Source organism: Benincasa hispida, chromosome 10, assembly GCF_009727055.1.
Source record: "Benincasa hispida cultivar B227 chromosome 10, ASM972705v1, whole genome shotgun sequence".
Lineage (NCBI taxonomy): Eukaryota > Viridiplantae > Streptophyta > Magnoliopsida > Cucurbitales > Cucurbitaceae > Benincasa > Benincasa hispida.
This window is the reverse complement of record NC_052358.1, coordinates 3867136-3939224: the sequence shown is the minus strand read 5'-3', so window position 1 is coordinate 3939224 and position 72089 is coordinate 3867136. Positions and strand designations below refer to the sequence as shown.

The following is a 72089-nucleotide window of genomic DNA, read 5'->3' as shown; positions in this document are numbered from 1 at the left end:
AATACGATTTCTCCTTCTGCAGATTATTTAAAAATGAAAATAAGAAAAAGATTATTTTTCTATTTCAATTGACTGGCTATATTATTATCTACCATGGATCATTGATCGAGTCAAGTTACTTTCATATGGTTTCTAGAGTCTTTCCTTGTTGATTGTTACACTTCAACCACCTTCTTCCTTCTAATTCAATACAGAGATTTTTAATTTCTTTTATAAGATAAAAATGGTTAATATGAGTTTATATATATATATATATATATATACATAAATGGGAATATTTCTCATAATTTTATGTAATTTAAATTATATGTGTGTGGGAGGAGATGGAATATTTTTCTTCATCACCACAAATTCACTCATCAACCAGGAAGAAACTGTATGTAGTTAATTAATGAGAGATGGATTAAATTTTAAAATTTTAAAATTTTCAATTTATAATTCATAGTTTTTTTTATTTTTATTTACCTACCCGAAAAAGAAGAAACAATTATGGATGCAATGTTGTACTAAAATTATACCACACCAATTCAACAACAATATAATATTTAATGAAATGGGATTCCATTTCAAAATTAATTAGCAATAAGAAAAGTTGCTCATCTATCTTATAAAGAATGTGAGATCATTTTGATTTTTTCGATTTTGACGTGGGATTCTCAATGAATGGAATAAAAAAATTTTAGATGAAAAGTAACTAGAATTAAAGAGATATAATTGGCTTCTGATTAAACAAAAAAAAAAAAAATCAAAATTTAATTTGTAGAGCTTTAGTTATGGTTTATGGAAATTTAGCTTATAATTTTTTTTTTTTTAAAAAAAAGTTTCAGATTTTGAAAATGACAGAAAAATAATTTGTTCAATATAATATCTAAGTGAAGATTCTAAACACACAAAATTATTAAATGTGAGAGTGATACTATGTTCTAAATATATCTTGGATGTATAATTAAAAATTTGAATACTTGTAATAATCATTTGTTGCTTTTTTCTCATACATCTAACCATTCAAAACTTTTCATTACATTGTAACGAAATTTTTGAGTGAGATTTGTTCTCGAATAACGTGTATGGATTCCATTATCCACACATATGTGAAACTGAAAACACAGAAACAGTTTGCATGTTAATTAATGACACAACGACGGCAAGACAAGAACATATGGATGAGAGAGAAATCTTTGGAAATTTCAGCCAATTCATACAGAAAAAAGGTTAATAATCCTAGGTTTCATAGTGGACAACGTTATATTATATATATATATATATATATATATATATATATAATATAAGAACCCACACCAACGAAACGGAATAATAATGAAAAGGATGCAGCTTAGCTTAGCCTAGATTAAGTTAAGAAATATGATGAGAATTGGAAAAAGAGTACCAAAAATAATAATAATTGGATATAAGTGGGCTAAGCTAGGCATGATTTGGTTGTTGCTTGAAGAAATCAAGAAACACATTGTTCTTGCATTTTGGGCATTGGGAGCTCTTGTCTGTCAACATCACGTACATGAAACACCCCGGACATCCTACGAGCATCATCGATCTTGTTATTATCTCTTCCAATCCAACATCTTCTTCTCTCTCCCATGACGACAAGCACGAATTCCCCACCGATATCTGCGACCCTCCAAATGTGCTGACCGATGAAGACGAAGATGACGTGGCTGGTGACTGGTTCAAGTTCACTCTCAACTCCACCTCCGCCTCGCTACTTCGGGATCTCTTGCTCATTTTCTGAAAAAGAAAGAGAGAAAAGAGTTAACAATGAAATTGACGTATAGAATAATAATGCATGAGTTGAGAGAGGGCTTACGCAATGTGATTTTGAAGTAACGAAAGAAAAAAAGAACAAAGTGGAGAACGGAAGGGAGAGGGAAAGGGGAATTAAAAAGGAAGGATTTCTGAATTATGATGATTCAAACCTAACAAAACTAAATAATGATCAGAGAGTGGGGGCCCCTTGGAAATCAATTCATTCAAACTTTTATCACTTACGCTATATGTGAGATCACTGCAGATGCACATTATTACAGTTATTATTATTGTTGTTGATGTTCAATTATATATGGATAAAAAGCCCTCCCCTAGCCTTTATTCTATTTTCAACATATATATTTTTATATATCATACCCTATATCCCTATTCCTGGACTGTAATCTCTAACTCTGCTCCACAAAACTCTCCAGGTTCTGTCCTAATATGTCCCTTAATTAAACCATTATATCTTATTGTTTCATCTCAATTATTTCTTTGGGTTTCTTTATTTTGTTATTTCAAATTCACGTCAATGATGATGTATCCAAAAAAAACATTCGTAATTATCCCTATGTTCATCAATTCATACAGGACACAAATAGAGATCTGTTTCCTTTTTTTATTATTTTTATTTGACAAATCAACAGCTGAAGTTACTTATACATGCAGTTAAAATAAATAAATAAAGAAATGTGTGCTCTTGAACTAAATATTCTCTCTTGAAAACATTGGTACGATACCATTTGCATTCTTATTGATACCAAAATTTAGTTGTTGTGAAATTAATCATTTCATATGAATTACAATTTTCATTATGTTTGATACAAGAGACTAAATCATTATGGTCTATTTTTTTTTTTAAAAAAAAATTAAAACTTCATAGACTAAATCTTTTTAAATGACATTTAAATCAAAATAATGTTTTTTTTAGTTCAAGAACTTATGAGAGATAAGATTCAAATCTCTAACTTATTAATTAAAGTTATGTATTCTTAATATATATATATTTAGAATTAATCTTAACCTTTTGAACCATGATAAGAGCCTAAAATTTTTTAATAAGAATAAATAATGTTAAAAATACTATAACCATATGAAAAATAAATTGTCCAAATTTGTGACCACCGATCACAAATAAGACACAGAAAGGGAAAACGAAAAAGCTGTCCAAAAAAGAGTACTGTTTGGTTATATTGATTAATAAAAATGGAATTGTATGTACCTTTGAGGGCCTGTTGGCTGCAAATGTTGCCTTTATTTAAGATAAATTGCCTAAAATACAACTTTATTTCATCTTTCAAAGGCATACACTTAATTCTTTGGACCCCTTTAACAAGGCTATTTGGGAATGTGCTATTATGTGGTGGTTGCTCTTATAACATCTTTTTAGTAGATTACAAAATTTGACTAGATTTTTTCACGTTAGTCAGACAATTATCTTAGGTTAAAGGTCTACAACGTGGCTTGTTGCACTTATCTATCAACTTTACCATTAACGTAATCTCCACGTTCATGAAGCTATCTATGTTGAAAAGACTCATGTTCATTTTCTATTGAATTATCTTATTAGTTTTTTTATCTTACAAATTGCTGTACAATTATTATTTATCTATGCGTCTTGATCTTACGTTGTGAGATTCTTTTCTCTATACTGCAATTTAATATCTTTACATAAAAGAAAAGATTCTTTGACAAATCTTTAATTTTTTTTTTTAATTTGTATCTCATTGTTATTTGATTTACTAAACAATTTACAAAGGATTAAAGGCATATTCAACTCCCAATTAAAATTGTATTGATTTATTAAAATTTTTAGTTTAAGCGTGGTAGATATGGTAAGGGAATAGAGGGGGCAGCAAATGCAAGTAATAGTGTGATAGGGTTGGGCGGGCAATAGAGTGGGGTGAAATGGGGGCACATCTAAAAAACTATGCTATTAATTATTATTATTATTATGCTCCTTAATTAATTCATATTCATTGCACTCTACAAATTTTTTGTTGTTATGGATTTAATTTTGACCTATGTGGTGAGTCAACATTTAAGTTAAAAGGACCATTTTTAGATATAGGAAAACGAATCAAAATATTTATAAATATACCAAAATTTCATTGTCTATCTATAGTAGATTGTGATAGACCTCCATCTATCTCTATCATCATGGTCTACTGCAGATAGACTACGATATTTTACTATTATTTATAAATTTCTGCAGTTTTGTCATTTAAAATAATTTTTTACAGTTAAAACATAAAACAATCAACAAAAGAAAAAAAAACAAAAATCACTCGTAGGAATATAATATAAATAATACATATTTTAATTAAAAAATATTTTTTATTTATTAATTAAATTTAAATCATTTTTAACTTTTTATTATTTTCCAAAATATTATTAATTAACTTTTACATTTTTATTAATATTTCTATCGCATCAATATTTTAAATATTCAAATAATAAAAAAATAAAAAGATGAGAGGACACATATTCTCAACTAAAAAAAAAAAAAAAGGCCTTAAAGAAGTTGATTAAATTATTAAGGGTAGCTGGGAATATTGTGAATAATTGGATACATTTTTATTAACCGTATCCAAATATATATGCTATATTGCTATGCGTATTGAGGTGGTTGCAAGAGCAATTATTCACCTTTTTCACTCTCAAGAAATTAATTACGCTCCTCACATAATACTATATCTAATTATTTCTTGCATTTTATTTTTAAATAAACGAATTATTTGTTGCATTTAATCAATACTTTCGATTTATATCCATATTTATTGCAAAATGACGTGGATACACAAATTTTGATGTATTCCAGTCAAATAACTAGCTCGAATTTCACTGATTTAAAGGTGTGGTTGGCTTAATTTATCAAGACATCTTGATTAAATGGAAGATGTGGTCCAATTTCAAACAGGTGTACGTGTAATAATTTTTTTTTATCTTTTCCAACCATAAATCTCTTATTTATTAAAATATATTCCATATTAATTGAATTATTCTCATTTTCACATATTTCATGTTAATTAAACTATATTCATTTTCAAATCATTTTAACAAATTAGACCATAAATTTTGATAATTTCTATAAACATTACCAATTAAACTTATACAAATGTTACCATCTTTCACCTTCTAACTTTTCCTTTTAGCTTATTTGAAGAACTATTAAGAAAAAAAAGACATATATTCTCAGGTGTTTGTTTATTTTATAGGCATTTTTTATAGGCTTATTTTCATTCAAATCAGTGAGTTTAAAAAGAATTTACTTTTTTTTTTTTAGTTAAAATTTAGTTTTAGGTTAAGAAGCCACATCTTCCCTATAATGAGGGAAGAACTTTTTTTTTTTTTTTCCCTTTTTTAACTTACATTTTACCTATAAAATTTCAAACTAAATTAAACAAATTGATCATACATCTAGAATTCAAAATTGATTCACATCCTATTTTAGATTTCATTCAAAATACATTCTATGCAGCTTATAATTGCATAAATTAAACAACTAAAATATCATAAGTGAATCAATTTAGACCATTTATTAAGATTATCTTAAAACTACCTATGAATCAAGACTTATATATGTAGATTTCTTTAAATGTTGATTAACAAAATGGGCAATTAAAGATTATCAATAAATAATTTTCAAACGAAATCTTAATTAAGAATATAAATTGATATACTTACAAAAATTTAGGGTTTAAATTGATACAACTTTCAATTAAGTTATACTTTGAGAATTAATAATAATAAGAAGGTGAAAAATTATAAAAATCACCCAAAAGTAGTGAAAGTTGCAACTATAACCTTAGACTTTCAATAGTAAAAATCGATCCCCAAATTTACATAATTATAGAAATGGTAACAATGGTATAAGTTGAAGGGTTGAATATTTATTTTTGTGCTAAATTTTTATAATGGAAAGAATTACTATAAAGAGTTTTGCAAATTGTTCTAATAATAATAATAATAAAAATTAGAAAAAAAAGGAAAATAATAAATAAAATAATAAAGTCTGTATCTACCTGAGGTTAGGAAGAAAGAATATTTAATTTGAGTACGAAATAAGAATAGAGGTAGAGAGGAGGAATAAGAGTGACATTTAAGAAGAAGAGATGAGTGAACACTGAACAGTATAGAGTCATGCTCATGCTCCCTCTTTTTATTAATTCCGCTCTCTCACTAAATTTATGCCACCCTCAATTATCTAACTAACCGCCCCCCATTTTTTTTTTATTTTCTATTTTTTTAAATAATATATTTTAGTCGACTATCGAAAATATTTATAAATAATAATAAAATATTATAATTTATCTGTAATAGATCGTGATAGACTACTATTTGTGTTTACATGACATATAGTAGTTTATCACAGATGACCAATGACATTTTGCTATATTTGTAAATATTTTGGTTTATTTTCTTATATTTGAAAACTACTTTTTTTCCCTTACAATTTATGGAATAGGGATTGTACTTCTGATCTCGAAATTATTTGTATATACTTTGGTTTATGTACTAATAACTCTTCGACTTCATTTTCTTTTTTCTTTAAAACATCCATCTATATTTTCATTTCGAGTTTACTTTGGTTTATGTTTGGAAACTAAATATAGACTGTATGTAGATGGATGTATATAGAAAAAAGAAAATGAAGTCGAAGAGTTATTAGTACATAAACCAAAGTATATACAAATAATTTCGTATTTAATATAGACTGGTGAAAATCAATCATACATAATTTTAATGAAAATATAGATGGATGTTTTAAAGAAAAAATTTTGCGTGTATAAGAATACACGAAATCTCATATATCAACTAAATTTTCACCAGTATCTCTTTGGTTTATGTACTAATAACTCTTCGACTTCATTTTGATACACGAAATTTTAGGAACATAAGAATACACGCAGTAAAATCAATCATACATAATTTTAATGAAAACCAAAGGAACAATACACGCATTTAAATCTCATATATCAACTAAATTTTCACCAGTATCTCTTTATAAAAACTTCACTTCTTTAACATTGCCAATATTACAACCTCATAAAGTATTTCTAAGTTAAAAGAATGTGGAAAACCCCATATGAGTAATTCCAACATTATAGTTAACCCCATATGAACAATTTCAAAAGTATAACAACTATCAACCCTCATATGAACACATTTCCTATTGTACAATCAACAACCTCATGCCTTTTACAAAAAATTAAAAAAATTACACCTATCAATCCCGTATGAAGTAATCCTAGTCAAATCTCGCCCACTATGCTCATGCCTCCACAAGAATAACGTAGCTCACCTTGAACTCGTCACTTTGAGCACCTACATCAATGAAATAATATACCAAAACTACAACATATAGATTGAAACAATTTAAAATTACTAAACTTAAGCACCACAACCTACAAAGTCCTAAAACTTAAAGAACAAGCAGAGTGGCATAAAGAAAATGCACATAAGATCTAGAAAGATGAACACACACAAATATAGTTTTTGTGTCCTATAATCCATTCCTGTGTCAAATGTCACAATTTTACGCAAAACCCAAGGATATTTTAGCAGGTAAACAATTTTAGATGTAAATGCAATGTGAATATTATTCTTTCCAAATTGATCCTAATAGATATATAGAAGTTAATACTTAAAACCCAAGTACACACCACGTATATATCATCTGATACTAGATAACCACGTCCTCTATAACAACAAACAAAGAGAAGACGTCAAGATATAAACTAATTAGTTTATAGCAACAAACGAAGGCAATGAGGTTTACTTGTGGCACTCTAACAAGTGGTACCACAAGTAAACCTCATTGCCTTCGTTTGCGAATAACAAGAAGAATGATGAACAACAGATTTCATGATTTGTAGTAATGCTAAAGCAAAATGAAATGGAAATTGAAGAGAATAACAAAAGATGATATACCTTTAGAGGATTGAGAGTTAGAAATGGTTAAAAGATTAAGAATGGATGTTAATGGATGAAGACGACAAAACAAAAGAGCTTTACCCTATTTTTTTGTCAAAATTTGTAGCGTTGCAGCGCTATTGAGACGCACTACAGGAATTCTGACTTCTCCTGACATCATATTTCGTCGGTAAAGTATGGAAAATTTGTCGGAAGAGGCTCTCCCGATGCATAAACGGTCGTCGGGAGTTTGGTCAGGAGAAATCCATCGGGAGGGGATCTCCTGACGAACTTTTGAATGGCGTCGGGAGTTAGGGGGACTCCTGATGCACTACAATGCGTCGGGAGTTTCTGGAACTCCAGACACCTAGTATACGGCATCGGCAGTTCCAAGAACTCCCGACGAGCTACAATTCGTCGGTAGTTCCCCCCTAACTGTCGACGCAGCGTCGGCGTCGGGAGTTCACCCATAACTCCCGACGCCGTATAAGCGTCGGGAGTTCTCCCATAATTCCCGACGCTGCATAAGCATCAGGAGTTCCCCCTAACTCTCGATGCCACTTAGGCGTCCGGAGTTCCACCATAACTCCCGATGCCGTTTTAGAGTGCGTCGGGGGATCCTATATGCGTGGGGAGTATTAAAATTTAATATATCGTTTGTAATTTTTTAAAATTTGATCTGAAATCCTGTGANACCTACATTTGTCGAGTTTTCAACACTCGACACATTGCCCAACTGATTCACCTTTTATCTTCCACCTGCCCAGCCTGCAACTCTACATGCAAAATTAATCCATGGGTCGAGTTTTGTGTTTTAAACCCCCACCATCAGCTTCCTAGATCACAATTTTCCCTCTCCCTTCCTCCGCCGCCGTGCTACTGCCTTTGTTGTTCTCTGCGGTCGTCTTTTTCTTCCAAAACTTCTCAAAATTTTGCTCTCTTCTATTTCCAAAACTTATAAAAATTACTCTCCCCTTTTTACTCTTTTGTCTATCATCTCTTCCTATTTCTTCTTCCAAAAATTGTTACTAAATCATTTTTTCCCCACATTTGTCCATCAAATTGCGAGATTTGTACATTTACTGTACAAAGTTTCAATTTTTTTTTTTAAAATGATTATAAATTTTGTTCCTATTCTCATACTATTATATTTTTTTATAGTTTTTGTTGTTGTTTAGGAAACACTACTGGAATTCTGGCTTCTCCCGACGTCATATTTCGTCAGGAAAGTGTGGAAAATTCGTCGGGAGAGGATCTCCCGATGCATAAACGGTCGTAGGGAGTTTGGTTGGAGAAATCCGTCAGGAGAGGATCTCCCGATGAACTTTTGAACGGCGTCGGGAGTTAGGGGGAACTCCCGACACTTAGTATACGGCGTCGGGAGTTCCTGAAACTCCCAATAGGCTACAATGCATCGAGAGTTCCCTCTTAACTCCCGATGCCATGTAAGCGTCAAGAGTTCCCCCTAACTCTCGATGCCACATAGGCGCCCGGAGTTCCCCTAACTCCCGATGCTGTTTTAGAGTTACTAAAATTTAATATATCGTTTGTAATTTTTTAAAATTTGATCTGAAATCCTGTGAAATATATTATACCAAATAAAGATTCACATAAACGAAAATGAAGTCCATTTTATAACAAATAAAAAATTACAATATCCAAACGAAGTCGATACTAGAAATTACAATATCCAAACGAAGTCGATAAACATTCATATTAGAAATACATAAAAGAAGTAAAATGAAAACAACATCTAGAACACTTCTCCAATACAGCATCTTCAACAATTGTCTTAGCTCATCTCCGAATAGCATTCTACAATAAAACAAAAAAATTGAAATGTTATATCAATAAACAATTCAAATTCATGTTCAAAGTCTAATACGGGTGGTAATGAACATCCAAACGAGTAAACAATGATGACCAACACACATAAAACTCAAATTTGTCCCCAAAATGGTTTGAGGAATGAATATATGAAACTGGGTGTAACTTAGACTGTAGCTAATTATTGCTCTTTGCATTAATAATTTACATTTAAAAGGAAAATAGAGAGGATCATCCCAATAAAACAACACTACTTTCTCCATATTTTGCTTATAATCACAACAACGAAGACAATAAATGACAAAGTTGTTTCTTCTTTCTTTGACAAAAAACAAAGTTTTTTAGATATCAAATAAACCAAATGGAGAGAATAAGAGTAAAAATAAGTGAGAAAAAAAATTAAAACAATATGTGACGCCAAGAAAAATTTAAAAAGCTACTCAAATTGCATTCGCAAGAAAAACATGGTCATTCTTACAAAAATCTCATAAAACAATATGTAATTTTAATTTTAGTTGTATGTGTGTGGTATGTGGCATCATTATCAACCAAATCAGAGCAAGAGGCAATGAGAGAGAGAGAAAATGAATGTGGCTGAAATAAGGGGCAGATGAAAGTCTAAACTTGAAAGAATAGTATAGGAGAGAGCAAGAGGCAAGAAGAGAGCGAGAGGCAAGGAGAGAGCGAGATTCATGGACTGTGATTAGGCTTTTGAAAAATCAAGGCATGGTAGGATGCTTATCTAATTTGTATGAGAGTGTTGAAGCTTTAAATGACACATATTTACAACCAAATTAGAGCAAAGACACCCTTTTGAATCCTAAAGTTTCACATATTTTCACAAAATAGTGCAACCACACAGGCAAAAAGAAATGTGGGAGGAGAGTTTGTGAAGGATGTGGTTACTTATATGGTGATGGATGATTTGACTGTGAAACCAATGTCCACCATTTGTAGTATTACTCTCCTTAATAAGTTTAATATTAGAGAAGTTGGTGCTTTGGTAGAGAAAGTCATTACTTTCGATGTCAATCAAGGTGTGAAGCTGCTGGAGCGAGATTCATGGACTATGATTAGGCTTTTGAAAAATCAAGGCATGGTGGGGTGCTTATCTAACTTGTATGAGAGTGTTGAAGCTTTAAATGACACATATTTACAACTAAATCAGAACAAAGACACCATTTTGAAGCCTAAAGTTTCACTGTTTGGCTCTACCTTGCTTTTGCCTAACATTGAATCTTCAACTGATCAAATGAAGTTATACATTTGCTCTTATAGATGTGACTATAAAGTTTCTAGTAATCCTAAATATCTTTGTCTGAGTTGTTCGTATGTTATGAACCAAGTCTGTGAATTTTTGAATCCACCTAATAGTGCAACTACATAGACAAAAAGAAATGTGGGAGGAGGGTTTGTGAAGGATGTGGTTACTTACATGATGATGGATGATTTGACTGTGAAACCAATGTCCACCATTTCTAGTATTACTCTCCTGAACAAGTTTAATATCAAAGAAGTTGTTACTTTGATGGAGAAAGTCATTACTTTGGATGTCAATCAGGGTGTGAAGCTGCTGAGGGCCTCTTTGCAAGCGAGATTCAGGGAGAGAGCAAGATTCATAAAGAGAGCGAGATTCAGGGAGAGAGCGAGATTCATGGAGAGAGCGAGATTCAGGGACTGTGATTGGGCTTTTGAAATATCAAGGCATGGTGGGATGCTTATATAATTTGTATGAAAGTGTTGAAGCTTTAAATGACACATATTTACAACCAAATCAGGGTGTGAAGCTACTGATGGCATCTTTGCAATCCAAGACTGTTCTTACAGATGTCTAAACTTTAAAGAATAGTATAGGAGAGAGCGAGAGGCAGGGAGAGAGCGAGACTCAGGGAGAGAGCGAGATTCAGGGACTGTGATTGGCTTTTGAAACATCAAGGTATGTTGGGATGCTTATATAATTTATATGAAAGTGTTGAAGCTTTAAATGACATATATTTACAACCAAAATTACAAGCCTATTGGACACAAAATTTAAAGTTCAATTTTCTATTAGACACAAAATTTAGTTTTATGTCTAGTAGATTCTTTAAACTTTTTTAAAATATTAAATGCGTTAAGTACCAAATTGGAGGTTTAAAGATTTATTTTATGTTTTTTTAGATTAATATAGNATTTTATGTTTTTTTAGATTAATATAGACCTTTTATTTATTCAACATCTTCGAAATGTTAAAAATTTCAGATAAGATTTTAATGGGCATAATATTGATGAGCATGATTTGTACAACAATTTCAGAAAATTAACAAAAGCGAATACAATATTTAACACATTTTAATGGGCATTTCATATATGATTTAAATAAATATACAAGATAAAATAAAATGAGAAAATCATCGGCGAGGAGACGACGGCGGCGGCGGGCAGTTGACCTAATATACGGCGGCGGCGGTGGTGGCAATAATTGATGGAAGAAAAGGGTGAAATGGAAGAAAAGTTTATGGGAAAAATGGAAAGTGTAAAAGGATGAAAGAAAAGGGAGAAATGGAACAAAAACTTGATTGAAAAAATGGAAGACAAGTTGGATGGGAAGAATGGAGAAAATGGGAGTTAAAGTGTAAAATGATGATAAAATGGGGAGAGGGAGGAAGAAAGATGAAGAAAAATGAGGAAAATGGGAGAAAGAGGGGAAATTTTGAGAGGGAGAGGAAGACAAATGGGCGGCGGCGAGGTTAGGGTTTTTTTAAAGGGAGAGATAAAAATTTTTGGGAAAGTGGGAAAGAAGGAGGGGTCTGGTCCTCTCCCGACGCCGCCCGACAGGCGTAGGGAGTTCCCCGAGAACTCCCGACACCGCTTTAATTGGGGAACTCCTGACGCTGGTTTGCATGCGTCGGGAGTTACCTAGGAACAACGGCTACAAGTAAACATAAATTTCCTTTTCAGGAGATTTTGGACTAGGTATGAGCAAAGACGTGAAAACGTTTGTTTCCTTCATGCATTTCCAAGGGGGAAAATTATAAGGAGTTATCACCACAGGCCAGATACTATAAGAAGTACTCATATTTCCAACCGGATTGAACCCATCTGAAATTAATCCCAAATGAACATTTCGGGGATCTAAAACGAAATGAGGAAATTCACAATCAAAATGTTTCCACCCTTCTGCATCAATTAGATGTTGCAATACATCATCCCTTTCAACTCGCTTATCTTTATGTCATCTCATGTTAGAAGCACCTTATTTTGATGCAAACAATCGTTTTAATCTTGGTATCAATGGAAAATGACGCAATACCTTATGTGGTATTTTTTTTTACTCTTGCCATAATTGACTTTGTACCGAGACTCACCACAAACGGGACATTGTTGTAATTCTACAAATTCTTTCCAATACAATACACAAACATATTTACACGTATAAATAGACTCATAACCTAAGCCTAAATCACGCAATTTTCGCTTAGCTTTATTGAAGTATAAATAAGCTTAAGCATACAAACGAATATTCAACAGCCTTTACATTTTTCTTTATAGTTTGTTATGTAACTACTTGTATCAATTAAAAATGTATAAATATGCATCATTTACAATTTGTAGTACAATCTTACAGAAGCTTACAAGAAAGCTACAGGATCTATAAAGAAAAAGTGTGACTTAGCTCTTGAAATAAAGATTCTTCTCCTTCTCGTGAATGTAGGCATTGTATTGCCAAACCACATATATCATCGTGTAGATCTTCTTCTCTTATTTCTCTTTACAAGATTGCATGTTCTTCTTCTTCTTCATTTACACAGTAAACTCACGAAAATAATCAGAAAGAAAAGAGTTAGAAAGAATTTTCTGCAAACAGAGGAGAGAACGAGAGAGAGAGAAAATTAATTTGTTTGAAAATTCATTTCCCATCAGAGCAGAAGAAATCACTTCCATCAGGCAGAAGAAAGGGCATCAATCCATGTGTTGCATATCATCTGGAAGATCGTGGAGTAACCAGGACCAAGTTTTCTACCTACCAAAATTATTTGGGGCAAAATAACTTGGGTTGATGACGGTTTGGATCAGAAAAAGGTCAGCTTCATCATTTGGGCTTTTTCATTCAAGAATTTCAAGTGTGCAGGCCCAACATTTATTAAAGGAAGTAGAATATAGCGGTGCCAGCTGGAAACGCTGCTTTTACCAATTCCAGCAATATATCAAACGATTTGTTACTCCAGTCATTGAGAACTTTGATATGCATCAACTTCACTAAAAAGTTCAAGGACGAAAATTGTGAACAACCAGGTTATAGTTCATTATGTGTTTCAATCATTAAATCCTCAAATAAGTTTGCGAATAACTCCTGAAGAAAAATGGACAAAACATCCTCCTAACCTAGAAAATCTAAGGGTATTTGGATGTGTTGGCTATATTCACCAAAGCCAGAGGAAACTAAAATCTAGGGCAGTGAAATGTATGTTTGTTGGGTCTCAGAAGGTGTTAAAGGCTTTAAGATGTGAAATCCTATTGAGAAAAGATTTGTTGTAAGTAGAGATGTCACTTTTAGAGAAAAAGAGATGTTTATGCAAAAGGAAAAGACAACATGTGAAGTTTATAAAAGACTTAATACTGCTAGGATTAAGGTGGAGACACCTAAAGATTCATCCACTAGTCATAACCCTCCTAATGAAACTGAAGAAGAAGAGGAAAACTCAAATGAGCCTACTGAGAATACTGAAACTCAACCTGATTTAAGTCAGTACTCATTGGCTAGGGATAGACAAAGAAGAGTGATAGTTTCTCCAGCTAGGTATACTAAAACTAACTACATGACCTAGTTCTAAATGCCACAATAGCTTCTAATTACCAAGAAACTGCTACTTTTGAAGAGGCAGTGAACTGCCCTAATGCTAGGTTCTAGATTGAAGCTATGTGTGAAGAAATGGAATCACTCACTGTCAATAATACTTGGACCCTAGCCCCTCTTCCTGAAGGATGCAAGCCTATAGCTTCAAAGTGGATATATAAACTAAAGGATGGTTCTACTAAAGAAGAAAAACCTAGGTATAAGGCTAGGTTAGAGGCTAAGGAGTTTACCCAAAGGGAAGGCATAGACTACTCTGAAACTTTTTCACTAGTAGTAAAGAAAAACTTTATTAGACTTCTAATATCTCAAGTTGCTCAGTACAACCTTGAATTAGATCAACTAGATGTTAAAACAGCTTTCCTTCATGAAAATCTAGAAGAGGTTATCTATATGGTTCAACCTAAAGGGTTTGAAGAAAGAGGAAAAGAAAACCTTTACTGTCTCCTAAACAAATCTATGTAGGTCTTAAACAATCCTCTAGATGCTGGTATAGAAGATTTAATGATTACCTAGAGAGTATTGGGTTTCAAAGAAATACCTATGACATTTGTTCTTATGTTAATTCAATAACCTATATGGACAAAGTCTATCTATTACTCTATGTAGATGATATGTTGCTAGCTGAGAAATCTAAGGAGGATTTAAAACATGTCAAAGATCTCTTAAAGAAAAATTTGACATGAAGGACTTGGGTCAGTCTAAAAAGATTCTTGGGATTGAAATAAGTAGAGACAAGGCTTCCTCTATCCTCACCATTAGTCAATTAAACTACTGTGCAAAGGTTATTAAAAGATTCAATATGTCTAATGCTAAACCCGTCACTATACCTATTGCTAGTCATTTTAAACTTTCTTTAGAAAATTCACCCAAGGAAACAGACATAGAACATTTGACTCAAATATAATTAATTCCTTACAATCAAACAATAGGTAGTCTAATGTATCTACTAGACCAGAATTATCCTATTATACTAGTCTTGTTAGTAGATACATGTCTAACCCTGGAGAAAGGCACTGGGAAGCAACAAAATGGATATTAAGATACTTAATATGGTCTAAACAATATAAATCAACATATCAAAGTACAAAAGAAACAGAATTATAGTTATATGGATATGTTGATTCAGATTTTGTAGGTGACCAAGACAAAAGGAGATCGTTAACAGGTTATTTATTCTTATATGGTTCAAATTTATTATGTTGGAAAGTAAATATTCAGTCAATAACATCTCTATCGACTAATGAAGCAGAATACATGGAGTTGATGAAGGACTTCAGTATCAAACAGTAGTTAAGATCTACTGTGATAACCAAAGTGTCATTCATCTTTCCAAAAACCTTCAATACCACTTAAGGACCAAACACATAGATATTAAATATTACTTTGTAAGGGACAAAATAGAAAAAGGTGAAGTCGAAGTTCTAAAAGTTCATACCAGCGAGAATACCGCTAATATGCTTACCAAACCAATTTCAAAGCTCAAGCTCTCCAACTATCTTGGTCAAATCGACTTCCAGTATCTTGAAAAAGGATAAAGACAAGTCTGATCTGGAAGGAGAAGAGCTTGCATATTGAGCTTAAGGTGGAGATTTGAAGTATAAATAAGCTCAAGCATACAAACGAATATTCAACAACTTTTACATTTTTCTTTATAGTTTGTTATGTAACTACTTGTATCAGCTAAAATGTATAAATATGCATCATTTACAATTTGTAGTACGATCTTACAGAAGCTAACAAGAAAGCTACAAGATCTGTAAAGAAAAAGTGTGACTTCGCTCTTGAAATAAAAATTCTTCTCCTTCCCGTGGATGTAGGCACTATATTGTTGAACCACTTATATAATCGTGTAGATCTTCTTCTCTTCTTTCTCTTGACAAGATTGCATGTTCTTCTTCTTCTTCATTCTCACAGCAAACTCACGAAAATAATTAGAAAGAAAAGAGTTAAAAAGAGTTTTCTGCAAACAGAGAAGAGAACGAGAGAGAGAAAGAAAATTTATTTGTTTGAAAATTCATTTCCCATCATAGCAGAAGGCATCACTTCCATCAAACAGAAGAAAGTGGATCAATCCACACGTTGCACATCAGCTAAAAGATCGTGGAGCAACCAGGACCAAGTTTTCTACCTATCAAAATTATTTGGGGCAACATAACTTGGGTTGATCACGGTTTGGATCAGTAAAAAGGGCCAACTTCATCATTTGGGCTTTTTCATTCAAGAATTTCACGTGTGCAGGCTCAACATTTAATAAAGGAAGTAGGTATAGCGGTACCAGCTGGAAACGCTGCTTTTAACAATTCCAGCAACATGTCAAACGATTTGTTATTCCAATCATTGAGAACTTTGATATGCATCAACTTTACTAAAAAGTTCAAGGACGAAAATTGCGAACAACCAGGATATAGTTCATTACGTGTTTCGATCATTAAATCCTCGAATAAGTTCGTGGTATCTCTTTCTTTACCATTAGAGGACATTTCATTCTCAATCCCTTCTTCATTTGCATCTTCATTTTTAATTGGAACTTGTAGATCGTTTATAAGATTCAAAATCTCATTTTCTTCGACAACATTACCCTCTATACTATCTACTTCAACATTTTGTATTGAATAAGTTGTACGACTTTTAAAACTTTTAGATAGGTTTACTGGCTCTCTATGATATACCCATTCAGAGTATGAGGGAGATATTCCGTACGTTAATAGATGTCGTTTCACTATATCTAATTTTTTCCAAATTGAATTCATACAATTCTTTCATGGACATCTTATTCGTCCGGAATCATTAACATGAAACTTCGCCATATTTAAAAATTGGGATACTCCTTCTCTATAACTTATTCCTTAGTTTAATCCATTCTTTATTCGTCTTTAAAAATAAATCTTTCTAACTAACTTGTAATCCAAAATAATAACCTGTATTATAGGACAAAGTACAAAGCCTTTGTTAATTAAGCATGAATTTTGATTAATTGAATAAACAATTCCAAGTTTGTTCGGAGAATTTATAAATCTAAATAACCTCTAATAGGTGATTTGACTTGTGTATACACAACATCCGTGGAATATAATTTATATCAAACATAACCCATTTTGTCATAGGTATACCACTTGTCAACTACCTCACAACATTCAAATCAAATAATAAACCTTATACTCTAGGCAAAATTAACAAAGTATTAATTCAACCACCTCAACACACGTTTCCACCAAAATAATGACATTGTGATCTCCAATAAAAGACTTCATATGCCCTAAATTCATTAATCATTCCTACCCTTTAGACTTTCCAAATCTCCAAACATTCCGTCCATGACCTTGTTCTCATGAAAGATATATACACTCACATTCTTTACGACCCTTGTACTCTAAGCTAAACTTGTTGTGATCAAAACACATCATAACATTTACAACTCATTTTCAAAGTTCAAGAATGCATCATAATTATTTTTCCTCCAACCACCGGCGCAAAACAATCAAAACAAACTTTTCAATCATAATATGTATATTCAATAACAATAACAATAACAAAATTAATATGCATATTTAATAACAATAACAATAAAAAAAATTAATAAATATATTCAATAATAATAACAATAACAAAATTAATAAATATATTCAATAACAATAATAATAATAATAATAATAAATTAATATGTACATTCAATAACAATAACAATAACAAATTAATTTTTTATTTTGATTATACAAAAAAAAAATCAAAGCACATATATTCAATAAACAAAACGACGAAGTACTTACCGGTGGCTACGGGGCAAGTTGAACGGCCGGTTACGTGATGTGCGAAGGGCTGAAAGTGTTCGACATGAGGTGCGAAGGGTTGAAGGCAATCGGTGTGAGGTGGTTGAAGGTGTTCGGCGTGAGGTGGCTGAAGGCGTTCGGCAGGCTTTTTCTATGTGGAAGGGGAGGGCTTTTTTAGTGCGGCGAATGTGAAGAAGAAGATTTGAAGAAGAGGAAGAGTGCGGCGGATTTTGAAGAAGATTAGTGAGGCGGATGTGTGAAGAAGAAGATGTTCAACGGGGCGGCTAGGGCTGAAGGGAAAGATTAAATAGTGGATCTCCTGATGGCGCACGATAGCCATCGGGAGATCCAGGAACTCTCGACGAGTAAAATAGCTCGTTAGGAGATCCAGGAACTCCCGACGAGTAAAATAGCCCGTCGGGAGTTCTCCTCCTAACTCCCGACGGGCAGTGGCCAATCGTCGGGAGTTCTCCCAATCTCCGACGATTAGTCAGGAGTTATTTCTAACTCCCAATGCTTCTCTTACTTTTTTGGGAGTGACCCTATCTCCCGACGACTATTCTCCCGATGGCCTTTTTAGGTATCAGGAGAGCCTCTTTTTCTTGTAGTGAATAGAACTAGACAAACGCTTCCACATATGAGTTCTTGTGTCACTTTCATTTTTTCTTGTTTTCTTTTCATGAACTTGATTTTGATAGAATTTAAGTGTTAGATATTTTTCTTTTTTAGTTAAATTTTCCTTATTTTAAAATATATGTTTTAGGATTACCCTGAATCAAAACGTTATGGAATTTTGAGTTGAAATTTTGTTTGAATTCTTTATTAAATAAAACAGTCCAACTTTCTTATTTTAATTGTAAATGGTGTATGTACAAGTTTATACATACCTGAAGTAATAGCCCTATCAGTCTTAGAAAGATTGGTCATTACACTTAGACTCTCCCTAAAATTGAGAATCTCTTCTCAACGGCAATATCTTAGGCTCCCTCTAAGACACAGACTATCTTCTAGGTCTTGCACCTTTCAATCAACAATATCACACAATAGAATATAGTGAGTAAAGATAAAAACACGATGTTGCACAATTCGACCACAAAAGAAGCTAAGCCATGATCAAGAAAAATATCGGGCAAAAAACAAATCTGCAGAATATTTCTACATAAGGAAAGAAAATATACTGCAAGAAATAAATATAAATATTTTATGTGATAGATATTGAGACAATATTTGTGACAACTCCAAAACTACCAATTGCAGCCTTAGAAAAATATGAAGTAAATCAACCAAGTTCTAATATATTTAAATTGGAGGGGAGGATTATCATATCACTAAACAATAAAACATCTCCCTTTAGAAAAAATAATAATCACAAAGTAGTAGACGGCGTTAGTTTGCAGATAACAAAGTAGATAGAATTAAAAGAAAGATGCGCAAAAGATATGGATTTAAATGTATTCCATAATGTACTCTATCAATTAGAAGAAGTTTAAACATGGAGTGTCTCTTTTTTTTTTTTTAATAATAAAAATTAAAAAAAATAAAACCATAAAAAAAAAACGCTTCAGAAAAATGCAAGGCATAAAATTAAAAAGATTTCCTAATATGTTAGGTTGTTTTTCTTTTTTCTTTTTCTTTTTTTTTCTTTTGGTTGATTTTGAGAAAATTAGTAATAATGTAATATCACAATAAAAGAAAGATACAAATTTGACGGTGTAGTTTAGTTCTTCTCGGATAAGCTTTAAAATGAAAAAAATAATAATAATAAATAAATAAATAAGAGAAGCTATAATATTTTATATAATTAGAATAGAAGCAAACATTTTATAATTTGTAATTTGAAGTTGATTAGGGTTTCTTTAATTGATAATCTTATGTTTTATGTTTTTAGATCTATTGAATTCATCATATATGTATTAGAAAGATAATTTAAATTCTGTTTCTGGAAATTATTTTTGAATTCTTTGATTTAAATAGTGTAAATTCTGAAAATAACATTTTTTTCCTTGTATCATGATTTTGAATTTTAACTTTTAAAATATATAATTGTATTAAATAGAGATAAACATGCATCTAGAAACACAATATCGTAGGTTATAAACTAAATTCATTTTTTTAATTTAAAATATGTGTTATGTAATTTATTATTAAATTATATAATATAAAAATAATTATTATAGAATTTTTTAATATAAAACATGTTAATATATAAATAAAAATAATAGATTATTATCAATTAATATTTAATAGGTAACTACAATTAGTTTTATGATTTCTAAATAAAATATCAAACACATTTTAAACAATTTTTTAAATTAGAATTCAATTTTAGATCTATTACCAAATACATCTCAAAAAATAAAATACAACTCTGTTTCATTAATTCATTGTTTTAAAATTTATGTTTCTAGCTTTCCTATTAAACAAGCCCTTAAGTTTTCTACCGATATCGTTTTAATATTTTAATTTTTTAAAATTAGGTTTGTTTTTGTTTTTTTTACATTTCTACCTCTTCAAACTAAAAGGGATGTGAGGACAGTAAACATCACCTTTTGTGTAACATCTATTGCTCATCTGTCTTCATGCTTAACACTTTTTGCTGACACCACATGACTGAAAAATACAACTTGATCTAACCAAATAACTTCAAATTTCTTACATAGATCTTTTAATCAACATCTTAATTAGCTAACTTGAGAGTTTGAAGCTTTGAAAACCTGTGGAGAGCTCGGAATCAGCTCCAAAACTCCACTGCTCTGCTTTTACTGAATTTTCAAGTAGGTTCGATTTTACTATAAATTCGTCAACTTCCAACCAAAATTAGCACAAACATTTTTCATAAACAATATTGAGAAACCTCTTAACTTACTAACCTCAAAATTTAACTCAAAATTTTAACTTCTAATTTATTTTCTACCGCTCGAAATCTTCCAAACTTCATAGCTTCCTCAGAATACCCAGATTCAAAACTAGCTTCGATTTTTCCCTTAATTTTCTCAGCTTTCGCAGCTCCAATAACTTCGATAGCTCTCGATAATCTTCTTCACTCGACTTAGGTTTTTTTTTTCACATTCTTTAGATTGTTTTTCATATTTTCATATTAACTATTGGTTTCTAGAATAAAAGGGAACAAAACTCAAAATGTTCATGATTGTAGATGATATTTATTGATTTTTTCAAAAAAAGAAGTAAAGTCTAAAATTTACAATTTTTTTAAATCTCTGAAGTTTAAATAAAAAGTTAAATTATTTTTCCTAAGCTTAATAAGAAAACAAAAAACTTGGATTTGACGTCTTTCTTTGTTTTTTTATTAGAAAACAAAAAACAAGATTTGACGTCTTGTCTGACATGTTCTATTTCTTTCGGTTACTAACCATCTACTCTTTTTTTTCTTCCACCGGCTTCTGCCAACTTGCAATGTACGTAAAATTTGGGGAAAAAAAAAAAAAAATTCTTTTTTAATTCTCGAATTTTAAAAAATGTGAGTTTTTAATCTTTTAAATTTTTAAATTTTACTTTTTAGACCCCAAGTCTTTTAAAATAGGTTCATTTAATCTTTAAATTTTTTTAATATATTTTGTTAATCCTTAAATTCTTAAAAATAGATTTAAAAAATCTGTGCATTGATTTTTTTATTGTTTTAAATTAGAAATTAATTTTTTAAGATTACTTCTCCTATCTAAAATTATTTTTAAACATATTTTGTGATTCAAAATTTCATATAATTATATAAAGTGAAAATAAAAAATAGTTCAGAGACCTTTTAAATCCATTTTTAAAAACTTGAGGACTAGAAAGGTAGTCCATCCTCAAATTTATTTACTACACTTTTTTTTACTACTTTGTTCATAAAATCATAACTATATTTAGTTCGTCCACTCTAATCTATTTATCTATTAAATATCACCAATATAATTGATAATAGGTATTTGGATATCTAAAATTATTAAATTTACTTTCATCCATTAGCTTAAGTTTTTTTGTCAATCAATGACTTAATATGACATCAAAGTAGGTGGTGCAATTTTATTTATTTTCTTGTTGATTTTCACTTATTGAGTGTCAACATATTTCAAGCTCACAAATGAGAAGCGAGACTTAAATGATATAATATTAAATTTAACTTGAGTTTTTAGGTGAATCAAAAAAATATTTTGTTAACATAACATACATGATCAACCAGGTGTGAATCATATGAAGTAGATAGTATTTTAATGCATTAAAAAAAGAAAAAGGAGAATGAAAAATAAGAAATGAAAGGGAGGTTGGTTAATTGTGAAGGCCCCCACTAATTTTAAGGAAATAAGAAAGGAAAGGTTGAATGAAATGATGGGTAGGTGAGTGGGTGTCTAATTTGACTGACAAAGTGCAGATACCAGAAATATTGTATTTGTAAGAAAAATAAATTATGTGATGGTTGTCCATACTCCATACTAGCAAATTGGAACACCCTTTAAATAAATCCTAATCACAAGTATCACCAATATATTTTTGGTTGTATTCATCTTTAATTTTGATGTAATTTTATCATTTTTATCGCATATTAAGAGGATATTTTATCTTTTCTACTATCAACTATGATGTTTCAATAAGAAACTATTAAGATCATGTCTTTAGATTGTTTTAATCAACTTTACCAAAAGTTAAGCTTTGGCATTTGTGCTTCTTTAAAAATTAGTCAAGAGAACTTCTTGAATTTAGCAATTTATGTGTTAAGTTGCATACCAAGAGCATTCTAAGTGGGATTGCTTGTCCTATCTTATGGGATGTTCGAATCTTGGACTAAAGAATATGTTCTTTGTCTCAAGAGTTTTGATTTAAAGCAATTCGTATCTAACCCAATATTTAGAGTTGAAATCATATTGATTTAGGGGGATTTTAGTGATTGAGAATTAGAGACGATTATCATATTCAAAGAGTTCTTAATTCCAATTTATTAGGTTTTTATATCACAAACTTTTCTTTCCTTTTAATATACTAGTTTGCACTATGTGCATTACATGTGTTTCATACTATTGAAAATAAAATCTACATATATAATTTTTTTTTTTTTTTTTTGAAAAACATGTACATATATAAGTTGAAATAAGATTTTATATTTCATCCATTTTTTCTTTATATACATACGTGTGTGTATATATATATATTACTCAAAATAATTTTGAATAGTTTTTTAAAACTTTTTTCTTTTAAGTTTCTGAATTGAACATTTGATCTCATAGTTTAAATCTTTGATAGTAAGCGAACAAACAAACTAATAATATTTGTATTTATAATAATAAAAAAAAAACTTCCAAAGAAAAGCTAATCAATCTTATTAGAAATAAAACCTAATTCTAATATATTTATAACTAATATTTAATTTCCTTTTTAAAAAAAGGACTATTTATTTTTTAAAAAAAAAATAAAAGACTATTTAATCTAAATTTCAATCTCACATAAAGGGTTAAAATAACACAATTCACGTAAAATAAGAAAAAAATTGAAAAAATTGAAAAAGATAACATACCTTAATTTTAAAAAAAAAAATGGAGGTGTGATACTAAACTACTTCTAGTTTAAAAAAAGAAAAAAAGAAAAAACGTTGAAAAAAAGATACCTAAAGTAGAAAAATCGTAGCTAGGAAAAAGGTTTGAATTATCAATGTTGATGGAAATATTGAGGTCCCGATTTTATGGAAATATCAATATCAATGAAAATGTCGAGAAAAATTATGGAGATTGATGGAAATTGTTTTATTAGTTAATGAAACTTTAATGATTGCTTAATTAGACAATAATTAACCATTTTTATCACAATTTCAATAAACATTTAGATGTACGTGGTAAAAATTTGTATAAATGTAGATGCAAGAGCAGAAATTTGAAAAAGATGATTGCGTCTGAATTGATCTTACAGATATCAAAGAGCTATTATGTTCTTCTCTGTAAAACTCAAGAGAGAAGAAGAAGGTAACCACATTATTCAAGCCCTATAATTAGCCCTAAGGAGCAATTTATTTACTTACCCCGATGTTGAGGAATGAGTGAATTTCGTCTTGTGCAGTTGTGTTTCTAACTCCCTCATCAGATGAATCTCCAAAATGGTAGGCTTATTGAGTCGACAATTTGGCCACCCTCACCCATACAAATCAAAGGATTGTTTTTATAAGCAGGAGTTTCACAACTTACTCAAGATTCAGGTCATGTCACCTATGGTCGTCTTGGACAAATATAAGTCTTAATTATGAACGACGTTATATAATGAGACTAGTCATTTCGTGGTTCGGTCTCATACAAATCCTTTGTATAGAATACTCCCGCCCACATGTCTCCACATGAATGATCAAGATCAAATCATTTGTAGCACTTTACAACAATTGTAACATCTACAAAACAGGTCGTATTCGTAGTGTCAACAGGATAAAGTATTCAGCCTTATCTATCTACTACAGACCATTTAGATTATTACTTAAACATGATCCACTTATATGTCTTTACATACATTTTTAAGGTACATATGATAACCTTTGATGTTAGTTTGTTGGTTTGTAGGCTTAATGCTACTAAATGTCAAATAAAATATCTCATATTTTATTAAATAAATAAAATGTTTGTATGATACAATTACGAACTACAGAACCCTACCAGAGGGCAATAACCCCAACAATCTCCCTCTTGTCCTAAAGCTAATGGGGTGTACAAAATTCATACTAATATACAAGTACACAAAGTAATAAACTAGGGCATAATATGCCCCCAATGCAAAATATCCTACTTGCCCTAGACTAAATGTGGCCTATCCCATAGACCCATGCTCTGCAGGTGACCCTCAAACACCTTAGTCGTGAGGGCCTTTGTAAATGGATCAGCAACATTGTGCTCCAAAGCTATCTACGTGTTGATCATGTCCCCTTGATGCACAATCTCTCTGATGAGATGATACTTCCACTCTATATGCTTCCCGTACTTGTGACTCCGAGGCTCTTAGGAATTAGCCACAGCACCACTATTATCACAATAAGGGTGATGGGTTTTGACATGTTGGGAACCACTTCCAGACCAGTCAAAAATTGCCTGAGCCACACAGTTTCCTTAGTAGCTTCATAAGCCGCTATATACTCAACCTCCATGGTGGAGTTAGCAATGCACCCCTACTTGGTGCTCTTCCATACTACTGCTCCTCTGTTAAGGGTGATCACTGATCCTGATATGGATTTTCTTTAATCCTTATCAATTTGGAAATCAAAGTCTATGTATCCTGTAAGAATCAAATCCTTAGAACCATACACGAGCATGTAGTCTCTCGTTCTCCGTAGATACTTTAAGATGTTCTTAATAGTGATCTAGTGATCAAATCCTAGATTAGACTAATAACTACTAACTTTCCCACCGCATAGCAGATGTCAGGTCTAGTACATAACATCACATATATCAGGTTGACAACTGATGCATAGGGGATCTGTCCCATTTCCTCAATCTCTTGAGGTGTCATAGGACACTGTTTCTTAGAAAATATAACTCCATGCCTAAAAGGGAAAAAACCTCTCTTGGAGTTCTGCATCGAAAATTTGAAAAGCATTTTGTCAATATACGATGCCTGAGACAAAGCTAGCATTTTGTTCTTTGGATCTCTAAAGATATGAATTCCCAGAACAAACTGCGCCTCTCCCAAATCTTTCATTTAGAATTGGGTCGCTATCCAATTCTTAATTTCAATCAATAGACTTATATCATTCTCAATGAGTAGGATATCGTCTACATATAGCACTAGAAAAATTACTAAACTGTTGATGATTCTCTTGTAAACACAATGGTCATCAACATTTTGATCAAAGTCATAGGATTTTGATCACAATATCAAATCTTATATTCCAAGATTGATAATTTTGCTTCAATCTATAGACGAATCGATTAAGCTTGTAAATCTTTTGCTCTTGACCTTGGGTTATGAATCTATAAATAGTCTCCTCAAGATTACCATTCAGAAAGGCAGTCTTGACGTCCATTTGCCAGATCTTCTAGTCATAATACGAGGCAACGTACAAGAGGATCTGGATAGACTTCAACATGATAACAGGTGAGAAAGTCTCCTCATAGTCGACACACTCAACTTGGGTATAACCCTTTGTTATAAGTCTAGCCTTGAAGGTTTGCACCTTCCCATCAACACCCCATTTTCTCTTGTAGATCCAATTGCAATATATAGGTTTTACCTTATCAGGTTGATTTACAAGATCTCAAACAGAATTAAAATACATAGACTCCATTTCGAGATCCATAGCTTTGATCCACTCATCTTTGTCAACATCCTTTATTGTCTTTTTGTAAGACAATGAATCCTCAACATCTTCGTCAGCTACCATAGCTAGGAGTTTCTTTAAACCCATGTAACGAACATGCGAGTTCGCAACCCTCCCACTACGTTGAGGTTCCCTCAACACGAGGCGGACATGACCTACTAGATGAACCAACTTCAACAACTTTTGTTGAAGTGTTGGGTTCTTCAACAACTTTTGTTGAAGGTTTAGTAGTTTCCTTGGTAAGTTCATTCAACACAATCTTACTGTGGGACTTATGCTCCCTTATGCAGTCCTCCTCTAGAAATGTAGCGTTTGTCGATACAAATACTTTATTTTCTTTAAGATCGTAGAAGTAACCAGCTCTCGTTCTTTTAGGGTAATCTACAGATAGGCACAATTTTGAACGAGGTTCCAGTTTCTTAAGATTTGCCTCAAGCACGTGTGCTGGGCAACTTCAAATCCTGAAATGGCGTAAACTACTTTTATGACCATTCCATAATTTCAAAGGTATTCTCGTAACATTTTTAAATGGAATATAGTTCAAAATATAAGTTGCAGTCCATACTGCATAACCTCAAAACGAGTTCGGTAAAGATGCATAACTCATCATAGACCGAACCATGTCTAACAGGGTTCAATTTCTCCTTCCTGATACACCATTCTGCTGAGGTGTACTAGGTGTTGAGAGTTGGGATACAATTCCATGTTCTATTAAATAGTTCTGGAATATAAGATCCAAAAACTCTTCACCTCGATCAGACAGAAATGTTTTAATTGTTTTATTTAATGCATTTTTAACTTCAGCCTTACACTCTTTGAACTTTTCAAGAGCTTCAGATTTCTGTTGCATTAAATAAAAATACTCATATCTTGAATAATCATGAATAAAAATGATGAAATATTCAAACCATTATCTTGCCTTAACATTCATCGGACCACAAAGGTCTGAATGTACAAGCTCTAAGGGTTCTTTGGCCCTATGACCTTTTCCAGTAAAAGATCTTTTAGTCAATTTGCCTTTAAAGCATGACTCACACATAGGTAAAGAATTTCTTCTAACACGCTTAGATATCCATTCTTAACCAATCTCTCTCTCCTATTGAGATTGATGTGTTGTATAATCATGTTCCAATAAACAAGCAGAAATTAAATTCCTCTATAATTCAGGAACAAAAAATACATTTTCTAAAAAAAAAATATTTATTCTGCAAAGTAAGCTGGAGTCCTCCCATTGCCACAGCTGAGATGACGTGCCTAGTTCCAACGCGCCTAGTTTCTTCTTATTCTACATTTTAGTGTCGGAAGAAGAAGGCACAGACCTAGTTCCAAATGACGATCCTCTATAGAACTTCTTAGAGGACGAGGCAATATTTGCCTCTCCCTTTTGTTCCTTGCTTTTCATCAAGGACTGAAAAGTTTGAAGCTCATTGAGCAAGGTGGTCAGGTTGTAGTCAATCCTATTCATAACAGCATTGTTTCGGAACTGTAGGAAACTTTCAGGTAAAGATTCCAAGATGAAGTTAACCTGACTGACTTCATCGATGACAGACCCATTCATCTCCGCCACATTGAAGTGGACCAGTTCTCTAACAGATGCCCCCTTCTACATATGGGCATTGAACATGTGTTTTAGAGTGTCATGCCTGAGTTGTGCGAACAGTTGTCTGAACATCCCCCGTAAAGACTCTATGATCTCACCGACAATGATCATGGGCTCATGCTTCTTGGCCAAGAATTCAGAAAGGCTAGATAAGATGTACGCTCACGCCTTTTCATTTGCCCTTATCCAGCGTTCGTATGCCTCTCGAACGTTTCGAGTGGCATTTTGAGCAAGAATAGGAGGAAAATCCTCCATAAGGACAAAACGAAGGTCATCGATGATTAGTATTGATTATGTTTTTCCATGTCGTATAGTTTTCTCCAGTAAGTTTATCGGCAGCGAGTAAATTCAAAGTCGCATAAGTCATGATTTAATTTGCTAAAACCATACAAATTTTTATATAAGTAATCTATGCATTAAACCATTTGCAAAACAAATCAAATTTAGCAAAAATAATCTAATGTACCATCAGTGACATCTATTTTTGCAATTATATTTCAGTGAGATAAGACAAAAACCACCATAGAGTGATAAAGTGCCCCTTCAATAAAATGAGACTATCTCAACTTATAGACAAAACAACTCCTTGTTACTGTAACTATCATTCACCATTGTTTGGTCCAGAAATTGTTAAACTCACTTAACATTTTCTTGTAAGTGTAATCCCTCATTTTAGATTCTAGAGTTCCACCCCAATGAACCAACCGTAGAGAAAAATCGATTGGGGCAAAAACTAAAGTTACCCTATCCATTCTGAAAGTTTGAGGTAAAGATCATGTAAATATCATCTGTAAGGGGGGGGGGGGGGGGGCAACAAGCAAGGTGCCTCCAGGTCAAATATGAACTGTACTATAAACTAATGAGAAGACCGTAGAATGTGTTGATACACGTCTCTCTCCCACTTACTATAAACATTATCTCCATTAATCTTGATATTGATATATATAAATACCATTTGTAAGGGGATACAAGCAAAGGTGCTTCGAGGCCGAGTATAGATCTCACGGTGTGAACTTTTAGGGAGAAACGTGAAAAAGTAAAACGAAGTATCATATAACCCATTTTTCTCATACTGAGTGTTTTACCTAAGGTTATTTAACTTAGAAAAGTCCTGCTACTAATTTTAACTAAGTGATTGTTTAATTTTTCCAAAAGTAACACTTACTTTGGATGATTAAAAAACTTTGATTAATGTTTATTAAACATTTTAATAATCCTCACTCAACTATTGTATGCTTGTAGCAAATCTATCTAATTTACCTTTTCAGGTAAGTTTCCAGATAGGATTGTTACTTTTCTGTCAACTTAAATACCTTAGCCTAGACAAAACTAGCCTTAGACAATAGGTCCTTTATAGATACATTTGCTACAAATTTAACGTTTTAGTTAAGTACCAATTTAATCATATTAAATTGATTAAAATATTAAATTTAATTTTTAATCTTATTAGAAATGTGATCTTAGGTCTATATGAATAATATTTTAAAACTATTTTAGAAAATGATTTTAACTTAAGGTTTGCATGCAATTCTGAATTATTGATTTTAGTTTCTAATTTCATTTAATTATAACTTTTATAAAATAAATGAAATAAATTAAAATCATACAATTGCATTGATTGATACACTTAGTAAAGTTATAACAATTATAAATTACCTAAAGTAGTGTCATGCTTCATGTAATTCCATTTCATTACTGACTATATATAACACTTATATAATAAAGTAATGATATAATTAATAACATCCATCCATACATACATTCAACTATATATTATAATACCTATAATATAAATAATGCATGGCTATGTTATTAATGCATGTAAACATATACTATAACACTTATATTATATGATGCAAGAGCATGTTATAAAATGTAAATCATGCAACTATATATTATAACATTTATATTATAAATGATGCATGAATAATGCATAACCTATGATGGGATTTTTATTATATGGCATATATTATGACATATATAAAATTAAAAATAAATCATACATCAAATGCATAATTTGAAAATAATTATTGAATAGGGATTGGACTTCTAAACAAATAATTAAATTAATATAACACTTATATTAATTTAATTAATAAAAAAATAACTATCTATTATATAAATAATGGTAACCAATTCAAAACAAGTGAATCGAGCCTTGAACTGCAAGAATCGGACCGCCCAACACTCGAACCGACCAAGAATTGCTCGAGCCAACCGAACCAGACATGAACCAGTCGAGCTACAACCGACACGATCCGGTTTGTTCTTTCCGTCTTGCAGCGTTGTAACGTTGTGACCTAGCATTGCAACTCTACAGATAGAACACTTTGTTCTCCTAATCGCAATGTTGCAACTCTAGGGCACAACATTGCAATGCTACTATACAAAAGCCACTATACAGTTGCGATCTCCTTCGATTCTCCTCCGATTTGGCCTCGTCTTCCCTAGAATTCGACCGAAATAGCTGTGAACGATCCAACAAACAACAAATACAGACTCTATAACATAAATTATGCCCAAAACACAGGCCCTTACAAATCAAAATTGTAAAAAATAAAGGTTGTAAAGACTAGATCCAATCCCGTAAACATCCAAAATTGTAGTGAGTTGGTCTATATATTCATTAACATACAAAATGCTAAAACCCACTATGAATACGTAAAATTAATTCTGAAAAATTGGAAAAATTTGGGCCAAAAGCCCTCTCTTACACCCAATTGAAGGAATCGGTGACGGTTCAGTGCGGAAGTGGGGTTTGGTCTCAAATCCCAATTTTCATATAACATTGAATTTTACAGAATCAAACAAAAATATTATGCATTTAATTTATAATTATAGCATGCTAATAGAAATTGAGAAAACGAGATTAGAAACTCTAACCTTTGAAGATCTGATCTTCTTCGTGTATCCTCTTCTCCAAAATTGCAATGAACAACAACATACTCAAAACCTAATTGGCCACCACCAATCAAAACCTCTTGTATTCTTTGGGATGAGAATTCACGGAGTTGTGTGGGCTCTTGGTATTTTGGGAAAGAGGGAAATTAATAAAGATGAAAAATTAACAGGGAAGCAGAGGAGAGAATTGTTTTTACAGAGATCAAAGAGCTTTTGTGTTCTTCTCTATAAAACTCAAGAGAGAAGAAGAAGGTAACCACTCTTCTGTACATTCTCCACAGACACGCACGTAGTAGAGAGAAAAAGAGGGAGGGACTCTCCTCCCAAAATTATTTTTCAAAAAATAAATTAATTAAAATAAAAATTATTTTAAGAAATCATTTAATATATATTTATATGATAACCACTTTATCATATAATATATATTATACTTTATGTTATATCAAATATAACATATAACCTATAGCTTAATGTTGTATCAAATACAGTATAACCTATAGTTTTCATTCTCTCATTAATGTACAGTACTTAATATAAATCTCATTTATTCTAAATTTAATTATATGAATCTAATTCACATAATTAATATTTGAATCATATTCAAAAATTTATTTCCTCTCAAATAAACTTTATATTATAATGTATCAAATACATTATAATAATTATATCATATATAATTAAATTAAATTAAATTAATTATATCACATATAATTAATTCCCTCAATTAATTTGAACAATTCAAATTAATCCAAAATTGATTCTTATTTAATCCCTGTTGAGCAACAAAGGGGGCCTCATGAACCATTAGCTTAAAGCTCCAATGGTGCATGAATAATTAATTAAACTCCAGTTTAATTAATTATTCAGCATCCATTAACTGTCGAACACTCCCCTAAAGACCGGCAGCCACACTCTTCGTACTGCAGATATATTTCTGTGTCTATTGGATATAACTAATCAACAATGCGATGACCCTCTACCAATTACTCGTAAGTACATCTAGGCCAAATTACCATTTTACCCCTCTAATTATATCTAACTCCTTAGGTACCACCGATCCCTTTAATGATCAATAAGCCATAGTTCAACTATGACCAAACCCCTCTCGGGTCAAAAGAGGCTGTGGCGCCACATTATTCAAGCCCCGAAATCAACCCTTAAGGGTAGGGGTGGAAACGATTCGGTTCCGTTCCGTTTGGTGGTCAAACTAAACTGAATCGATTTATTGGTTCGAATCGAATTGTATATGTGGTTCGGTTCGGTTTCAAATTCGATTTTGGTATTTTTTTTTTAAAAACCATGTTATATTCTTTTTTAATTAAAAACGGTTCGGTTTTAAATTCGATTTTGTTATTTAAATTAAAGCGATTCAATTTTAAATTCAATTTTACTCTTTTTTTAAATATATAAATAAATAAATATATATATATTAGTTAAAAACGGTTTGGTTCGATTTCAAAATCGATTTTTGAAAGTGAAACCAAACCGAACCGAATTAATTCGATTTCAAAATTTCTTCAAATCGGATCGAACCGCATTTTTCAGTTTCACTGAGTTTTCAATTCAGTTTTTAGAAACGGTTAGGTTTTTCTGGTTTGAATGGCCACCCCTACTTAAGGGAGAAATTTATCTACTTAGCCCGACATTTGGGAAGGAGTGAATTTCGTCTTGTGTAGCTATGTTCCCAGCTCCCCAATCAAACGAAACCCAAAATGGTAGGCCTATCGAGTCGGCGATCTGGTCACTCTCATCCATACAAATCAAATGACCGCCCTCATAGGTAGGAGTTTAAAACTCACTCATAATTCAGGTCATGTCACCTATGGTTATTCTGGTAAAATGTAAGTCTCAATTATGAATAACGTTATATAATGAGACTAGTCATTTCGTGGTCCGGTCTTATACAAACTCCTTTGTATAGAATACCCCTGCTCATATGTCTCCACATGAATGATTATGATCAGATTATTTGTAGCAATTTACAACAATTGTAACATCTATAAAATGGGTCGTATTCGTAGTGTCAACAAGATAAGGTATCTAACCTTATCCATTTACTATAGACCATTTAGGTTATCACTTAAACATGATCCACTTGTATGTCTCTACATACATGTTTAAGCTACATATGATAACCTTGGATGTTAGTTTATTGGTTTATGGGTTTAATGCTACTAGATGTCAAATAAGACATCTCATATTTTATTAAATAAATAACATGTTTGTGCAATACAATTACAAACTGCAAACCCTACGAGATTCAGAGCACCAACCCCAACAAGAACTTGTTGAGTCTAAGGTTATGTCTCTTGAACATGTTAATTCTGATAAACAGAATGCGGACATCTTCACCAAAACATTGGATGCCTCTCAATTTGAATCCCTTGGTACAGCTCTAGGGTTTTTTGAATTAATTTATAGCAATTAATTACTATTTTTGTAAGTGGAGAGATTTGAGCCACAATTCAAATTTATTAGCCCATAATTAATTCTTACTATATTTCAATTAATGCAGTTTACTCTTTAAATTCAATTTTTCTTCTTCTTTCCAGTAGCGGTTCAAATCTCAAACGGTTGTAGTGTTGGTTTTTAGTTTATTTCTCTGATCACGTTGAGTTCAACTTTCTTCCTATATTTCTTCCTCAAGTTTTGCAATTCCTAATAGTGAACATTCGGAGTGGTACTCATACTTCCGACAAATGAACGGCCAAACTAAAGCAAAAAACTGATCGAAAATGGTATGTCAGTTTGGATGTCTCGTTGGCTAGGGCAAACATTCCTGAAGCTTTCGTTGAAAAATCCTCCTCCAAGCGATCTCACTTGGACTCATCTCTCTCTGATATCCCATCCAAGAGATTGATGGAGATTGTTAAAAATGTGCTCGTTGTCCAATCCACCTTTCATGTTGGTGATTCCAATCAGCCGATGGTTCTTGGGATGGCTCTACTGTAAAGAATGTTGATGATGACGCGACTAAGCCTCCCATGAGTTTTGTTGATGATTAGAATCTAGTAAGTACTTTTGGTGCTGAAGAAGGTATAACGGTTCCCTCTATCACTTTCTCTTCTGATATTAAATCTATTCCTATTTTGTGTCTCGTCGGGTCTGAGACTGTTGGTGATTCTATTGCTGGTCTCGATGCATCTAACATTGTTGTTGATACTGATGTGGCCCTGATAAAGTTAATGTTGTCGCTTTAGTCAATGTTAATACTAATGCTGGTCTTGATGTTGATCCTGTTGTTGGTCCTGATGTTAATGATAATGTTGTTTTTGGTTCTACTCTTGTGATCTTTTCGTCTGCTGCTGAGAAGGCTTTTTATGTTACCCCTGATGTTACTAACACTCTCTTTAACATGGTGGATTCTATTGTTCGTTTCGACCAATGTCCTGTGAAGTCTTCTCTGGTTGCTTCTGCTCCTTGCTCTAGTGATCAGACTCTGGCTTCCTCCCCTTCTACTGATGTTGGGGTGTATGCCTAAAGCTTCATAATTTTATGTTAGTTGAAGCAATGGTTGATTAATTTTATATTACTTGTGCAATAATCCATTAACCTGAGATCCAAGGTTATCTTATGTGACTTAAACATGTATGTGGAGACATACAAGTGGATCATATTTAAGTGATAACCTAAATAATCTGTAGTATATAGATAAGTCCTTATCCTGGTAACACTACTAATACGACCCGCTTTATAGTTGTTACAATTGTTGTAATGTACTACAAATGATTTGATCCTAATCATTCATGGAGATATGTGAGCAGGGATATCTTATACAAAAGAGTTTGTATGAAGATCGAACCACGAAATATTAAGTTTCTCTTTATAACGTCGTTGTTAGAAGAGACTTACATTTCACCAAGATGACCATAGGTAACTTGACCTTAATCCTGAGTGAGTTGTGAACTCCTACCTATGAGGATGATTCTTTGATTTATATGGGTGAGATTGGCCAGATTCGCCAACTCAATAAGCCTATCATTTTGGGGACTCGTATGATTAAGAAACTAGAAACATAGCTACACAAGAAAGAATTCACTTCTTCCCTATAGTTAGGGTAAAAAGATAAATTGCTCCCTTAGGGGCTGATTCCAGGGCTTGAACAATTAGGGGTTCGGCCATAGTTGGACATGACTAATTGTTCATTAAAGTGATCAATGGTACTTAAATAGTTAGATGTAACTATAGGGGTAAAATGATAATTTGACCCAACTGTACTTACGAGCAATTTGTGAAGGGTCAACGCATTGTTGATTGGTTATATCCAATGGACACATCAATATATCTATAGTGCGAAGAGTTCGATTGTCGGTCTTTAGTGGAGTGACCGGTAGTTAATGAATGTTGATTAGTTTGATTAAAATAGTTTAATCAATTAATCTCGTATCATTGGAGCTTCAATCTATAGATCCATAAGGTCCCCTCGTTAGCTCAATGAAGACTGATGGGAATAAAATTAGTTTTGGTGTGATTTGAATTGTTCAAACTAATTAAAGAAAATTAATTATATAAGATACAGTTAAATAATGTATATTGATACATTATATATATAATGTATGTTGATAAATTTTTTATGAGAGAAATAAATATTTGAATATGGTTCAATTATTAATTATATGAATATGATTCATATAAAAACTATATGTTAAATTTAGTGTGAATGATTCATATAAAATTTATATAGTTTTATGAGAGAACATGTTTGAATATGATTCAAATATTAATTATATGAATATGATTCATACAAAAACTATATGTTAAAATTTAATGTGAATATGATTCATATTAAATTTATGAGATAAATAAATATTTGAACATGATTCAAATATTAATTATGTGAATATGATTCATATAGAAACTATATATTAAACTTAATATGAATATGATTCATACTAAATTTATATAGTTTGATAAGAGGGGTTGTTATCTGAATGTGATTCAAATATTAAATTATATGAATGTAATTTATATAAAAACCATAGGTTATATTATATGTGATATAACATATAGTTTAATATCTGTATATATTAAGTAAGTTAATATATATATATCTTATTATTAAAATTCAAATTTTTTTAATTTGAATTTAATGAAATTAAAGAGGAGGGAGTTGTAACTCCCTCACCCATGATTTTCTCAAACTCCCAATAAACTAAAAGAAAAAAAAAACAGAGAGGGGGGATGTAAAATGTACTCTATTGATCTCCTCTTTTCTTCTCGTTCTCTATGTGAAAAATAGGACTCTGCAGAAAATGGTTTTCTCAGAAAGATCTCTCAAGCTCTCTTCTCCTCCCTTACCAAAGTTGAGTGCAAGCCCATAACTCTGCACGATTCTCGTCCTTGAGAATAACGAGGAAGATCCATTGGTAGTGTCCATTCCTGTGTTTGTGGACACCGAGTTCATGAGATCGGGAGAATACAGTGCATTATGGAGAGGAACATGAAGAATAGATCTTCAACAGGCATGTGATATCCTAACCCTTCTTCTTCTTCTTGTACAGTAGAAAGTATATTTAATTAGTTTTGTTTATCCTATGTTTCCATCCTTTAATTATTGTTCTGTAAAATTAAAATTGGGACACAATCTCTTCTGCTGCAGGGAATTTTAATCCCTTTAACTGATACTAATGGCAAGCAATCTGTCTCTGGCTCGAGTTCCTCTAAGTCAGTTTCCACTGGTAATAATGTTCCTCTTGCCCAGTTGGGCAAGCTGAAGAAGATGGCCTCTATGGATGTCCTTGTTAATTGTGGCCCTACTACCCATACCCACTCAAAAAGAACTACCTCTAAGGAGAAACACCCAAACTTTGATTCTGATCCTTCTTGCAAATTTCTATTTCTAGCAGTGAAGATGATATTGTTGTTGTCAGAGACAAGCCTCGCACAAGATTTGGTCATCGTAAAATTCCACCTAATGTCCCTTTTGTACCTATTGATACGACACCACTTTTTTATGTCATATTCTAGAAAAAGAAAGGATCCAAGGCAAGGAGCTCTCCATTTCTAAGAAGACTGTGTCCAGAATCTGGTCGAATATCCTTTCATAGCGAAGAAAATGTTCTGAGATGGAAGTATGTGGTGTAGAGGTATATTGCTAATGAGAAGGTCTTGTCTGACCAGACTAAGTCCTGTTTGGAAATTATGGACCTCCTTCAATGTGCTGAGCTTCTCAAAACTATTGTAGACCTCGGTCCCTTTTATCCTCAGTTGTTGAGGGAGTTCATCGTCAATCTCCCTTCCAAGTTCAATGATCCCAACTCTCTTTATTATCAGAAGGTCAATATCAGAGGCACTTGTTTCACCATTTCTCCTACTGTCATTAATGCTTATTTAGGGCGTGTTGCTCCCCCTTCTCTTGTTAAGCCTCATCCCTCCATTGAGAATCTTGTTGTTAAGCTTACAGGTGGTAGTCGATCTGAGTGGCCTTCTTCTGGTCAATTGTTTGCCTCCACCCTCAATGTGAAGTATGCTATTTTGTTTCGAATTGGGATTGCTAACTAGTGTCCTTCGACTCATGGATCCAGTCTTTCTCCTTCTCTGGCCAGTCATTTGTATCAGATTGGAAAGTTGTCTACGTTTGATTTGGGGTGTTTGTGTTTAATCAACTTCTTCGACATATTAACTCTTTTGTGATCAAGCTACCTATCTATTTCCTGCACTTAATTTTTGATATTTTGCTATCTCAATGCCCTACCATCCTTGGTCTGAATGATGTTTCTAGCCCTACTCCTAAGTTCTCAGTTACAAGATTTTTTGGGGTTCTCACGTCCTTGACATTGTGCATAACATCCATCCTCTCAAAAGTTCTAACATTCCTCTCCTTGAGGATTTTTCAGGTTCCAGAAGGTGGTTTATTGATTCCTTCTAAGCTTAGGATTCGCATCTTTCACATTTTGGTCTCTGAGTGTCATACCTTGAGTGTTGTTATTCGTGATCTGACTGGCCATTATGCTTAAATTGATGTGTTAGTCCATCTCCTAAGTGTGGTGTTTCCATGGTTTGATGATACCTCATCTTGTCAGCCCCCGCCGTCTGGTTGATTTTCTTCTTAGCAAAAAGGAAAATGTGAGGTTGCTTTCGTTTTGGTTTTTTTTTTTTTTTTTTTTTTGTTATGGTGGTCTTCTTTTTTGTTTTGGGTTGTTCTTATTATTGATCTTTTTCAGTTTGGTTGTTGCTTTGGTTATATCTCGAAATTTAATTTGATTAATATGAAATGGTGTGTTTTGTTTCTTTCTCCTAGTTTGTCTGGTTGGTTTGCCAATAAAAGAAAATTTTATGCCAAAGAAGGAGCTTATTACATTATTGGTTGGCGAATAATATTTTCTTTTCTTATGTTGGATATTATGTTGCTTACTTGTTGTGAAGATTCTTTCCTTATTGGTGGCAAGTTTGTTGGGGTGATCTTTTCCTTATTTGTGTTGTTGTCATTAATGGTTCTCTTGCCTTTTGCTTTTATTTGTACCTTCTGCGTGATTTTTAGGGTAAGTCATTTTTTTTTTATAAGAGGTGCACTAATTGACAATAATTCATTTTTCTTATAAGAGGTGCACTAATTGACACTAATCCAGCATAAGGTTCTTGCATTTGGGTTGTTGTTGTTCTTTAAAAAAAGAAAAAGAAAAAAAACATACCTATTCTTTGAAGCTTGGGTTGTCCAAGTAGGCTCGATATAGTTCTGTGAGAGAGTGCCGATTGAGCATTTCTTCAACCAGTAGATGAAAAGGGGGTGAAATCATTGATGTGGCATTAGATTTAGAAGGAGCCTAAATCTGTAGAATCATCGTAGTAATATCGGTGTTAGGGGGGAGCTCAACTTGCTCACTAGTATTCAAAAATGAGTAAACTGACTCTATATAATCTTAGTTGAAGGGTATATTGAAAAACCTCGTGGATCTCTTTTCACTCAAGCGGAAAGCCTCCCAAACGTAAGTGTGATTTCACCGAACTAGGTTAACAACTCTATGTGTGCATCTCTCTTACTATTTACTTATGTCCCTTTTGCTTTAACTCTTGTCACTAATATCTATACTAGCTTGTGGTAGTCTTGTGATTCACTCTTTTCCACTCAATACAAATGACTTTTGGACCCATTAAGAAAAATGTTCTACTAATTAAACAATTGGCACCCAAAAAAAATACCCACTTCCATTCACATATTAGTTTTCTCGTAACATTTAGTGAAAGTATACATTATTTGTTATAAAGAATAATAAGACATAAAAAGATAAAACTAACAAATTTAAACAGTTAAAAGATCAAATATAATAATAGAAAAAAGCCATGAATATACCCTAGAACTAGAAGGAAAAAACACAAGACCAGTAAAAATAGAAGGGTACCATAATTTTACGTTGACAAAATTGCATATTGAAATGAATGTCTCAACAAGAAATTGCAGCATTTTAACGGAAACATAGTTGAAGGGATTTAATTTATAAGTCTCCGAAGTACGAACCAACATATGGGTATGCCTTTTAATTTAGACCCTAAAATTGGAAGACGAAAATCAAATTTCCAATAATGGTGTTATTTCCTAATTGGTTGATTTCATGCTCGTTTTTCTGATCTTTATTTAAAAGTAGAGAATAATCAATGGAAAAATAAAAGATAAAAACTACTTAAGATCTTGTCCGAAAACGATTTTGTTTTTCTGTTTTTCGTTTTTATTTTTGTTTTCTACCTTTTTTTTTTTACTTTTATTTTTTATTTTTGCTTGTTTCCCTCCCTATTTTCCTTACCATGGTTTTCACTTCTTAATATGAATTCGAATCTTTATTTTTTTAAAATTTTCTTTTTTCATTTTTTTTTTGATAATTTTCAAAATTTTTCCTAGGGTAGAAAGTGAATAACAAAACAAATAAACTTCTTATAGTTGAAATAATGTTTATAAGCATAATTTTTAAAACCAAATGATTATCAAACAAGTTTTAGAAATCGTTTGATATTCAATTATTTTTTTATTTTTGGTTTTTAGTTTTTAATTTTTAAAAATGAGTATGATTCACAATTCAGTTTTTTTTATTATTATTATTATTTTAAAAACGTTTTTAAAATTTTAAGGAATACTGAAAACGAAAAAAATCGTTTTTAAAAATCAGTTTTTGTTTTTCAAGAATGTGCGCGCTTTTAGTAACAAAATCGATATGATAAAAGTTAACAAAATGGCTCTGGTCCATCGGTTCGGCCCCAATTCCAACAATATAGTTTAGTTTTATTTTTTTTTCCAGTACATAATAATATTTTCTATTTTTTAATGGAATCTAAGGGTAAATATGAAATAATTTTGAAAATAATTTTTTACGCATCAATTCTAAATCAAAATTAAAAGTTTAAATTATAACAAATATTCATAAAATTAATTTTAAAATATTAGAATAGCACGAATCTATATAAGATGGTGGATTATTTATGTGTGACACAACTTTAATAGAAGGATACGTCTTTTCTCAAAATACACAACTTCATACTACTAAAATAAATATAACTATTTAAGTTACCACAAATAGACTATAAAAATAAAGAGAATTATTCTCTCAAATCTCAATCTTTTTTTATATACAATTACAATTATTCGCACATTGAAGTGTTTATTGAGTTTTGTGATTAAAGCATTCACGGATTATTGATTTAATCTATCTTTAGAGTCAATTTTTCCTAACCCTTGGGAGCATTGAGAGGGAACAAAATTGTCACCAGGATCAGGATACTATGAATTTGTTAGGTAATTTTTAAATTTTTTTTTATATAGTTTCCTTATTCTGCTATATTTTACAAAAATGAAACTATTGTCTTATTATCAATATATTTACTTTTGTTAATTTTCTTCATTTTATTTATGATTAATCAATACATTTAAAATATTGATATTGTTTCATCGATATGAATTTTTTTAAAAAAATAATAATAAATAATATATAAAAAGGTAATCTATAGATGTGAATAATGATATATAGTAACATTTTACTATATTTAAAAATAAGTTAGTTCATTTTTTCTAAATTTAAAAATAATCATTTTCTTCCAAAATAGTCTAAATAAATAAGCAAATTATATAATTATTCAACATTCCTATTTCTTTTTTAAAAATAAAAAATAAAAGAAAAAAGAAAAAGAAAAAGAAATAGGAATGTTTTTTTTATATATATATAACAAAAATAGCCTAATGGGTTATTATTTTACCCTAAATTCTAAAGTCTTGTCCAATTTACTCGTTTAGGCCTCTTATTGTTCAATGTTTTTCAAAAATATATATATAATAATAATACCAAAAGACACGTATAAGGGAAATTTTCTCATATCACGCTTGGTTATGAACTTTCCAAAACGAGTTTCTTTTCCAAACATACACAAGAAAAGTTTTTCCAAACATTCAAAAATCGATTCCTCGTAATGAAAGCAAGAATCAATAAGAAATTTTAAAGGAGAAAACAAGGTATATACATTGAATGCACCAAAAAATATATGTCAAATATACAGGTAATTAGAGAATGCAAATATAAAATTGTACATATGATTTATTTTTTGTGTTTACATATATGTTGAAAAATATAGGAATGCATTGCATGAATTGTTTGGTATATGAAATGATATATTAAATAAATTATCTTGCTCATCTACTTATCAAGTATACGTTAGTCTATTTCTAGAAAATTGAAATATATATCGAATATGTTGTTTTATATATATATCAAACAATGTATGTGATGTATATTTACATTTTTTTAATATATTGTCGGTATATTCGACATTTTTAAATATATCACCAACATATTCAACAATAATGAAGACATTGGAATGAAGAAATCGAAATGAAGAAGATGAAGAAATCACAAACTTGAGGAACTATATATATAAGGTTGGAAAAGAGGAGATACGACAAACATAAAATAAAGATAATCTTATTCCTTAATTTTAGTAAGTATACCAAAAGAAATGGAAAACAAAATAAACATTAAGGTCTCGTTTGATAACCATTTGATTTTTTGTTTTCGTTTTTTAAAATTAAACCTATTTCATTCACATTTCTTACAATGATGTGCATCTTTCTAAAGTACAATTGTTGAATTCTCAATCAAATTCCAAAAATAAAAACATCTTGAAAGCTACTTTTTTTAATTCTTAAAATTTGACTTGGTTTTTTAAATTATTGATGAAAAGTAAATAACAAATAAAGAAATTTGGATGTGAATATAATGTTCATAAGCTTAATTTTCTAAAATAAAAATAAAAAAACAAAATAGTTACCAAACGGAACCTAAATTATTTTAGGAAAATTAATGATTGATAAGAGAGGAGATCAAAGAAAATGAAAATCTATTATGTAATATATATATATATATATATACACGCACTAAATTGATTGATGGATCAAAAGATTATAAACATCCAAAAATGTAACCGAAATCTATATATGAAAATTTTATAAATCTTAAGACATTAATGAAATATTGGTTGGGGATTAGACTAAAATTTCATAATAAATTACTATTAAAGTACCACTTTTAAAGGACACCATAAATAAATTTGAGGTGCCAACAAGAGTATAGTTCAAATGGCATAATGTTCATTCTATTAACCTCTGATATGAGATTTGATCTCCCACTTCATACTTTAATTACAATACTTTTCAAAAAAAAAAAAAAAAAAAAAAAAAAAAATTTGAGGAAGAAACATGGTAATCCACCTGTGTCCCATTAGCACAGGAATCTGGGAAGATGCATGATAAATTCAAAATAATGCATATTTTGCATATGCTACTCTCGCTAAAAATATCAATTTCCTTAAAATGTATAATTCTCAGTGAATGGACAGAAATTTAGAAGGGAAAAAAGGTGTCCTCGAATATAAAATTCATATTCAACCAATTTATAGAAATTTGGAGGGATTAGAAACTCTTAGATGACTTTTTCCTTCATCAAAATTCCACTAATTCACTAATTAACAAGATATTACGTAAGTCTATTAACACTAATTTTAATATTCTAACATTACATCATTTATTTTGTCGCTTAGTTTTTAACATTTAATGACAATAAAAACTAGATTAGAAAACCTGATATATAAGGACAAAATTGAAGCTTTAAGAAACAAGATTGGTTTTTTAACAAGACTTAGTGCCGATAATTATTTGGAGAAATTAATGATAAATCATGATTGAGATTGAATTTGATTAGTAAATACCTCTCATCTTCCAGGAACAGGAAAACCTACCTTAGTAGGATAATTAAATTTCATGCTTGGTGGAATAATTCTTATCCACGGCCAATAATAACATTCCAAACAATTATGAACATAAATGATATATCTACACATGAAAAGGACATACCAAAACCAGTGTGACAGACGAGCTAGCTATTGGTTGTTAGCCATGGCGTCCTTCCATCAGTCCTCTAATACATGAAGTCGTTCGAGCTCGAGAATATGTCCTTGTCCACTCAGCAGGGCTGTCCCATTTGTAATGTTCCTGCCTCTGCACTGCTGCAACTGTTCTCGGAGGCTTCGCACAACTTCATTGAGCCTCTGAATATTCCTTTCTTGTGACAACAATATCTACACACCAGTTCAATGTAATACGTGTAAAATGACTCTACTAGAAAAGAAAACATAGTAGAATACCACAATGTATAAAATACAGCTCAAACAAAAAAGAGAACTAAAGGGCAGGATTTTCAAGCACCCCCCATGATCCTTCAAGATGTCATGTTGTACCCTCCATCTAAAATGGAGGCGCGTAGGTAATTCTCAAGCAATACAATTTGGGATTGGTACGATATTTCAAAATTTTATTACTTCGTAAGTTTTGTCATATCAACTGACAGGCTTTCGAGTTCCTGTAACTAATCATTCTGTCAGTAACCAAAATCACTTATCCAGAATCCGAAATCAAAGCCAGGTGCAATCCAGAAGCAGATAAAAGTAGTCATTTATGATTCTCTTTTATCTGGTTGAAAAATTTTGTGCCTCTCAAGTTTAGATTTAACTGGTTTTTAAATTTTGTGCCTTTTAACCGGTCTTTCCAGGGGCAGATACCAATGCAGCTCGTCCTTATTCTTTCTATAGTTATATTGTTCTGTTTCTTACCCAAAAAGGCACCTCGTTGTTCTATCTAACATTGCATGGAGAAGTCATCGAGCTGAACCTAACTTCTATGGTGTACTTACTTAAGTCCAACCTTAAACAGAAAGGGTTTAATTATCCAAACGCCTGCCGGCTGAAAAGATGCTTATCATTTACTCAAGGCCAGATTACTTTGTCACTCTCTAAACTATAACTAGTTTCAAATGCTGCTCCCAAGCTTTTGAAGTTTCAAATATTCCTTCCAACCTTTCGATAATATCAAAATCACCCCTTTAATAACTCCATGAAACAGAAATGTATAATTTAAAGCAAAGCTGAAAAAATACTTCATGGAAAAAACTACTACCTGATATATAGGTTGAAAATAAAATTGTATAATACACACATTTCATGGTTCCGTCAATTTCTTTAAAGGCATTGTCAAAGGGGAAGTCTTAAACTTAAACATTCAAAAACAGGGAATTTTAACATTCATACAATTTTAAGGGCCACGACTATGGATTCAGATAAACACACTTTTTGGATCACACAAGAGACCCGAAAAGAAACTTGTCACTAATTGGAAGGCAGAGAGAAAAAAATTGGCTCACAAACAGCACCCCTCGGAGTAAAGAAGATGATAATGATTCTCTACCTGGTTAAAAATTAATGCCTCTATGATTTAACTGGCTTCAGAATTCAGTGCAATTTTAACTCGTTTTTCAGGGGTAGATATCATTTAAGCTTTCATTTGACAATATGCTCATAAATATTTTTACCTCAAGTCTAACCTCAGGTAGAAAATAACATAATATGTTTACTTCAAGTCTAACCTTAGGCAGAAAACATAATATAATCCTAACCTAGGAAAGCTTAAATTGTCTTAATTCAGGTCAATCTGATAGAATTTGGATACTTTTCAAGCAACTGTGCGGAAAAATCCTTTCGTAACCAGGAACTGCAATCTAACCTACGACTAAGCAAGCTTTCAATGTTATAAAATTAAGGTAACATCTGAAACAAAAAGTAGTTGAATGAATGACATGAGATATTACCAATAGTAAGAAAAACATTGTCTTCAAACATGAGCTCAAAGAGTGGCTTGCCAATATTCAAAATATGACAATTAAAAACAAAGGTTGATAATATTCTAATAGGTAGTGAATTCTCCATATCTTTTAGACACTTCCACAGAAAAATCAGGCGCTTATTTGGAAATGGTTACAATTGCTGCTTCAAACCAATGTTATCTCCACAGCAAGGGGTTGATTATTACTTATTGCCAATGTGTAGACAAAATAAAATGTTTATTGATCAAACCTTACCAAGAGTATAGGGTTGATTATTACTTATTGCCAATGTGTAAACTAACTAAAATGTTTATTGATCAAACCTTACCAAGAGTATCGGCTAGATTACTATTTTATTTCTAGTACATCACACATAAAGGAAACAGATGCATTTTACTTATTGTCACATCCTGAAAAGTAAATATCGCTGCACTTGGATAGTTTTTTTCTTTTTACATTTAAACCAGGAAAAAAAAAACATTTCGTTACAAGTAGGGAGTAAAATGAAACTCTTAATGCGAGCATGAATCTGATAAGCTTGGAAGCTTTTTCCTTATTTTATTAACAAAGGGGGAGAATTCGAGAGCTCCCCTTCCCTCCTCTAAATCCCATAATGAGATTGTTACACCAAAATCTTCTCTACCTTCTCCCCCCAATTTTTCTTCCTTTCCTCACATAACTAACAATATTCCTAGGGCCCACTTCTCTACCTCATTCTCTACCTTTTTTATGGTTTTCTTTCTTCTTTCATACACTTTTGTTACTAGGGGCCTATCATTACCCACCCCAAAAGAGCCACCTTGTCCTCAAGGTAAAAATCAAGGAATTGTTCCTTGATGATGCTTGGAAGCTCCCATGTTGCATCGGCCATGTCCCCATTCCCCCAACGGATGAATACCTCTAACTGCTGGTCCTCGGTAGGTGATGTGCGTATACCGAGCAGCTCAGCTGGTTGCGTTGTGAAGGACAAGTCATCAGCCATTGTAGGAGGGATCGGTACCCTCGGTAGGTTACAACCAGTGGCCTTGCACAGAACCGATACATGGAAGACAGGGTGGATACCTGTCTCGGGTGGCAAGGCGATGCGATATGCCGCCTTTCCTATGTAGTCAGTCACCTGGAATGGTCATACGAACCTTGGTGCCAGCTTAGGATGCTTGTGATTGGACAAGGAGGCTGTCTATAAGGCTTAAGTTTAAGATATACCCAACCATCAATACTAAACTCCACATCTCGTCTCTTAGTATTAGCTGATTTTATCATTCGTTGTTGGGCCTTGTTCAATGACTCCTTGAGTTTTGCCAACATGATATCTCTGTCTCGCAACTGAATGTCTACCTCATTGACTAGACTAGTGCTGTGGGTGCATCCAAGCGCCGATGGGGGAGAGCAACCATATAGTACCTCAAAGGGGGTAACTTGGGTGGCTGTGTGGAAGGATGTATTGTAGCAAAATTCAGCCCAAGGTACCCATTTAGCCCACTGTTTGGGGTTGCTCATGGTGAAGCACCTCAAGTAGGTCTCAATTCCTCTATTTACTACCTCTGTTTGTCCATCCGTCTGTGGATGGTAAGCTGTACTTCGACATAACTGCATTCCTAACATAGGTGTTTAAGGGTGATGAAATAAGCATACTTGGATAAACGATCTACAACTACCATGATAGTGTCAAACCCTTCGAATTTAAGGAGTCCTTCAATGAAATCCATAGAGATATCCACCCATACTCGATCCGGGATCGATAAAGCTTGTAAGAGGCCAGCGGGAGATAATGTTAAGTACTTGGCCTGTTGACATACTCCACACTCGGCCACGAATTTTTGTACTTCTACTTCATACCCTTCCAATATACTTCTTTGGACAGCCTTTGATATGTTTTCAAACTCCCTTGATGACCACCTATAGGGCTACTATGGAACTCTTGTAGTAAAAGGGGGATGGTAGGTGAAGTAGCTGGCAATACAATCCGTCCTTTGTAGTATAAAAGCTCCCCTCATAGACTATACCCTACTGGTGCCGGTTGGTCATTCAACAAAGCCTGCCGGATTCCATTCAATTCCTCATCATTGCATACTTGTTCAATAAAGACAGCAGTATTTAGTCCCTTTACTACACTGAGCAAACCAAGTTCACATGAGGCAGGCAATCGGGGGAGCTGAATTCTCTGTTCCACGCTTGTATTAGGTTAAAATCGTATCCTATGAGTTTGGCGATCCATCGTTGGTATTCTCCTGCTATCACTCTTTGCTCTAATAAAAACTTGAGACTCTTTTGATCCGTGCAAACTATAAAGTGTCTTCCTAATAGATAGGGCCTCCAATTCTGTATTGCAAATACCATGGCCATCAACTCTCGTTCATACACTGCCTTGAAGCGATGGGTAGGAGGTAGTGCTTGGCTTAAATACGCCAATGGTCGTTTGTTTTGCATCAGGACAGCCCCCACTCCCACTCCTGAAGCATCCGTCTCCACAACGAAAGGTTCATTGAAGTTAGGTAGTCCCAACACCGGCACAGACATCATAGCTGACTTGAGATGTTGAAAAGCCTCTTATGCCTCCTCATTCCAACTATAGTTCCCCTTCTTTAGCAACTGAGTTAGTGGCAAGGCAATAGCACCGTAGTTAGCCACGAACTTCCGGTAATAGCCCGTGAGACCAAGAAAGCCTCGTAATTCCTTCACATTCCGTGGGGTAGGCCAAGTATTCATTGCCTCTAATTTGGTTGGATCGGCTGAGACTCCTTGTGCCGAGATGATGTGTCCCAAATACTCGATGCTCATGGCTCCGAATTGGCACTTCTTCAAGTTTGCTACCAACTGATTTTCGATCACCTCCTCCAGGATAGTCGATAAGTGGCCTATATCTTCTTCTAATGTCTTGCTATACACCAAGATGTCGTCAAAGAATACCAACGCAAAGTGACGAAGATATGGCTTGAGGATATCATTCATGATTGCCTGGAAAGTGGATGGAGCATTCCTCAAACCAAAGGGCATCACTAGAAACTCGTAATGACCTTCGTGCATTCTAAATGTTGTTTTATGGACATCGCTTGGGTGTACCCGAATCTGATGGTATCCTGATTTCAACTCAATTTTTGAAAAAATTGTAGCACCATACAATTCATCTAACAATTCATCAACTATAGGGATAAGGTACTTATCTGGAATCGTGGCATTGTTCAAGGCTCGGTAATCTACACAGAAGCGCCAACTTCCATCCTTCTTCTTGACTAACAAAACCGGGCTGGAGAATGCACTTTGACTAGGCTGGATTATCCCTGCCATCAGCATTTCCTTGACCATCTTTTCGATCTCATCTTTTTGGAATTGCGGGTAACCGTATGGCCTCACATTGATCAGCCCAGCTCCGGGTAGTAATTCAATGGTATGGTCATGGCTTCGAGTTGGGGGCAGCTCTGTCGGTATTTGAAATACCTCCTCAAACTTTCGAAGCAACTGCTGAATCTCATGAGGTATATCAGATTGTTCTCCAACAGTCTTGTCTTCTTCTTCTATGGTGTTGTCCCGATTCAAGTCTAATGCATTCAATTCGATCAAAACGCCTTGGCCCCCTCCTTTCACTGCCTTTGCCATGGATTTCAGAGATATCTACGATTTAACCAACCCCCGGTCTCCTTGTAGCTGAGCTGTCCACTCCCCAATCATGAACTCCATTGTTGATAATCTATAACCAAATGTGATCTGCCCCCAACGTTTCCAGCCACACCACCCCCAAAATGACATTCGTGCTGCCCAACGGTAAGGGAAGAATATCTTGTATTATAGATAAATCAGAGATAGTTATGAACACACCTTTACACACTCCAGCAGCTTGGACCGAACCTCCCAAGCCCAGTACTACATCGTACTCTTCCAAAGGTGCTATCGGCAGCTGTAACTCAGTGACCAACTCGGAAGTAATAAAGTTGAGAGTCGCCCCCCATCGATATGTACAACTACCTCTCGGTCTCCGATAACTCCCCGCACTTTAATTGTTTTAAGTGAACTTAATCCTGCCAACGAGTTCAACGACAAGTTCGCAATCTCCTTCATGTCGTCCCGCAATGTCTCTTCCGGTTTGTATTCTACTATGTCGGGTTCTTCTCCTTCCTCGGCTAGATCTTCCCCTTCTTGTACAAACATAAATTGCAGCTCTCTTTTCTTGCAGCGATGGCCGAAGCTGAATTTCTCATCACATCTAAAACATAGCCCCTTGTCTCTCTTCTCCTTCCTTTCTACGTCCGACAGCCTCCGAAACGTGCGCAGGCGTTTCCTTTTGCTCCCGTTTCCCCCCTGGGAAATGATCGTCGTCAACGAACCCGTTGAGCTTCCTCAGTTCGGGTTGATCGTGATCATTCGACTACTCGGATTGCTCGCCCCGCTTGCACTTGACCCGGCTTTCGTATTCGGGTTATTGTTACTATCCGACCCGACTCACTTGCCCAATCGTCGTTGGAGTAATTGGTCCTCTTCGATTAGTTGGGCCATCTGCATCTTGGCCTTCAGGCCTTCGGGCTTTAATTTCCTCATCTCACTTTGGATTTCTTCCTTAAGCCCACATACAAACTTACTCTCCAAGGCCTTGTCACCCAACTCGTTCAACCCAGCGGAATACCGTTCAAACTTCCACCGATACTCTCTCACGGTCGTCTCCTGCTGCAGCCGCATCACCCTTGCATACCGATCTGCTTCACATGCCGGTCGAAACCTTGTCAAGAACAACTCTCTAAACTGCGATCAACTTCCTACCGGCAACCAGTCATCCTCCCATTGATACCAGTCCAACGCCTCCCCCTCCAAGCACAGTACAACAGTATCCAATTTGTCCTTCTCCGATAGTCAATTCACCACAAAATACCGCTCCTCTCTGTGCAACCAACCGTCGGGGTTCTCATCATCCTCTCCCTTGAAAATCAACCACTTCTAACTTCCTCAACCGCATATCAAACAATGGTATCTCCTTGTTTCCAGGTGCGTGATCCCTTCTTAATTCCCTGCTCGAGATGATGATCCTTCTGTTGTCTGCTTCCCTTTCTCCAATGTGGTCCTCTCGGACGATGGAGGTTGCTTCTCTGAACTATTCATCACGTCCAACCTTGATAGGACCAGGGCCATCTAAGCGGACATACTCCCCATCCATTCCTTCACCTCCTTCAATTGTAGTGTTATCTTTTCCTCGATCTCTCTTTTTCCCTCCATAGCTACCATTCGAGCTTCCATTTTTCCCACCATATCCAGGTAACTGCTCTGATACCAATTGATAAGCTTGGAAGCTTTTCCTTATTTTATTAAAAAGGGGGAGAATTCGAGAGCTCCCTTCCCTCCTCTAAATCCCATAATGAGATTTGTTACACCAAAATTCTCGCTACCTTCTCAATGGCCTCAATGGCCTTAACAAATCCTACTTCAAGTTGTTGGTACCCCCCCCCCATTGTTCTTCCTTTCCTCACATAACTAACAATATTCCTAGGGCCCACTTCTCTGCCTCATTCACCTATCTCATTTTCCTATCTCATTCTCTAACTTTTCTATGGTTTTCTTTCTTCTTTCATACACTTTTGTTACTAGGGGCCTATCAGAATCATGCATTGTTGGCTCGCTATCCTCTCCTAGAACTCCTCAAATTGTTGAGTTAAATTTATTGATAATTCATTCCTCTTCTACAGCTCTACCTAGCACCTCTATGGACCAGACACACGGTTTTACATGCCATCTGTAACTATACATAGGGAAAAGAAATCACTTGATTACATAATTAGTATGTATCCTACACCCTGAATGTAGCATGATACAGGCACAGCTACTAATCCACACTCCACATCCCTATGCGCCTGTGAACTAGTCATTCAGATTTCACAAATGACATACGGATATTCGACACTATTTCAATTTAGACAGACCCTTATAAATTACAAGCACAAGTACAAATCCATTTAAAAGAAAAGGATACGGCTGATAGTGTAATTGTAGAAGACTTATTACCTTCTCCTTAACTGCTTCTTCCCTCGTTGATATCTGCTGCTGCTTCTGGGAGTTTAGCGTGTTGTCAACCTCAGGTACTAGTTGTTGCCTCCACTCGAACTGCGAAGTGATAATGAGAATAACAAACAAAAAGACAAGTAACATGGATCTGGACATCATTCCAAGAGACTGTCACTATACCTGTACATGATTAAGATAAAATAAATAAATATCACAGCCGCATTGAGTTCAACAAAGGCATAAAAGACCTTGTATATACATGAAACAAGTTGGAAAATCAGAAACCACAGAGAAACTCCGACCGTAACGATTTGACCTCGAGTCAGGTTCAAAAAATGATCGATCGAATTGGCATAAATCGAAGTCAAGAAATCAGAAGGAGGATCGAAAATGAAGAAAAGAAGAACTTACTATGGACAGCTATGAGAATTGAGAAAACCCTAAGTTCATGATCAAAATTGAGGGAGAATTCGTGGTAGCTTCTTGAAACTAAACTTGGCGTAAGATAGTGAATCAGAAAGCGCTTCAGCACCTGTAGTGAACAGTGTGGATTGCTTGATAATCAAGGAAGCGGAAGATAGTTACGAGCAGTTTCAATTCAACTCTAAATCGGCTGAGGCAGAGCTTTGGAATATGGTAAACGGCTTATTTTGCGATTTCAGAACTTGCACATTGGGAAGAAGGTCGCCGACAAACTACAAGATACTGCTTTGAAATTCAGACGCGCTTCAGCTGCACGTTTTAACACGCGCGCCACGACTGCCTTCCACAAGGCAGCAACTAATTACAATTTTTTTATTATTATTATTTGTATTTTTGAGAATTACAATTTACAATAACTTTCACAATAGTAATGTCCAACATTTTAGTTCAAACTTAGCAATATTTGCGAAAGTTATTAAATATAGAGGTGTTCATGACTTTGGTTGGATTGGATTGAAAGACTTTTTAGATCCAACCTTGTTCAGTTGTAAATTTCTTACACTCAAATAATTCTTATTAAAAAATGAACTCAACCTAGTCATGAAATATTTGGGTTGAGTTGGTTCGGGTTAATCAGGTCATTTGTTTAAAATTTTGTTATATTATTTTCATTGAATTAAGATTAACAGCTCAATTTCAATTTATATAGTGAAAATTTTCTTTCTAAAGTGCAAAGCACTATTTTTAAGAGTTGTTGAATAATAAATTATTAAAGAAATATTAGAATTAAATAAAATTAAAATCAATATATTTATAAATAATTGTGTTATATGTAATAAAAAAATATATTTTAAAGTTAATAATAAATTCGAGTTGGTTTGGATCGGTTTGGATTATATTAGGTGAACCCATGAATCAATCCAACCCATCAAATTTTCATTTATTTGAACTCAATTCAACCCAAATGAGTTGATAACTCAACCCAAACCACACGGGTTAGGTTGGGGTGATCAATTTTTTCGGGTCATCAGATTTTTTGAACACTCATAATTAAATATTTTAAAATTGCTCATGTTACTTTCCATCAAACAAATAAATTTGTAGTTCAAGAGGTAACTTGTAGAAGAGAGAATTTGCTAATGTGTGATGACTTAAGTCAGTCAAGGGAGCACAAGGTAGCAAACTTTTAGAAAGAAAATGAACTTCCGTAATGATGCATTTATAAGCGTTTTCAATCCTTTTTTGAATTGGATCAAGAAGACACAATCGATTTAATCATAATGTAAGAGCAACTCCAAATAAGTAGCGACGGAATTAGTATGGATTTAGGGATCTCGAGACCCCTTCGACTTTATGCTCTTTACATGTATATATATATCAAAATTATTAGATAGTCCAATGATAAATCTGCGTTCTACCTCCCTTGAGACCTAGGTTCAAACCCCACTAATCACATTTAACAAAAAATTTGGATCCGCCACTACAAGTAAGCATATGATAGCATAGACCATTGAGTTAGAGTTCGAGGTGGGAAATTGGGCCTAACCATTGTCTCATTTAAATTTGAACTCATCCTATCTCGATATTTTTCTTGGTCCATAATTACTTATAACAATATTGTTTTTCACTCTATAAATATTATGACATTCACAAGGGTATGTATTTGACAAGTTGATGTAGCAAAACTAGAGTTACATAAGTTAGTTAAGAAAAATATTGAATAGTCAAATAATACAATAATCAAGATTAGTATAGTGATCATTTTAAATATGTTTAGAGACTAAATAGCCATATAAAATATCTGAGACATGAATTTTTTTTTTTTTTTTAAGAAAGAAAATTTAAAAGACAAATCTATATTTTGGAACCTCATTATATCATCGAAGACTAACCCTAACAGGTAAGTCAATAATCATAACCAAAATCTCAACGTAAGTCGTTGAAAAAATACATAATATGCAAAACATAAAATGATTATTGTAACATCTACTTCAGGATGTTGTAGTTGGAAGTTAAATTCTGGACTCCACATTTGATTTGTTGAAAACCGAAAAGATGAGCAAGGCCAAAACATATAATTTCACATAATTAGGAAGTGGTAACAATTCAATTATACAAAGAAGAGGGAATAAATGTATATGTATATGTAATGATAATTATTCGTGACAATGAATGGCACAAACATGCTACTCTACCACCAAACTACACGAAAACAAGCCACAAATATGATGAGAAATAGAAAGGTTAGAATTGTGACGTTCATTTGTTTGTCGTTAGGCTCCTGCTTCTTTAATTTGATTCTCCTAGTGGCACTGCCCTGACACGGCAACGCCTTCACCTCTGGTAAGGCAGTTTGTGCAGGCAAGTGGTCATATTTCTCTGATTCTGAGAAGTTCATGATTAGAGAGGTTGGATTATGTGTTGTACATACCAAGCTATCATCCAGTGTAACTATGTCGTCTTTCAATAGATCCGCATACAACTCTTCGTCTCCACCATTACCCTTCACATATTTAGGTCCATTACCATTAGTTATATTAGGAAATAAAAGTGTCAAATGGATTAGACGCTGGTAAATTTCAACAACTTGTGATGTATGTGATGTGAATCTGAAATTGAGAGACTTGAAAATGACGAAGCTGACCTTTTCCCGACTGAGAGGTTCATGAAGCGTCGGATCGGACGGTTGTTTGTGATTGGATTCAATGGCAGAATCAATTTGCTCCAGCGAATGAGAATCGAAACTACTACTGCAGTTCTTCGAAAATCTGTCGCTTTCACCCCCAACCTTCTCTCCAACTCCGCCGTCTCCTTCCTCGCCGGATCCCTGTACTTTACTAGAAGCCGCCTTGTCGGTATTGTTCCGGCGAAAATCATTGTTCTTCCGGAGACGGCAAACCACCATGGAATTAGAATCCTGCAGTGATATAGAACAATTCCATTGCAATTATTTACAATAATATAGAAAACCCAGAAGCGGAAATGTTGAATTTGACCTGGGATTTATCATTCAAGCAATATTCGTGCATAATCCACTCTGTTCTCTCCCCTGTTGGAGCACGTCCTAAATGGAAAACCAGAGTCCTCTTTGTACCAATAATCTCAGACCCTGATTTCACATTCCGCTCTTTTCCGGTGGCCTTCCAGTACCCCAATTCCGTCGCTCTCTTGTTCTGTGTTCCGTTTGGGTATTTTCTCCCTCTGGGTGAGAAGAAAAACCACTCATTCTCTGAAGGAATTCTCGACTTCCCTGTTTTTCAAAACCCAATTTCTACAAATTACCAGATGAAAAATCAATTATTATTTTAAATGGGAATGAAGGAAGGAGAAAAAGGAGTTAACCAGGCAAGTCCCATGGCTCGAATTTACAAATCTCGATCTCGGAAATGACATCGACGCTATCGTCGGAGCCTTCGAGCTTCTTCTTGAGGTAAAACAGAATCAGTTCTTCGTCTTTGGGGGAAAACCTGAAGCCGGGGAACATAGACAGAGCTGCCATTGACATCTCTGCTTCTCTTGAAACTCCTCCCATTTTTTGGGGTTTCTCGTTTGTTTGTTGGCGTTGGTTAAAATGGGAAGAGAAGAGTGAGAAAAATGTAATTGGAATTCGTTTCTTTAAGGATTTGGAATGAGTAAAAGAAAACTTCTCGACTCCGCCGTCGACCTTGGCTAAGCCGTCTTGTGTTTGGTGTTATGCTTTTCTTCATTTCTGCTGAAGGGTTGGTTCAGTATTCGGATTCGAGTGAGCCTAAGCTTCACGTTCTACACTTTCCCCTGCGCATGCTCCTTCGACTATCACGTGCCCACAGCTTCTCTGCCCGCTGGAGCCAACGAGCCATGGGAAACTTGTAAGTTCAAAAAGTGACGATCTGCTTCTCTTTACAAAATCTTAATCAAAGTTATACACTTTCGGTTGAGACTCATTAAAAAAATATATATTTGAGAATCTAGTCAATATTTTTTCTTTAAATTGAAAAAAATTGAAAGTTTTGAAAATAAGGAATTCAATGTAAGCACAAACTAGGTCGTATTTCATATTTTTAAATATACACTTAATAGCATATTCAACCTTGGTTAAAATGTTTTTGAATATCAATTCATTGATATTTAGTTGATAATATATTATTATTAGTTTGTTTATAATATGATTTATGTTAAAAAATGATATAATTATTATTTTTTGATATTATATAATATATATTATATTTCTAAAAATTGAATTGAGTTTATAACGAAAGATCGAAATGTTTTTATCTTTATTTAATATAATTCTACATTTTAAAATTTGGATACGATGAAAACATACAAATATTGGTTTCAAAATTTGCATTGTTTAGATTTCAGAGTTCGAAAACAGTTTTCAAAGACAGAATTCGAGTTATTTGCCAAACACATATTTGCTGAAGCTAGTGAGTCTAAAAACATAAAACATAATATAAATTCTCTTCCAAGCAAACCCTTAAATATAATAGTATATTATATATAAATTCTCTTCTAAGCAAACCCTTAAATCTCCCTATCGCCCCTTGTTATACTAAAAAACACTAGAAAATGGTATATTTTATATAACAGTATTTTTTACATAACTTTACGATAATGTGTCTAACTCTTACCACATTCGAATGCCAAGAAACCAACAAGATATTAAATCAAACTCATGGTTTTATTTAGAAACACTATTGTTTTCTAATGGTAAAGGGTTCTTTTGAACTAGAGTTACATACAATTATGAAGTACTTAGTTTAATTATTATGAATTATATGGTGGATGATTTGTTTAGTGTAGGCTCCACCTTTTGAAAAAGTCTTAGCAATATTTCAATTTATTTAAGCCAATATTTTATTATATATATTAGTGTTTTAGTTTTTTATCTTTGAAATTTATGTTTGCTCCTATGGATGCTCATGGTTGATTGGATTATTGGATTATGTTGAAACATTTAGACTCAATTCAATTTTTAGAGTTATAAATTTCTTCAATCCAAAAAACTCTTATTAAATAATGAATTTAATCCAACCAAATCATGAAATATTTGGATTAGGTTGATTCGGGAGTCATTATTTAACTTTTTTTTTAAAAAAAGAAGGTAATGTAAAATATTTTTTTTAATTAATTTCACATTTTGAAGTAAGATTTGTAAATCAATTTTAATTATACTATGAAATTAATCTAATTGGTGGATAATAAATAATTTAAAAAATCATAAAATTAAGTAAAATTAAAATAAATATATGTATATATAATTGTATTATAAGTAACAAGAAAAAACATACTTTTTAATATTAATAATAAGTTTGGATTAGTTCGGGTTGGCTCGGGTTATTTTTTGTGAACCCATAAACCAACTCAACCCATAAAGTTTTTATGTATTTGAACCAAACCCAACCCAAAATCGTGCGAGTTGGATTGGATTAATCGATTTTTCGAGTCATCAATTTTTTTGAACATCATTACTTGTTCCCTCTCAATTTCTTTATTATTTTTTCACCTAAATTTCGAACCTACCTAACAAAAAATCAAATGGCTATAATTATTTTTTTAGACGTGTAATACGAGAACTTGGTCATCCAAAATCAAATGGCTATACTTTAAATTGAAATTTTGGTAAATGAGAGGGTGAAAATGTATGGTAACCAGTAGTATGCAATGAAAGGAAATAGTAGCATAAGAAATAAGAATATATGAAAATGAGAAGTACTCAATTGAAAAGAAATCAACAAATCAATCACTTCTTTCAAAAAGAGTAAAAAAAAACAAACAAATCAATCACTTCTTTCAAAAAGAGTAAAAAAAAAAACAAACAAATCAATCTCTAGAATTCTTAAAAGTAAAAGAAAAAAAAAGTGAAATGTATAACATCATTTTAAAAAAATTGTAAATATAGATAAATCTATCCGCGATAGATATGTATCGTTGATAGACTATTTAAATTTAGTTATATTTATATTTTTTTTTATATTATCTACTAATATTTTGAATCTAATTGTCTATATTTATAACTCTCCCATGAAAATAAGAGAAAAGTAATAAAAGGAAACGAGCAATGAAAGATGTAAAAGGGTATATAATATAGAATATATAAGGACATGATGGACGTCTGATGTGGCTGTATACAACTCTATTTACATTTCCCTATCTTTCTTCCTTTTAAGCCAATAAAATTAGCCCCTTGGAAGCATTGAATAATATATAAAAAGAAGAAAATATTCTTAAGCAAAGTAGTCCCCAATGGAAAAACAAATAAAGAGAATAGTTTTTATATCTATTTTTGCATATTCATCGTCATCATCCTTTCCTCACCATTGAAGAAGCTTCATCATCCATTTTGGCAATCCCATTATGATTTTGATCTAATTCTGGAAACAGAATATCTCTAAGGCACTTGACGGATTTGATTTGATGATCATCATCGGCCTCCAGTTCCTGAAGATCCTCCAATTGTTTCTGTGTAAAAAGCTCTGAAAATGTATCCCAATCAAATGTGTTTGAATTTCCTTGGTGGGTATTGTTGGTCGTATTCAAACAAATGCTTCCCCATTGGATTTTCTCCGAAATCGATTTTCTTCCATTGTTGCTTTGAATTTGATTATTATCCGCTTTTTCGCCATGAACGAAACTCCATCTGTAACTCTTGTTGTTGTTATCCATATTGAGCTCAATTGAATGCAAATCACTTTCCTCCTCCTCATCTGAACAATCTTCATTTTCTTCTTCTTTCCTTACCAATTTTTCAGAATCTTGACATGACCCAAAATTTATTTTCTTCAAATAAGCCTCCAACTCCTTGATTTTCTCAAATTCATTGCAAGAATACTCTTGATTCTCGCCGCCGTTTTGCTCTTCATTTCCAAATTGGGTTACCAAATAGGCTTGTAGTTGGTGTTTCAGCCGTTCCACGGCGGCGTTTTTCTCCTCAAACTGATATTTCGCCTCCGATAGCTTCATCTGAACTCTTTCCTCTCTTAAAACATCCGCTAAATGAAGCATTTCCCTCTCTTTCTCCACTTCTTCTCTAACTTTCGCTGATTCCTTCTTCAGTTCCTCGAATTCTGCTCTGTCTTCTCCAATCCCTTTCGCTAATTCCTCACAAATCTGCTCCAAAATCTCCTTCGCTCTCTTTTCCCTTTCAACTTCTTTCATTGCTTTTGAAACTGAAACTTTAGCTTCGGCAAGTTCTTTTGCAATGGTTTTGTTTAGTCTCTCTGCTTGTCTTCTAAGTTTCTTCTCAACCTCCACTTCCTCTGCCATTGAACTAATGGCGCTACCAAATCTAGCTCTCTCTCTGTATTTCCATGCCGCTTTTTCTTCTGCAAATCGCTTTCTTAGGACTTCAATTTCATCGCCATGAAAGGTTTGGTCCTTGATTAAATGGTCGACTCGGGTCTTGGCTCGATCCAGCTCTGATTTCAGAGCTGTAATTAGAGATGAAGTTGAGGATGGGGGATGTTCTTCGTGACCTAAAACATGGTGTAGAACTCTTAGAAGCTCCTTTGATGTCGTTAGGCAATTGCTTACTTCCTTCAAACGTGTTTTTATCGTCGATTTTGTCTTACGACGTGTCGTCTTTCCCACATTACCATTTTCTATCTGCATTTCATTCATAATAAATTTTAGGATATTCATTGATTCAATTCCTGTTTACAAAAAATAAAAATCTTAAAAATTGAGATAATTGCACTGACCCAAAATTTAAACTCAAAATAGATTTTGTTCCGCATAAAGTTTTTCTTTTTTTTCTTTTACCTTTTGATTGTGTTATCATGAGGGGAAATTATACAAACGGCATGTGTATAAGGCTCTCGACTCTTAACTCTTGCTCGCATTACTAGATATCCTAACTTTCAGTATTCACTATTGACTCTCTTTCCTTGTTCTCACTATTGTACATCCTTGCTTTCAATCCTATCTTTGGACTTAATAGTGCAAAAAATGAAAAATGCGTAACGAGAAAAAATAGGAAGTGAGGAATGAGAAAACCTTAAGGAGCGAGAAAAATGAGAGTGGGGAGTAAGAGAATCTAAACCCTAAACAAAGATAGAGAGAGCAAGGAGTGAGAAAACCTAAACTGTATGAATATTTGGGACAAGAAATGGATAGTAAGCTCCAAAAAATTATAAAGTATAGGAAGTTGTAAATTGTTTTGGTAAGATATAAAATTGATGTGTTTTAGTAGTAGGACCTATAAATTTTTTAAGTCAAACAAGGATTAGAATTTACAATTCCTACTTCTCAACTATTTAGACCAAACACATCCTTGAAATGAACGATTATTTTGATAATTTTATCCTCATATGATCATAAGCAAAAGATCCAAAAAAATAATTAAAAAAATTGGATCCATATAGGCCATCCATAAAAAAAAAAACAAAGAAAAAACAAAGAAAAAAACAAAATTTTGAGAAGTTTAAGCCCCTTTAGCAACTATTTGATTTTTTAAAATGAAGTCCATTTTCCTTCAATTTTTTATAACGATTTTCATATTTGTTAAGTAAAAGACTTAACTTTTAACCATAATCTAAAAACAACAAATGAGTTTTTACAAACTACTTTTTAATTTTTTTTTTAAAAAAAAAATCTTAGTTTTCGAGAATATTAATAGAAAGTAGATAATAATGTAAATTTTTTAAAGATGAAATAAGTATTTATAGACTTAATTTTAAAAAAATAAAAACAAAAAATCAATTAATTAATGTCCCGTTTGGTAACTATTTTATTTTTTTTATTTTTGTTTTTTAAAATCAAGCCTATTTCGTCCATATTTATTGCAATGATTCGTATCTTTTTAGGTACAATGGTTAAATTCTTAGTTAAATTTCAAAAATAAAAACAACTTTTTGAAAACTAGTTTTTTTTTAGTTCTCAAAATTTGGCTTGGTTTTTCAAACTATTGGTGAAAAGTAAATAACAAATAAAGAAATTTAAAGGTGGAAGTAGTGTCCATAGATTTAATTTTCAAAAACAAAAATCAACAACAAAATGATTGTCAAACGAAACCTAAGAAACAAGACTATGAATAGATGGACCACTATATATTTTCATATACAAATAATAGAGTTTGAATACAGCGAGTCTGCGACCGCTTTTATGGTCATCATATCGGTGGCTCCTCTAGTCACTAGGACTGTACATGTGTTGGATTGAATTAGGTTGAGAGTATTTTTAGGAACCACTCAAAAATTTGGGTTGGTTGGGTTACAATCCAAATGAAGTCTCCAATCCAACCCAATCCTTAATTTTCTTTTTAATTAAAAATATGTAAATTTATATACAATACATGACTAATAACTAAATTTTTTTTAGCCGATTTGTTTGGGTTGTCGAGTTAGTGGACCCCTACGAGTCACAGTATTTATTACACTGAGATTTTAGCTTTGAACTTTCAAAGTGGTCCCTATATATATAATGTGAATTGGTTTTTTTTTTAATTTGAAATAAATAAATTAGTTTATGAGTTAGGGTGTATTTGAAATAATTTTTTTAATATTTAATTTAAAAAATAAGTTATTTTGGAAGAGTTGGAGCGTTTAATAACCATTTAAAATAATTTTTTCAAATGTATTTTAGTCAAATTTCATAAAAAATGTTTAAATAAAAATATTTTTTTCTTAAGTCGTCTTTAATCAAATCACATCGATTACCTTGATAATTATGAGTTTGTTTTTCTATTAAAATCTGAGTTAAACAAAATGAGCTAACTTACTTATAAATTTATAATAAAAATGTTATTATCTATCGATACGGTGATAAACATTTATAAGTGTCAATTATATATATCTATCATGATCCGTCATCAATAGACTATCTGTCGAAGTCAGTTGTTGATAGACTCTCTTTATTGCTTAGCTATGTGCTAAACAACAAGCAAATAATTACACCGAAAAGAAATTCTTATTTTACCAATGAGAATAACGAAATAAACCATTAATAATTTGGATTCTTTCTTAAACTAAAAATTTAAAAGATTCAAATTAAATTTTTAAAAAAAAAAAAAAAAAAACAAAGAAGAAAGAGAAGGGAATCATGAAAAGGAAAGGAGAAAAAAGGTTGCCGCAGAAGTACAGGTGGAAAATGACAGCAACGAAAGCAAGGGATGGGTTGATGGGATTGAAAACAGTGGAGCTAAAATTAAAATTAAAATCAAAAGAAGAAGAGGAAGAAACGAAGAATTATGATTTCGTGGAAAGGAAGCAATAATAATAGATGAATCGTACCTCCATTAAACAGTCATTGCCATGAAAATTCGAACCACCCACCATTTCTCCTATTCCAATCCTCAAAGAAGATGCCGACCCTCTTCTTCTGTGTACTCTCCCAACCTCATCTTTCTACAAATAATTTATCCATTATTCAATCAAATTTCAAATCCCACTTTCTCAGATTTCAATAACCCAAAAATTTAACACAATTCCCAATTCCCATTTTGACTAAACTCACCTCTGTTTTTGTGTTCTTCATACTCCGATCCGGATCTGATAAACACGAATGCGAGATCTGCGAAACCATTTCCCGTGTTTTCATTAACTCTTTCTTCTCTTCAACAACATCTGAATTGTTCTTCAACTTCTGAGAATTATTCCCCGCCGATTTCCGTGCTGACACTGAAACAGAGCCTTCTTTCCCTTTTCCTCCGCCGTCGAGTGAGCACGACGGCGACCGGTTAGGGAGGTCGCCAGTGGATAACTTGGAAGAGTGAGATTTTGTGCTCATTTTCCACGTGGGGGGTTTCTTAAATCTGTACTTACGAACCAAAGTGGAAGAAGAAGGCGAGGATAAACACACTCGTTTTCTAATCTTACATCTCTTCTTCTCTGTTTTCTGCTCTGCCCACGACGACATTATTTATGCTTCAAAAACCCAACTTCCAAAAATGGCATTCAAAATACAAAATGAAAAAGGAAAAAATCCGGGAGATTGAAGAAATTTGTGAAGAGTTTACTTACTCGGTGGTGGGTATTGTAGAAATTGTGGTGAAGTTCATGTGAGAGTGAGATAAATTTTGGCTTTATAGAAGGCAAATCTCGAACAGTAAGCCTTGAATTCAGCGAAGAAAAAATATAGAAATTATTTGAAGATTCTACTTTTGGGTCGGGCGGGTCAGTCTTGCGACTTGACTCAAAGAGATCTCAAAACCCAGTAAGAAAGTGAGAAAGAGAAAGAAAGAAAGAAAGAAAGAAAGAATTGTGTTTGTTTGTTTGAATGGGAATGGGAATAACACTACCTTTGTTTCGGAAATCTTAAGAGGGAAAGAGGAAATGAAAGATGACGTGGCAGACACGTGAGCATCCAACAATCAATCAGCGACGTGCATGTGTAAATGGAGCGATTTTAGAATCTTGACTGGGTTCTGTGTATTTACATTATTGTCTCCTTGCTCCTCGTTGAGCTCGGCTGGAATGTTCTCTTTTTAATATATACTAAAAAAAAAATCCTTTTTTTTGCCCATAAACAACCCTTGTAATTTCATATATTTGCACAAATATCCTTCCTCAACTACTGATAGGGTGTACATGAGTTAGCTTAAAGTATTTTTTTAACCAACTCAAAATATTTGAAAATTTAACTCTATTGGGTTGGCAATCCAAAAGACATGAATAATGGCTCTAACTCAATCCAACCCAACTCTTAAAAGTCGGATTGAGTTGTCGGGTTATAACTATTTTTTTTTCTTCTTAATTGAAAATATGTAAATTTATGTACAACACACAACTAATAACTAAAACCTCATAAACTTTAGATGTTAAATACCAATTTTCTATATAATATCTATTACCAACTTTAAACAATGACAAACATCATATCAATCAAATTTTAAATAAAAGAAATGTATATATGTTTATGTAATTTGGGTTGAGTTGGGTTGGTTTTTATCAACCCAAATTTGTTTTAGCCAATCCACGACCCTCAACCCTTATATTTTGGGTTGGGATAGTACGGTTGTTTAAATTGTTAAGTCATTTGAACACTTCCAACTATCCATACACATTCACCAAATTGTCAACTAGAAGGCATCGTCGGGGATTTCTGTGGCTTTTAAAGTAATTGCAAGTATTTATGTTTTTTGTAAAATTAGTTATAATATGAAGCATATTAGTGTTTCGAAAATTTCAATTTTATATTCGAACAAGTTGGTTACAAATATTTAATAAATAAATACAAAATTATCTAGATATATTAACTAAAATTGACATAATATTATTATAATTATTAAATAATTATTTAGATNTATATATCTATATATATATATATAAACTAAAATTTAGTTTTAAATGATAAAAATTAAAAATTAAATTATTAAAATTACATTTGCTTTTAAGATAATCCAAAAGTTAGTAAATAACAAATTTTAAAAAGGATATAAAAAGGAAAGAAAAGAAAGAAAAAAGAAGGGGAAATTCTTATACATAGAAAAATTTTAAAAATATTTACATTTTATAGCAAAAAAATTTAAAGTGTTTTGTACTTTTAGAATGTTTTTACTATAAAATGTAAATATTTTTAAATATTTTTTATATATAAAAAGATCCTTAAAAGAAGAGTGTGACTTATTTTAGTGGATTTAATTCTAATATGTTTTACTAAAAAAAAGTTAAAATTCTTTTATAATCATTTGTATTTCTCTCCAAATCAATCCAAAATACAGCCTGACTCACAGTTAGTTTGTTTATGATGTGCAAAATATGATATATAAATAAGAAGAAAAGAAAATTGCATTGCATGTGGGTTATAAATGTATTGGTTCATATCTCTAATTTTTAAAGATGAAGAAATAATTATTTATTAACAGTCCCACAACCCTATCACTATTAAATAACTCAATTCTATATCACTGTTGGTAATGAATGATGAGATAATAATACTGTTGCATTTGCATCAATCATTGATATCATCCAGCCCATGAGACAAACTCGTGGTGATTAATTTATTTCATTTTTTTATATGTTGTTTCTAATATGCATTATTTTACCAGATAATCCAAGATCTAAACACACAGGATTAAGATTATTATCATATTATTATGGGAGAAAAAAGCATTAACATACTATTTCTATGAAAAAAAAATTAATTTCAAAGAATAGTCATCATTATTCATAACATACCTTCCATTATCAAGAGTAGAAAGTTGTTTATTGGGTTGATATCAAATAAATTAAAATTATTCACTGATTTTGTATCTTGATATATCCATCTAAAATTTTCTAATAAGGTCGGTAATTTTGAATAATTTTATTTTAAGTCCTTAATTTCATGGGTCCAATTTATTATAGTAGGTGTGACATTTTTCAATCTTTTAGAATTTGGATGAGATGAGATGATGTGATGTGGTAGCCGATTAGATTAATTACAAAATAAATCGACAATTTAGAAAAGATTGCTTGCATGCATAATTTCACCATCAATAGTGGTAAAAGAATGTATAACTAAAAAATCAATGTTTTACCAAATAGCCTTTTCGTAATTTTCGTAGTGTAAGATATAAATGTATGTTTTAGTATATAAAACTTTCTTAGTTTTAAGTCCATGAATGTCGTAATGTTTAAGTTAAATTGGTGTAATATGAATAATAGATGATACGGGGTATTCCTTCTCAAAAGCAATTCTTATTAAGAATACAAGGTCTCTTCCTTTAATATTTTTGAACGTGGGATCTTCAAGATGGTATTCTTTTGAGGTGGATAAACTTTGGTACCATATTAGATAACACAGAGACTTTTCTCATAAGCAATTGAGAATGAAATGAGTGAATGTGTGGTAGAGTTGAAGAGGTAAGTGGGTAGGACCCAAATAGGGAGAAGCAGGCAAAAAATAGTTGGTAATATGATGGGTGTTATATGATGGAAGATTGAGACAGAAAACCCCATAAGAAAACACCCAAATCTTGCTTGGACAATTGGACACTTAGTAGAGACTTATAGGCCCCCTCTATATTCCCCACTTTCTCTCTTTTGTTCCTTTCCTCACAGCACATCATGTTAATTCCCACACACTGTTTTTCCTCATCGTCCCTACAGAAACCCTTTTTTATTCTCAACCCCCCCTTGTTATTATTAATTTGTCTTCATAATTTTACCCCATATTCACAAAGGATATTCATGTTCACATGTGTTTGCTGTTTCCAATATGATTCACATAATTATTAATCAAAAACATAAATCACTACACTACAAACACATAGAAACCTGATGAAGTTGAGAGCTTCCACTGAGATTCTGTCACAACTTCCATGGATGGATCTGAAACTTCCAACATCTTTTTTCTTTCCCCCTAAACCTGATCTTCTTCTTCCTTCGATAATCTTTCCTAATGTCAAATCATTTCTTCATTTTCATTAGTTTTCATACACGCCCGCCATTATTGTGTCTGTGTAAAATGTTCACAACAAAAAGACAAATATATCTTTTCCTTTCCAACCACGACTTCCACCTATATGTTCGGTACAACAATTAAGTGTTATTCAATTACGGGTTATGATTAATGTTGAAGTCACATACTTTATAAATAATTTTTGCACCATATCGTATTGTCCATTTTGAGCTAAGTCTTGTGCTTCTTCTTCTTGGTCGTTTAGCCAAAAAGATCTCATATTTAATACAGATATTCTCTCTAATCCAGCTATCATATGAGTCCTTGTTCGCATTCCCAATCTATTAGAGTGCATGTGTTAATTAGTTAGAATTGTTTATACTCATGTATATATGACCAGGAAACACATATCTAATACAAAATAATTCGGTACAACTCAATCATAAATCTTCAATATTTCCAAAGACAGCTTCTTTACTCTGCACTAAAAGTTTATATTGTATCAATACAGTTGAGTCAAAAACATAATTTTGATATCATATTAAGTCAGAGGAAACAAACAAGACGTATAATTATAGTATATACATGGTAGAGAGAATGTCAATCTAAATCCAACTCAACTATTGAGTGATTAATGTGGCAATACTAATCTAAGCTTATAATTAATTCTATAAACAAAACTACAATTCGGACTTTTCAATTTATCCAACCAAATGCCTCCAAAAGTTTACTTGTTGATTAATCAAATGAATGGGCCAACGTAAATTACTTAGTCAAATGATACCTTTGAGTGTAATGAATCAAAGTTAGAAAGGCCATTTCACTTGATCAGCACATCATTTAGCTAAAGATGCATTGCTTCTAATCCATTGTGGGTTAATTCAGTCTCCCTTCTATTAACTAAGAACAACTCATCCATATATATGACATATGCAATTAAATTCCATAAATTAAATAAAAAAAAAAATAAAAAAAAAGTAGTTTTTAAATTTTTATTTAAAATAGTATCTTTATTCATAGTTACTTGGACAACAATTCCACAGTCAAGAGTCAAGACTTAATGGAGATGGACAAGAAACAGCTTTTGGTCCTTTAAATGTAAATGGATTATTGTGGATATTCACTTCAAAATGACTTGTATTGAATATACTAAGTAGGGGCAGAATTGGAATATTGGATCCTAATAATATTTTTAATCATCATTTTTTTTATAAAAAATTGAGAAATTAGAGAGGTTTGTTTCCTCTTTTGAGGAATTGGGTCCTCAAAGATTATGATTGGTGAGAATAGAGTTGGGACCAAAAATGTATTTAATTTACTGAAGAAAAAAAAAAAGGTTGTATGTGAAGCTTAAAATAAAATTAAAAAATATTGAAATTCACAAATGAAAATGGGATAAAAAAAAATTAGAAATATCTTTTTTAAAAAAACTTTTTCATTTTGAAAAACAAAAAGTTATTCCTTAAGACTCATTCTGAATCCAAAAAGCAAAAAAAAAAAAGCTTGAATAACAAAAGAAAGCATGGGATATGATAAGAAAAGATTTTCCAGAAGAAAGAGATTCCCTATAATGCATTTTTCATCTTTTGAGTTAAGATTTTTCTTTATCTTTTGTTCCATACTAAAGTTATGGCCCCAAGATTTTGAGTTACAAAGTACATAACAATGAAAGAAAATTTGATAGACAGATATTCTAAGGAAGGTAGTAAGCAAAGACAAAATAAGGGGTAAAAAGGTACAAAAGGAACTTGTTGGTGACTTTTAGATACAATAAAAATTTTATGTTTTTTTTTTTTCTTTTTTTTTTTTCCTTTTAAATTTTACCATGTTAGACTCAATAATATTAGTATAGGTACCATACACTTTTTAAAGCTATCTCTTCCTCCTCCCTTTGACCCTATTTACCCAAAAAGTTAGGCTATTGAACAACCCATGTGCCACATAATCCTACCTCACCAAACAAACATCCAAGCCACTGTTTTTAAGTTCTAAAAGATTGCATTTCTTTCTTTCTTTCTTTCCCCTTTAATAATTATTGTTTATCTTTAATTCAAATTTAATGTTGTCATTTTGAAAATGACCTTTCAAAAATCAAAATTTTGCAGAATCAGACATCTTTCTTGTCATTTCTATTATCATGTGTTATATTATTTAATTTTCAATCTTACATAAGAGATAACCCTGCACACATCCAACTTTTTTCTCAATTGATTGGATAATGAATACAGCATAAGTTTAAGAGGTTAAGATGACGTTAGATTTACTAATATTAAATTTATCCCTTCAAATACATAACCCAGTTCAACTATTATTAAAAGAAAACTATCTTTTAGCAATAAATATTAGGTTAGTGGCACTTGTTTACCCCATATATTTTTCTATTTAAAAAAAAAAACAAATCTCTAAAAGTATCAAAAAAAATGTCATATATAATAATTTTGTATGGTGGATAAAGATGTTCACAAATGGTCCCATGGTCTAGTGGTTAGGACATTGGACTCTGAATCCAGTAACCCGAGTTCAAATCTCGGTGGGACCTTTTTTTCCCTCTCTTTTTCCAAAAAATTATCAAAAGGAAACGAAGAGACGTATCTGAATGGGAAATGTGACATGTTATTTTTTCCTTAATGATAAGATGCCATTTTTCATCCATTAAAAAGGAAAAAGAAGAAAGACACGTCATTTTTCTTTCTCAAATAACCATACCATATAGCAAATTACATGATAAAACATCAAAATTATTGTATTGGATGGACACAATTTTCACAATTCTTACCATTTCTTTTTATTGGACCGACATTACTCGTTTGAGCTTTATGGTCTATGATACCATGTTAGAGAGTATGGGATTCCATCTCAAAACCAATTGACAATGAGAGTAGTAACTCATCTATCTTATAAAGAGTGTGAGTCCCCTTCGTTTTTTCAATGTGGAATTCTCAACAAATCTGACTACTTGAAAGTGGTCAACTAACTGAATAATATTAGTCTGGATATTTCTCAGACTTATTTATTCATCGAGGTCAGGTTTAGAATAGTAATGTGTTAGCGCAATCATTTGAAACTCAGGCTTGGAAGGAGTAGTGGTCTTCTCTATTTTCTACTCCTATTTTGAGTAGTTTCATATAATTGTGTCATGTGGTACAAATTTGTAGTTGGTTTGTTTTTCTTATTTTTTCATCAAACAAAAATAACACGTGACACATTGTGAAATGTTTCGGATTGCAATTTAAATATATATTTGATCACGTTGTTCCTGGAATTCATTCATACTCACTCATGTTTTGCACAGAAAGAAAAAGAATATGGTTGATTTGATTTTCGTTAATTGTGATTAAGGATGAAGTATGTTCATATGTTTTCCTTTGCAGTTAAATTTTAATGAAATTGCTAAAGAGATTTTTGTTTATTTTTGTTTTATTTTTCTGAAGAACATCGGTAAAGAGAGTTAGCATAGGGGGATCTGCTCAAATCTTTCATATGGGCTACCTCTGTCCAGGCCCAAACATTTGATTTGGGCTAGCCCAATAGAGCAACGGGCTACAGAAGCAAAAGCCAGGGCGATCGTCTTCGGATAACAATTCGCTAAACTACGATTTGTGATTATTAGACTCTCTTTTTTGGTAATAAGAAGGAAATTGGAGGACATAGAAAAATCAGGAGTGTCTTCTTATTTTTATTTAAAAAAAAATAAAAATAATAAGATTTTTGACAAAAACGTGCCGTGCACATGATGTATATTTTTCTAATTCCTGGTATGGACGACTAACAGTTTTTTCGAGTACTGTGTAAATTCTCAATAGAAATACAGTATAAATGGAATCGTCTATTACGAGATTGTGTATCAATTTTTAATAAATACAATGTAAATGGAATCGTTGGTTATCAGACTTCAACCTAATGGATTCCAGAGATAAAGGTACCGAATTCTTTTCCCATTTTAAAATTTGAATTAGCGGTTTCATCTATGTTTTGATTTGATTTAACCACTTCTCGAAAAATATTCAGAATTAGTCAAATCTTTAATTTGTTTATCACAATTTTGATTTTAATTTATAATATATCTATAGATTTTATATTGTTTTATTATTTTAAATTCATATTAAATTTTTTTATCCTAATTAAGATTTTACTCAATATTTTATACATATTATCATATAACAAACTGTATATTTCATTTAAATGTTATCATTTTTGCATTTTTTAATCATCTTTTATTCGTAATCATCTTATTATGTTATTATACAATTAATTTGTCTTTTTGATAAACAAATAAGTATTCACTTTTGTAATCTTGCCCATTTTGTTATGTCTTTACAACGAGTTTGACTTCTTCCTATGTTTTATGGTTGATGAAGTTATAAATACAGTGTAAATATTGAAGTTAAAATGAAAATGAAATTTTGAATACAGTGTAATTGTAAATAAGCAAGTTATCTTCTTGATTTTTCTTCATTGAATTATATTCGAATTTATAATTTATTATCAAATTAGATTGTATCTATTTACTTATCGAATCCATCACAATAAACAAAAACTTCTTGATTTTTCTCTCTAATTTATATTTAAATTTATCTTTTATTATCGAATTTGATTTTATCTAACTAGTTTTCGATTTGTTTAGATGTTTGTTTCAAATTCAATTATATCTAAATATTCTTTTCATTATTTTATACATATTGTTATCAAATTAATTTGATATTTTTTCCCCATATTTTCAATGTTTTCAAATTTTCATGTAAAAACATGTAAAATGATTTGTTGTGCTTAAAAATAAATATATATATGTGGGGATTATACTTTAAATGTTTGAAACATGTGCATGTATATATAAATATATTTTTTTCGTTCAGTTTATTATTATTAATAGTAGCAGTAGTAGATAACGAAAAGAAACTCTAAATCTCATTTTCTTCATCTTCTTCACTTAGCGGCCCCAAAAATCTCCTTTTCTCTTTCTCAATACAATTGTTGGTTCAGCAACCCTTCCTTGAATTCCATCGTCTTGGCTAGCTTTTGACAACCACCCTCGCCAGGTCGCTAACTTTTTTTGCTCGCACACATGTTTCATGCTTTTGTTTCTACTTTGAACATCGTTTTCAACAATGACGTTCTGAGATTGATAGTGTTTAAAGTTGACTTGTAAGATCTTATAATCAAAGTGGTCACATGGAATGAAGACGATGAAACTCCCTACAACTGGTTTGATGTCAAACGCAATCATATTTCTAATAGTCACATCATCCTGAAGTTGCAATTCTTTCAAATACTCACTTGCCAATAACAACTTTACTGGTACAATCAACTTTGCTCTTTTTCATCTCGGAGGAAGTTCGTCGTTGTAGACATCCATAAGTTTCTAATAACCCCCACCACCTAGTTGTGATCTTCCCTCGCATACACACATTCTATAGGCACCTGGAAGCGTTAAGGACCATATTTAATGATTTTTAATTTTTGCTTGCTTCTGAAATGTTTAGATATTGTGTATTTGTGGTTCTAGAATGTTTAGGTAGAGTGTATCTGTGATATTTGAGTTTTTTTTTAAGAACTATATCTTTACATTATCGTTTATACTTAATTTTGTTGTTTTATGGTGGTTTTGTCATTTACTAATTAGTATTTTCTACTATATAAATTCGTTTTGTTACTTTTATAATTTTGAAACCTTTTTGTCAATTTTCCAAATGAAACCTTAGAATTTTCTATTTCTCTTGTTAGCCCTAAGAAGAATGTAGTTTTTATACTTTAAAATTTTTAATAATTTTTTTTTTCATTTGGTAATCATTTGATTTTTTTTTTCTTACCACTTTTTTTATCATGGTTTTTATTTTTCTTAACCGACCATTTAAATTATTAATCAAATTATATATATAAAAATAAGTTATTTCCAAATTTTGGCGTTGGTTTTGAAGACACCTAAAAAATAGATAACAAAACAAGAATAATATTTTAGAAGTAATTTTTTATTTTCAAACAAGACTTTAATTCTTATCGTGAAAATTTGTGTTAAGATTCAATGAGTTTTCTTGCATAGCAAGATCAATAAGCTTTTTCTTACGAGGTTAAATTGTTTTTTTCTTACAACGAGGATTAAATTATTACAAATTTGAAAATGTACGAACTACATTACTAAATACTAAAATTAAATTGAGAGTATAAGAATTAAATCATTACCATCTAAAGTTCAAATATTAGATCATTACTATATGAAAGTTTGAGGATTAAAAGCTTTTTAATCTTTCGGACAAGTTTCAATTATGTTGTACTTAATTTTGAAAATTTCAATTTTACCTTTTGACTTAAAAATTTGTTCCATTAAAATAAAATAGAAAATGTAACGATGTTTGTCTATTGATTACTT

The 72089-nt window shown here is 32.3% G+C and overlaps 3 protein-coding genes and 1 non-coding gene across 6 annotated transcripts; 1 reads left to right on the top strand and 3 right to left on the bottom strand.

The window, feature by feature from the left end:
• Positions 1–43013: 43013 nt before the first annotated feature.
• LOC120089290 lies at positions 43014–51691 on the bottom strand. Its single transcript, XM_039046714.1, has 3 exons — positions 51413–51691; positions 51002–51181; positions 43014–43439 (listed from the first exon to the last, which is right to left on the bottom strand). Exons 2-3 carry the CDS (start codon positions 51158–51160, stop codon positions 43272–43274), a joined length of 327 nt encoding a protein of 108 aa, XP_038902642.1. The 5' UTR covers positions 51161–51181; positions 51413–51691; the 3' UTR covers positions 43014–43271.
• Positions 51692–53480: 1789 nt separating this feature from the next.
• LOC120088551 (NAC domain-containing protein 40-like) lies at positions 53481–55314 on the bottom strand. Its single transcript, XM_039045940.1, has 4 exons — positions 54767–55314; positions 54421–54674; positions 54069–54341; positions 53481–53927 (listed from the first exon to the last, which is right to left on the bottom strand). Exons 1-4 carry the CDS (start codon positions 54954–54956, stop codon positions 53616–53618), a joined length of 1029 nt encoding a protein of 342 aa, XP_038901868.1. The 5' UTR covers positions 54957–55314; the 3' UTR covers positions 53481–53615.
• A 2154-nt stretch (positions 55315–57468) lies between these two features.
• Positions 57469–62840, bottom strand: LOC120087562 (uncharacterized protein At5g41620). 3 transcript variants are annotated; one of them, XM_039044366.1, is made up of 4 exons: positions 62365–62839; positions 61859–62244; positions 61636–61749; positions 57469–59011 (listed from the first exon to the last, which is right to left on the bottom strand). In XM_039044366.1, exons 2-4 carry the CDS (start codon positions 62129–62131, stop codon positions 57710–57712), a joined length of 1689 nt encoding a protein of 562 aa, XP_038900294.1. In that variant the 5' UTR covers positions 62132–62244; positions 62365–62839; the 3' UTR covers positions 57469–57709. The 3 variants fall into 3 exon arrangements, with proteins under 3 accessions (XP_038900294.1, XP_038900293.1, XP_038900292.1); XM_039044365.1 differs by having other exon boundaries at positions 61859–62239; positions 62365–62838; XM_039044364.1 differs by having other exon boundaries at positions 61859–62840.
• A 5352-nt stretch (positions 62841–68192) lies between these two features.
• Positions 68193–68264, top strand: TRNAQ-CUG. Its single transcript has one exon. It is a non-coding gene; the product is annotated as a tRNA-Gln (tRNA).
• The last annotated feature ends 3825 nt before the right edge of the window (positions 68265–72089 follow it).

Coding starts and splice junctions, on each gene's coding strand:
- LOC120088551 (XM_039045940.1), bottom strand. CDS start 54,956: ATGGGAGGAGTTTCAAGAGAAGCAGAGATGTCAATGGCAGCTCTGTCT. Junction 54,675..54,766: donor CGAGCCATGGGACTTGCCTG/GTTAACTCCTTT, acceptor TTTGAAAAACAG/GGAAGTCGAGAATTCCTTCA. Junction 53,928..54,068: donor AACCTCTCAGTCGGGAAAAG/GTCAGCTTCGTC, acceptor AAATATGTGAAG/GGTAATGGTGGAGACGAAGA.
- LOC120087562 (XM_039044364.1), bottom strand. CDS start 62,260: ATGTCGTCGTGGGCAGAGCAGAAAACAGAGAAGAAGAGATGTAAGATT. Junction 61,750..61,858: donor TGAAGAACACAAAAACAGAG/GTGAGTTTAGTC, acceptor AATTATTTGTAG/AAAGATGAGGTTGGGAGAGT. Junction 59,012..61,635: donor GCAATGACTGTTTAATGGAG/GTACGATTCATC, acceptor AATGAAATGCAG/ATAGAAAATGGTAATGTGGG.
- LOC120089290 (XM_039046714.1), bottom strand. CDS start 51,160: ATGATGTCCAGATCCATGTTACTTGTCTTTTTGTTTGTTATTCTCATT. Junction 43,440..51,001: donor AAGAAGCAGTTAAGGAGAAG/GTAATAAGTCTT, acceptor ACTGGTGTGTAG/ATATTGTTGTCACAAGAAAG.